The following is a 63328-nucleotide window of genomic DNA, read 5'->3' as shown; positions in this document are numbered from 1 at the left end:
ATGAACTTTGGCGTGGGACTTTATTTTAGAAATTTTTTCATTCTGATTTGCATAAATTGCTTGCATGAAATTAAGTTAAAAAAAAACTGCATAAATTAGTATTTGATAAGATTTTGCTTGAAACTCGATTTTTAAAATATAATATGTCAATAACACATTTTTCCACTACATTTATGAAAATGAGTTTTAATAAAATTAGAGTTAGTTTTCAAAATTATTAATGTTTACAAATGAGTTTTCTAAAGACATTTGATTTATGAAGTTAATATATTTTTATTTCGAAATAATGACAAATAACCTAGTTCTCTAAATTTTGAATAAAGCGAAAAATAATTTAGAAGTATGATTGAAAATCCAAAATAGTTTTGAATAAATGATTGAATGTTTACAATTGAGATATTATTTATTTTGATTCCAGAAATTTGCACGATTTTTACCAAATTAAAATAGACGCTTTATTTCATTTGTTTTGAATTGATAAGCCAATAGTTTTAAAATATTTTTTCAAAAATTTCGAAAGTTTATTTCGGCCAAATTCGTGGGCAAATGGTTTTGAAATGAGATTTGAAAATTAAGTTGAACATTCAATTTTACTAGTTTTGAGCGAACTGCGTAAGTTTAAAAAGTACGTTTGAAGTTATGAAAGTTTTTCTAGACCATTCCGGTGGCCAATATAGGTTTCTAAATTCAGCCATAACGACTGGACAAGGTTTGGGGCGTTACAATCTTATTGTCAGAAAATAAAAGAAAATGAAAGGAATAATTTACACGATTCTGTAAAAGTTTGAAAATGGAAAAAAAAATTGTTTTGAATATAAAGAATTCAATTTAAGTTTAGATTTGATTAAGGATATGGTTTTTATATTAATTAGTTAGATCCAATTTTAGTTTCAAAATTAGGTTATATTCAATCGAGATTTGATTAAGAATTATTGATATTCGATTTTGAGTGAAATTCAATTTATGAATCATGTGAAAGAAATAAGGACTTGATTTTTTTTTTGGGCAAAGATTATGTTTCTATAGTAAATATGAGATGAGAGAAAAGCAAAGGGAAAGGAGAAAATGAAAATAAAGAAATAAAAAAATTAAATTGTTCAAAAAAAATAAAAGTATAAGGATTAGTTTTAACAAATGGAAAATATAAAAAAACTACGCTAAAGGAAATGAAGAAGGGAGAGAAAATAGGGAGAAGAGAATGGAAAAAAAAAAAGGAGAAAGTTTAAAGAACATAAAAGAGAAAATTTAAATTGCTCAAAATAAAAAAATATAAAGACCAATTTTATAATTTAACCTAAAATTTTCATTTGAAATGATGATTTAACGTACACATCGACTTTATCGTTAATCGTTAATGATAATTAATGCTTAGTAACTAAAATTTTCAACATGATAACATAAGTGAGTAGAACGTAATATTTTAAATATAAGTGACTAAAATATAATTTAAAACAAATTAAAGTGACTATTTTGATGAAAAAATGGATGATCGTGATTGATATGCCAAGAAAAATAAAAACAAAAGAAGCCAATGGATTTGAGAATCAAATTTTTTTTTTTGGGGGTTGGTTAAATATTTTTATATTTATAGTTTTTAATTTTTTAGAATTTTCTCAAAATGTTTATGATTTTTTATTTTTTAAATTTATTGAGATGATATGTAAATGTTAAGAATTATTTTTAAAAAGTTATTATTAAATTGACATAATAAGAAAAGTTTAGTGTTAAATTTGTTGTTATATCAATTTTAAACAATTACCTTGTCCATTGATAAAAAAACAAACAAACTTGATTTGTTAAGTGATCATTTTAAAAGTTGTGTTAATTGTAGAGTAAAGATATCCTATATGAGTTGAGTAAAAGTTACAAAATATATCAAGCAATAGATGTTAATTATTAATAGAGATAATATAATTTTGACCCTTCAACTTGACAATTAGGTTAACTTTGGTAGTTGCACTCTTTTTTTTAATTCACTTTGGCACTTTATTTAACAACTACATCTATTTTGACATTTAAATTTAAAAATTATAAAAATTTGACGATGTGACACTTTGATATTATTTCACATCATCACTTAAAAATTAAAAAAAATTATATAAATTTTCAAGTGATAATGTCGTATAATCTTACAGTTTCACATTTAGTATTTTAATAACCGGACCAATGGTTAAATAGGTTAGACCACTAGTTCTCAGTTCGACCATCAAACTAACAATAATTAAAATTTCATAAAAATCTATTTTTTTTATTAAACTGGTTTAACCAGTTCAACTGTGACTTTTGTCTTGATTTTCAATTTTTATCAATTTCAAGCAGTTTCTAATTAAATTGGTTCAACTTCTTTGTTCTGATCATTAAATTAAGATCTGTTTGATTTGGTCCTATTTTAGTAATATTAATCATATCATCAAATTTTAACAAAATCCAAGTTTAAATATTCAAATAGATTTAGTTTCTAAATTCAATGATTAAAATGAAAATATATATATGTAAATACCAAAATGAAATTAAGGAGAAAAAAAAGATATTATCCCTTACTATTTCATATTGTTAAGATCGCAGCAACATTTATCAGGTTTTCAATCCTCATAATACTATGAACTGAATGAGACCATTATGATAGAAATATTATAGGTGGAGGCCACACGTGGTATTTGAAGCTGCCATTGCCGAGTGGGAAAAGGGCCGAAAGCAGAGAGAAAAATAAACAATTTTTGGTTGATTGTTTGGGTTATGAGATCTGCTTCTTTTTCTTTTCTGGGTTATTTTTGGGCTTCAAACTTTTGGATTTTTGGAATATCACTCTTTTTCCTTTTAAATAAAAACAAAAATCATAATCAAACCATCTGAAGATAATTTATTTCGAAAGTACGCAGCAACATCAATATTTTAAAAATTTGTGTTCAAAACTTATACTAAATTGTTAATTTTTTAGAAGAGGCCACAAAATATACTTTTTTTCATCTAATCAAAGGCTAAAAAAGTACTTTAGGAGGGGCTTTAAAAAAATTCCCCTTTAAATCTTCAATGAAATTTAACGCTTGATCAAGAACAGAAAAATAAGTGTTTTTCTGTTTAACCCTACTTGGTCAAATTCCTAGTTGAGGCTCAAGGGTACAAAAGGACTTTCACGGTGTATATTTTAATTTCATTAATAGGGTGGGGAATAAAATTTTGATTAGCCCGTTGGGGGTATTCGTCGTAATGATGCTTGTTATTTCAATTTTGATTATCCGAATATTCATAAAAAAAATTTGGACGATGTTATTTGATTGCATAATGAAATATTATATTTGTTAATACAGAAAAGTAGCGTGAGAAAGTTGTTCATTTTATTTAGATAGAAAGCTGAGTGATGGAAGGAGAAGCTAAGAGAAAATTACCATATGAATGAGTTTAAAGTTTGGAGAGTAGAGTCCATGACTATATTCGATCTTCAAAGTTGAGAGGTATTATGGGGACTTGACTTTTTTTATTACGTGTCATTTTTTAATAAATTTAGTTATTTCTTTTATGATCTCTTGTTAGGTTGGCAATATGACATCACTTAAGTTGTAAATAGGAGCATAGTTAGAGGAGGATAGACAATGGCACTGATCCCCTTATCTAAAGGGTATGATATTTCTTTTAGTCATTTTAGTTATGAGGTACTTAATTTAAGTCCCTTTTTGAACAAATTTTTAACTTTGACCCCCTAAACTTTTAAAATTTTATTTTGACCCCTCAATAATGAATTTTTAGCTTTGTCTTGATTGTATTGCATGTGGGTGACAAGTGATAATTGCCTTATTAGAATAGCTTGGATGTCTACAGTGATTAGTTTGCATGTTTTTGCTTGTTCTCCATGTCTTGGCATAACTTTACTAATGATGGAAGAACTTTGCTAATAATGGAAGAGACATAGTTGGAGGAGCCAGGTGGGTGGAACTAGGTGATTGTGGTACTATGGTGAAGGTACCAGAGTGGTGGAGCACATATATGTATCATTTGCCCCCAATCAAAAGTGAGTTAGATCTAGTAGTAGTATAGATGCTCACAAATGTCACGTAAGAGTATGAGTTCAAACTCCACCAAACTCAAATGTCTATATTTATTGGTAGGTGATCATACGTCACACACGGTTCGATTTAACGAGACATTCCTAATTTGTGAACCCCGTGAGACTCTTTGCAGAGTCGGGAGATAGAATCCTAGCTTAACCTGAGAACAATGCCAACCAATTAAAAAAACTTTAAATAGATGACATTTCAAAAATTTCTTAATAAAATATCAATATCTTTTAAAAGATACTATTTGTAAATAAAAAGAAAAAGAAAATATTATTTTTCATAGCAAGATAGAAGAAAAAAATTAGACTTTATGACATTAGAAATCTAGACTGAAAATAAGAATGGGAAAATTATATGAAATTAAAAAGGAATATATATATATCCAGCTAAAGGTTATTTAAAAATTCTGTGGCCAGTGCCCCACATGCTTTAGATCTAAATAAGAAGACACATAATTTCAGCAAAAGAATGTTGTAATAAAATTGTTGTTTATGGTATGAGGATGATGATCAACTTTAATAACTATGTTAGGGTTTTTCCAGTTATAGACCAAAATCATAATGATAAGTATTATCATTCTATTTTATGATAATAAAAAACCAAAATAAAAGGCTAATATTGATCGAATCTAACTCTAATTTCATGATTGTGATCAGCTTTTCAAACTATATATTTCAACTTTTTAAATTTTAGATCTAAATTATGAGTTCATATAATATAATAACTATCATTTGTAAAAGGTTTGTTTTTTTTTTGAACTATAAAACATAAACTAATGACTTGCCATGTGATAAATAATAATAATAAATTACCATTTAGAGATATAAATATGGGTCAATTTTTGAAAATTAATGAACAATCCTTCTCAAAATGAAAAGGACAAAAACCCATCCTAAACAATCATAGTAAGATCATAATCAATATGACAGAAAGCTTATGTATAACATGTAAGGCTTTTATAAGTTAGAATCTTATAAGTAGATAAGAACAACGTCCCAATCCATCACTCAAGTCTATGATAGAAGAAAAACAATCATCACTCAGGCGTATATATCGCCACTAAACTTTTATAGGTTATTTTATTTAAATATTAAACCTAATATTATTAGGAGAGATATTTATCTATAATACTAGATTTAAAAAAGTTTTAAAATAAATATTTAATATTTTTTCGTTTTACTTATAAAATTAGAAATTTGCACCTTTATTGTGTAAAAACAAATTCTATGTTATGAAACCACTACGCTAACAATCCATTAATATGGTCAACCTCTAGGGTTTTTATCTATAATTCCTATAACTTATTATTAATATGCTTTTAAAAAAATATTAATTTAAATAATTATTTTTTTATAAGAAACTTCAACCTCATACTTTAAAATCCAAAACCTCGCCCTCACCCTCACAAAACCCAAAACCCCTTAAAACCTTAAATTTTAGATAATATCTAAATCCTAATTTTAATTTTTTAAAATAATGAAAATTAAAAAAGAAAGCATTAAGAGCTGAGATTAAAATTAGAGGCTGTGATTTAGCCGTGATTCCACTATCAAGCTTCATATTTTTTTTATATAGTCACTGAAGTTGCCCAATCGAAATTGAATTTGGATCATATTTTACGTAATTAACATTCTGATATTTCTTTTAATCGATTCTCCTCAATTATTGCCCGAGTTACGTTAATGCCTTTCCCATTATTATTTCGTTATTTCACATGTTTAATTTTTAAATCTATAAAACAATATATTTTATAATTTTTAAAATATATATTTACTAATTAAACCAGAATTAATTTAATTTATAATAAAACTCAATTTTAAAAATAATTTTGAGAATAAAATAATATTTTAAAAGTAGTTAAAATAAAAAATCATAGTAAAATATTAAAGAATTAAATAAAATAACTTGCCACTAGAATATTAGTCAATATTTCACTAAAAAGAACCATTTCAATTTGAAATGATATTTCACAACTCAATAGTAAATAACATTCACAATTATGTAAATATTATTAAAATCAAATTATAGTAAAAATATCAACTATCAAATAATAATAATTAAATATCACAAATAATAATGAAAATCATATCGTTTTTGTGATGAAAACAAAACCTATTAAATAATGCTAAAATATAAATTTTCAGTAATTATTTAGATGTTACATCGAATGAAAATGTCTTGCTAACGTATATATCTATAGTGCTAAATATTAATTTTAATTAGTATATAATTGTAAACCTTAAGTGACAATTAATGTAAAATAATGTGTAATTTAATATGGATCCAGTGTCTAATTGAGTGATAATAACTATTACATTGATAATGAAAATATTATTAATAATTATATTATATTATCTCATATTACTGATTTTATAAATTTAAAAATATATATGAGAAAAATAGATAATACAATTTGCTGATTCTTAACTAATTTTCTTTATTCTAATTTCTCAAATAAATATGAGTTATAGTGATTTATATTGAATCAAACAAATTTGATTAAATGTAATAAATATTTGTAAAACATAAATTTTGATTTAATTTAATTATAAAATATATTTATTTTCTTTTAAGATTTTGACTAAATAAATAAATTTATACTTCTAAATTAAATTAGTAATATATTAATATTCTCTTTTTATATATAAATCTCACACATTTAAATTTTACACAAAATTGATTTTAACATTATTAATTATTATCATATTTAAAATAAAATTATATTTATTATTTATAGCATTGTAAGTCATTAGTTTCAAATTAATTAATAACCTATTTAAAATAAAATTTCTATTTAAAAATACAATAATAGATTATTAATATAATGAAAATTTTCAAGAACTTAACAATGCCTTTTTTAAATTTATTTATTCATGACTAATATATACTAAAACAATTCTTAAATTAGTAAATTTTATTTTAGGAGATGAGGAGGAGGGTGCGATATTCGCGAAGTTGAATGCTTATTGACAGCCAGTTTTGTCCATTTTCATTCTAGATGTAATACATTATTAGCTGACGTTTGGCACCTTATTAGAGGAGTTGGGATCGCAAATTTCGTCGAAAAGCATTTTCTTTTCAAGTTTTAGTCAGAGTGTGGTTAGTGGTGGCCCATGGGCATTCAACTTCATGATTCTTCCCAATAAGAAATTCACTACCCAAGACATATTATGTTTCTTTAGATCTTGTATATCTACAATGAACTTTCTCCACAAATTTCAACCATTCCTTACAATAAACAAGATTTGTAGACTCTCACCTCAATCCCTCCCAGGAAAAATTCAGCTTCAACATATGAAGATGAAATCAAACTTGAGCGACATAATCAGATCAATTCTAATTTCTAAAATATGGCCAATATCAATTATAGTGGATAATAAAAAATGGGATATGCCACTATAAAGTCCATCTCATGTATTTTTATCATATTATAGTTTTAATATTACAGTAGCCAACCAAATTAATTACTAAATTTTGTTTTATGAGTTACAACTCCCAGCACTAACAAAAATTAATTTAAAACTCAATTATAAAATAAATTATATGATGCACATGATTTTCAAATCAAAATCAAAAATATATTTTAAAACGGTAACCATCAAAATATATATTTTAACCTTTTCTTTTCACTCGAAAATAATACCAATTCATTGTTCAAAAAAAAAAAAGAAAAGAATACCAATTCAATTTAAAGTTATATAAAATCAGATATATAATATTTTCGGCCAAAAGAATCATTATATTATTATGAAAAAATTAAAATAGCATGTTAGATTTTTTTTTCTTTCATATTCGTTTTCGGTTCATGTTTAGAGTTTGTGGCTAGAGATAACAAAATTCGAACCATCTGATGGATTTTGAATTGATCCGCTTCGAACGAAGTGAATTTTTTCATTTGAAAAGCAGATGTAGGGTGAAGTGAGGTGAAATTTTTTTTGGACAGTAGGTATGAAGCCAGTCTAGTAGTTGCTTACCGCACCCCACTCTTTAATATGAAATATCATTTTATTTTTGTATATATAATTATCAAAAGAGTAAAAATGGAATAATGTTTTCTAGAAAAATCTATATGTTTTATGTTTAAATATTTTGTTGAAGAATTATATTTAAATATTTAATTGCCTTTAGTCTGCCTTAGTGGCACATTTCTTTTTGGTATTTACTATGCGCTATTTGATTTGGTTTTGTTGTTTTAACTTTATGGAAAACGAGTTGACTAGGTCGAGTATTGTTGATGGGGGAAGAGGAGGTTTGGAAGGTTAATGTAGGAGAAGGTGGGATAGATTTGAGTTACGGGTTATGTTTGATGAGTGTTTCCTTACTACTAGTGTGGTGTATTTTTAGGCGATGATAGTAACTTTAGTGAATATGTGGCATCCATTAGGTAGAATTTCCATTATTGATATGGAGGAGAAATGATTTCTATTTTATTTTTCTTTGAAGTGGATATAGATCGTGTGGTGGACGAAGCATCGCGGACTTTCAATAATCATCTGTTAGTGTTTCATCGGTTATTGGAAAGGGAGGATACCCTACAAGTGCCTTTGTTCAATGCAGATATTTGGGTACAAATTCATGATTTGTCGCATGGATTGATGTTGGAGGTAATGATCACTTAGTTTGGTAATTTTGTTGGTTATTTTATGGTTTATGATATGAAACCTGTAGCAAAAGGTGAAAACAAGTATATGCAGATTCGGGTTAAACTTGATATTCGAGTGCCATTGAAGAGAAGGAAGAAAATTGTCTTGTCAAATTTAGAACATGTTTATGCCAACTTCAAGTATGAGAAATTGTCTCTTTTTTGCTTTATTTGTGGATGTTTGAGGCATGGTGAAAACTTTTTTCCGGTTAAATTATTTATGGAAAAATTGAAATTCTTATGGCATGGATATTTCCCTCAAGGCCGTTGGTAAGAAAGTTTTCTCAAGAACTAGTGTATGGCTTCGAGAGGAAGGTAAGTAGGGGTTGACAAAATTTTTGGGATTAGGGAGGAGATCTTGGAGTAATAATGGGAGTAAGCAAAATTCAAATGATTTGGATGGGATTTCTTTTAATTTCTACATAAATATAGAGTGATATTTGCATCAAGATTATTTGGAAGGAAATCTTTAAAGACCAATGAGTTGGCCTGATATAGAATTAATGGGCTGTGAGCATGAGGACAATCCAATTTATGTTGCTGATGGGAAGAAACGAGCTCAAGTTATAAATTTAGCTTATCAGGATTGACAATGAATGATTTAAGTGGGAAGGGTAACGAGCTGGCCAAGGCTCATACTTAGGTAGACCGACTGAACCGTTGAATCAAGTCAACCGAGCACAATGAAAATTTTAAGTTGGAAAGTTCGTGGACTGAAGAATATATTCCATTCATAGACTTCAGTACTTTTTGAATGAGTACAGTCCCCAAATAGTTTTTTTAAATTGAAACTACGATAGATTCTAAAAAGATGGAAGGTTTTCGTAAAATGTGTGGTTTTTGTAATGGAATTGATGTTTTTTACTACTGGATCTCGTAGGGGCTATTTTTAGGGTGGAAATCGGGATGTGATGTAGTTTTACTTAGTTTCTCAAACTCACATTGATGTTAAATTCGTTGATATGTATGATGGTTCTTGTCTGAGATTGACTAGATTTTATGGTACCCCAAATGTAGAAGAAGGCGTGACAAGTTTGAGTTATGGGTTATATTTGATGAGTGTTTCCTTACTACTAGTGTGGAGTAGTTTTAGGTGATGATAGCAACTTTAGTGAATCTCTGGCATCCATTATGTGGAATCTTCATTATTGATATTTGATATGTGTCAAAAGTAATATATTTTAATCCTATTCTTAATGAGTTTTTGGGTGATTAATCAATGCAAAATGGTGAATTTTATGCTCCTAATCCTTTAAATTCATGTTTCTATACTTAGGAGAGCATTTGGGAGCAAAATGAGCAATAACTTAGCAAAAATCAGACAATTGGAGCAGATTTCAGGAGCCACACGGGCTGGGCCTTCCTATACGGGCTAGACATACTACCGTGTGAACCATATGGGCTGACACATGGCCATGTGCCAGACCGTGTGGATTTTCGATTCGTACTCCAGACATGCGAAAAAATGTAATTTTTAGGTTTTCCGGGCATTTTAAGACCTATAAATACCAAATATAAGAATAGGAAAAAGAAGGCCAGAGAATATTGAAGAAAACAACTCAAAAAACGCCATTGAAGCCAACTCTAAAGTAGATTTCCACAAAGATTGAAGATCTCCTTTTGATTTCTTTAAAATTTATTATGAGTTTTTCTTTTTCTTGTGGTTATACTGACTTTGAGATGTTTTTATTTACGATTATGAACTAATTTTCTAAATACCTAGAGGAGATGAACCCTGTGATAAATTCTGTCTTTTGATTTTTGTTTTACGCAATAAATACTTGAATCTTGTTCTCAGTTATGTGTGTTTAATTCTTGATTTAATATTTCTAAATTATTAATTCATGTTTGATATGTTTAATTCAAAAGAGGAATAAACCCTGTTTAAGAGTAGATTTAGCATAATTGAGTGGAGTTGCATGTAATCCTAGAAATAGGACGACATAAATCTACTAGGTCAGAGTCAAATTGTAACACCCCAAACCTGGCCTGGAAGTTTAAGCCAAACTTGGATGAGTTACACAAACGCATTGAAAACTGATTTATTTTAGGAAATTTAACTTTGAAAACCAGAAATTTGTTTTTGTCAGTTTAGGTGATTTTATAGTTTTGTGTTAGAAATTGACTGATATGGATGAGATTATCAAAGGGAATGCAAGGCAAATCCAAAGACAATTTACAAACCCAAAAGATCAATTCACAATTATTACAGTGCAAGACAATTTGAGCTTAAGTATGTCGTCCGATCCTAAATCTGATATTTTCCTAAACAGATGAAGGTAAGACAAAGGGTGAGTTACCAATCACCGCGTATAACCAGACTTAATACAAATAAGCAGAGCATACTATATAAATCATAGTAACACAAAAAACTTAAGAGCAGTTGTATAACTAGTACGGACAAATCTAGAGCACCACAGAGATTTGATCAAAGGTGATACAATAGTACAAAGCAAAAACAAAATAGAGCAAAACAAAATAAATCACATAGTACAGAATCAAATAGAGCAGAACATAACCGAATAGTACAGAGCAGAGCAAAATTGAACAAAACAGAACGGAGCAGAGTAGAACGGAATAGAGCAGAACAGAGCATGTATATTTATGTAGATGTAATATTTTCAAACATATCAGAATGCATCTTTATCAGAAATATTCTACCCAAACTCCGCTACAGACCAAGATAGAGTTCTCTCTCGAACTCATCCATCCAAAGCACACCAACAAAGTCATCCCAGGTTTTCTGGCAACGATGACCCACCATCCCGGGTTGCCGGGCAATGATGGCTTATCAATATGCAGTTAAACTATCAATCAAATATATATGGTCAAGCCACTAAATACGCAGATCATTAACTACTAGTACAGAATCTTCCTCCTTTAAACATCAACCCAAATCCCATGCACCAAGTCATGATATGCATATTCAAAATCAAAGTAATGAGCATGTAAGACATGCTATCTTTCAATAACAGGATTAGTAAATATGAGAATCCATGTTTTGTAAAATAGACTTATCAACCATAATAGACCATATCAGATTTGTCATGAAGTCACGTACATGGTTATAAATCAGAGTCAGTAACAATCAATCTAACATATTTAGATATTGCATATTCTCCATCAACAGAATAATGCAGAGGCATTCCAACAAATTTAATAAAATACAGATTGTACCTGGATAATTTACACACATCAGACAGTAGCACATTACGTTTTGACATCTCTTATTCACTTATATTCACACATAGCAAATATACGTATAAATCACAAATAGTTCATCGTCAAACTATCAGATAGTTTTCATATAATCAAATTCAGATCATAAATACATTGTGAAGGTCAGTGCTCATGTTGGGCAACACTCACGACCTCAAAAATAATATTCGAATCTTATTCATATGCCACACGGCCTGGACACACACCCATGTCCTTGCCCGTGTGGCTCATACGGCCTGGACACACGCCCATGTCCCTGGCTGTGTGGCATTGACAGTCTCATTTTTTGACAACTAAAAATGCAAAAAAAGAGGGGTTTTAGTATCCATCTGATACGAACTCAATGCAGGAGCAACAATGATGAATTCTTGTCCCTAAACAATAAGCAATTGCCCAACAAAATGATTAATTCGCAGTCAAATAGCTAAAAACTAACATTCTAAAATCACAGTTACATCAAAAAACTTTTGACACTAAAACTTTAAATTGATTTACTGGCCAGCAAATTAACTAGAAGGAGAAGTTAGACCCCATACAGAATCGGTGTAACGCACATAACAAAAGAAAGGTCGCTTGAAAATAAGAAACCAAAATGAATAAAGTGAAAGATGAAAATAAAATGACGGAAAATGTTACAGAAAAGAAAGAACAAAATGAAAATAAATGCACCAGAGGTTTTTAGAAGGTTTTAATTAACCAATCAAAACTAACTACCTTATAACTAGATTCAAAATTAAAACATTCCCTATTGCTTTCACCGGGATTTAAACACAAGACCAAAGATTACACAGAAGCTTAACCATTGAACTAGCAAGCTCATTCTTGACATCAATTAACTAAATTTAATTTATAAGCCAAACATACAAGGGTAAGGGTTTAAGCTAAATAACAAAAAATTCCAGAAATAGGATTCAAAGCCATAATCTCATAGACATACCCAGAACACTTAACCACTGAGCCAAATCAATTTACTTGTCAAAATTTCTAAAATCTAAACTCATAATCGAGGGATGACCACTCTTGGTTTCAAAACCCTATTTCTTTTAACTCAGTTTTTTGGATGTTACACTAATATAATAGGGGAACTCATAGATCGAGTTAATATGATAATATGGATTTTAATTAGAAAAAAATTTCAATTAATCAACCTAGAGTCAATTGCTCTTAGTCTTGAAGAGAGATATTATCACATATCAAGCTATTAAGTGAATAAATTATTTAATTCAGATTGATAATGACAGATGCAGCCTAGGTGGATTCTTTCTTGGTATTGTTTCGCTTCTTGGTTATTATTCGATTATTTTCCTAATTTATTCTTTGTCGAGTTCTTAGTTAATTAATATAGTTAATTTTAGTTTAATTCAATCACTTTGATTTGTCGGTTAAATAATAGAAAGATGGTAATTATTAATACTTTTAGTCCTCGTAGGAACGATATATTTATTCACTGTAGCTATACTACTTATCAAGAGATGCACTTGCCTTTATCGTATTTTTAGTTGGTTTTGTGGACATCAATATTAGGGGAGAAATGATTTCTATTTTATTTTTATTTGAAGTGGGTTAGATCGTGTGGTGGATAGAACATCGTGGACTTTCAATAACCATCTGTTAATGTTTCATCGGTTATTGGAAAGGAAGGATCCGCTACAAGTGTCTTTGTTTAATACAGATTTTTGGTACAGATTCATGATTTACTACATGGGTTGATGCCAGAGGTGATGATAACTCAGTTTGGTAATTTTATTGATTATTTCATGGCTTATGATACGTAACCTGTAGCAAAATATGAGAATAAATATATATGAATTTGGGTTAAACTTGATATTCAAGTGCCATTGAAGAGAATGAAGAAAATTGTCTTGTCAAATTTAGAACATGTTTATGCCAATTTCAGGTATGATAAATTATCTCCTTTTTGCTTCATTTATGGATGTTTGGGGCATGGTGAGAACTTTCGTCCAGTCAAATTATTCTTGGAAATAATGAAATCCCTATGGCATGGGATATTTCCCTCAAGATCGTTGGTAAGAAAGGTTTCTCGAGAACCAGTGTATGGCTTTGGGAGGAAGGTAATGAAGGGTCGACAAAATTTTTGGGATTATGAAGGGGATCATGGAGTGATAAATGGAGCAATAAGAATTCAAATCTTTTGGATGAGATTTTTTTTTAATTTTGGCATAAATATAGAAGGAAATTTGTATTAAGATTATTTGGAAGGAAATCTTAGAAGACCTATGAATAGGCCTGATATAGAATTAAAGGCTATGAGGATGAGGACAATCCAATTTATGTTACTGATGGGAAGAAACGAGCTTGAGTTGTAAATTTGAGCTTATCAAGATTGACAATGAATGATCTAAGTGGGAAGGGTAACGAGCAAGCCAAGGCTCATACTTGGGTAGATGATTGGATCTATGAATCAGGTCAACCGAGTACAATAAAAATTTTAAGTTGAAAATTTGTGGACTGAAGAATATATTATCCATTCATAGACTTCAGTATTTTTTGAAGGAGTACAGTCCCCAAATAGTTTTTTTTTGAATTGAAACTAAGATAGATTCTAAAAGGATGGAAGGTGTTCGTAAAATGTGTGGTTTTTGTAATAGAATTGATGTTTTTATTACTAGATATCGTGGGGGCTATTTTTAGGATGGAAATCGAGATGTGATGTAGTTTTATATAGTTTATCGAGCTCACATTGATGTTAAAGACATTGATAGTATGATGGTTCTTGTTTGAGATTGACTAGATTTTATAGTACTCCAAAGAAAAGGTTACGTGCACAATCTTGGAATCTTTTTAAACAGTTGGATCTATAAGGTCAATTACCTTGGTTGGTAGTGGGCAATTTTAACAAAATAATTTTCTCATAAAAAATAGGGTATGCATGTGTAGGAGGAGTATAGGATGCGTACTTTTCATGAGATGTTGGATAATTGTAATTTGTTAGATTTAGGGTATAAAAGAGCTTGGTACACTTGGGAACACGATAATTTTATGAATAATAATACTCATGAACATCTTGATCGTGGGGTTACAAACTCTTATCGGTTGAATCTAAATTCTAATTATTTTTATCGACATCTCTCACATTCTATCTCAGACAATTGTTTGATGTTGATTACGGCTGATGAGACCATTTAGGTCATATTCTTAATGGGTTCCAATTTGAATCCTGTTGGCTACTTGATGAATGATGTGAAGAAGAAGTTAAAATACTGTGGGAGAATAGTACAAGATATGTCCCAAAGCGGCTTTTGATGGTGGGTGAAGGACTAATAGGTAGGGCTTAAAAGTTGAGGCTTCATAGGAAAGGAAAGCAAGACATTTAGTTAACCAAATGAAGGAACTATTGAATATGATGCCTAATGATAATGTTTTAACTGATCTTACTTATAACAAGCTGGCTCTTAATATTGAAGTTGATGAAGATGAGTTTTACTATAAACAAATGGCTAGAGCAAATTGGTTGAAGCAAGGAGATTGGAGCACAATTTTTCCATCGGTTCATATCCCAAAGGCAACATTTAAACAAAATCCATAGCTTATGATTGATGAGGGGAGAAACCATGACAGATGAGACGAGTATGTTGAATGTTATGGTAAATTATTTTTTAATCTTTTTTTCTAGTTCTGGTAAGGGTAGAGTTTATTGCATTTATTTTGGTGTTTCAAATTGTATCTATGATGATATGAATAATTTTCTAACGAGTGCTTATAATATGGAGGAAGTAGTGACAACAGTAAATAGTATGACTCCTTTGAAAGCTTTAGGAGATGGTTTTTCGGCCTTATTTTTGTAAAGATTTTAGCAAATTGTTGGCGAAAAGGTTGGGAAGTTTTGTATTGATATAGTCAATCAAGAATCTTTTGTTGAAGGTATAAATCGCACAAATATATTATATATTCTAAAGATTCTGAATCCTACTGATATGACCCATTTTGGACCCATTAGCTTATATATGATTATCTATAAAGTTATCTTTAAAGTGCTAGTTAACAGGTTTCAACGAGAGATTGGTTGTTGTATTGACAAGGCTCAAAGTACTTTTACACCTAATATACTTATAACAGACAACACTCTTTTGGTTTTTGAGATTTTTCATACTTTTAGAAAAAAGTAGATTGGAAAGAAAGGGTCATTTTCTCTAAAACCCAATATGAGTAAGGCTTATGATTAAGTGGAATGAAATTTCTTGAAGATGGTTCAAATAAGATTTCATTCCGATTGGATTTTTTTTTATAGTGGATTGCATTAGCACAATTTCCTATACTATAGTTTGAATGGGAAACGTAAAGAGGTTTTTGGACCGTTGAGGAGATTTCGTTAGGGAAATCCTCTGAGTCCCTATCTATTTTTCACTTGTAGTGAAAGTTTCTTAATGCTTTTAAAGGTGACAAAGCAAGAGGGTGAGTTAAAAGGAGTTAGTATTTGTCGATGTGCTCCGGAGGTCACTTATTTATTTTTTGCGGATGGTAACATGATTTTTGGAAAAGTTTTTATTCAAGGTGGGTAGACTATTCATTCAATCATTAATCAGTGTGAATAAAGTTCAGGTTAATTAGTTAATTTTGACAAATCCATCATTTATTTCAGTCCTAATGTTACTGCTATTATTTGAGACTCGATGTCCCACATACTAGGTGATCAGTATACTTCGATCTTAGAAAAATACTTGGGGTTAGCAATCATGGTAGAGAGGAAAAAGAAAGAATTATTTCAAATTTTGAAGGATCGTATACGAAGCAAAATAAATAGTTAGAACGTTCATGTATTATCTTAGGGGGCAAGGAAGTTTTTATAAAGTTCATTTTACAAGTGATCCTTACTTATTCTATGTCTTCTTTTCTCCCAAGTACATTTTGTAAGGAGTTGAAAGGTGTTATCGATTATTTTTTGTGGCAAAAAGCTTACAGTAGGTGAGGGATTCATTGGTGCAAATGGTCAAATATTTGTAAGTTAAAATAAAATGGTAGCTTGAGTTTTCGTGATTTGGGTAAATTCAATATTTTCCTCTTAGCCAAACAAGGATGAAGATTAATGTTAAATATGATGACATTTGCTAGTGTTTAAAGTCTTAAGTATTACCCTTCTAGTGATTTTTTTAATTCACAGTTAGGTACTTACCCCTCCTATACTTGGAAAAGTATTTGGGTGTCAAAGATTTTGTTGGTATTAAGGCTCCATTGGAAGGTAGAATCAGGGCAAAATATCTCTATTTGGATGGACAATTGGCTTTTGGGATCGACTGATTGCAAAATATGATATATAAAGGTTAGTGGTAGTGTTTACATGGTGTCTAATCTTATTGTTCACGAAAATAGGACTGGAAAAGCAAATCTCATCAATCACTTGTTTCATAATATTGATACAGAAAGAATTTTGAGTGTTCCACTTGCAAGATCAATTCAAGAGGATATGTTGATTTGGAAGGTTGAAAATACTAGCGAATATATAGTGAGTAATGGTTCTAAGTTCCTACTCGATTATTTTATGGCCCCTAATGACTCTACCGGATACAAGTCTTCTTATAAAAAAATTATGGTAGGTACAATTTCCTAGTAAAAATAAAATTACAAATTGGAGGTTTTTTCAAATTTTTGTTCCCACTTTTGAGAACTTGTACAATAAGAGGATTGTAGCCTTACCAAATTGCCCATATTGTAGGATATGTTAGGAATCAACGTTACATGCTATATTTGAATGTGAATTAGCTAGGCAGGTATGGAGACTTTTGGGAATTTATTGGCTTGCATCGAACAATACAAACAATCTTAAAGATTTAATGGTCCATCTTTTTAATAATTCTCATTATGAAGTTTAACATACGATTGTGGTAACCTTTTGGAGCATATGGCATTGTCGTGACAAATTGGTTCATGAGAATAAATCAATTATTGCTATTGATTTTTAAGTAGAATATAGTATTTTGTAAAGGAATTAAAAATGCTAAATGGTAACATACCTTCCCAATCTTGTTGGTTGCATAGGCATTGGTCCCCCACTCAGCTATGTTTGTTAAATTTAACTTTGATGCGAGGTTTAAAGACAGTTTAAAACAATCACGATCATGTATCATTATCCGGAACAATGATGATTTAATATTAGGGTCGACAGTAATGGTGAACAAGAGCATACCTAAAGCTTTTTCAACTGAAGCCTTTTCAACTAAAGCCCTTGCTTGCGTTCAAACCATTTAGTTTGTTGAGGACATAGGTTTCCAATCGGTGGAGATTGAAGGAGATGCAAGCACGATTATTAGAAGACTCATAGATACCCAAATGGGCTGATTGATTATTAGCAGTTATATTGTTAATGGGAAGCAAACTGCAGTTCGTTTTGGTGCTTGTCGGTTCAAATTTTGCAGTAGGATCAATAACCTTGTGGCACATTAGCTGGCCACCAAAGGCTTCGATTTCAACGATAATAGATACTAGGTGGAAGAGTTGCCGAATTTCACTAAGTTTGAGATAAAAAACGATCGCTAGTGGGTAGATCCACTTGACTAAAGTTAGGATACTCAAGGTTTTCTCACAACTTTATTTTCTTTTTGGAAAGATGTGTTTATGGTTCCCTTTGGTTTTACTTAGTTTATTAAATGAGGGCCATTCATTTGGCTGGTTGTATTTTTAGGAGAGAGTGTTTTAGTTATTTACTGTGGGTTGTAGTTCTTGAGGTGGCTTTCTCTCTTTTCAATAAAGGCCAATTTTTATTCAAAAAAATATCTACTTGCCTTTAAAAAGATTGATAATATTAAAGATAAGTAGTAAAAAAATTAAATTGAAGTAAAGCGAGATGGGGTTGGTAACATCCATAGAGGTGATAGTGGATTTTTAAGACTATACATCCATAGTGGAGTAAAGCGAGTGATGGAGTAGAGCGTGCCAATTGTGGAGTGGTGTTGGATTTAGCAACATCTGCTTGATGGATTTTTTTATATCCTCCATATTTATTTTACAGTTCATGTCCGGTGTTCATGGCTAGGGATAACAAAACTCAATCCACCTAATACATTTCAAATAGATCCACATTGAAAGGAGTGGATTTTTCTTTTAAAAAGTAGATGTAGGGAAAGACAGGGTGGGTTTATTTTTGTACAATAGGTATGGAGCGGTTATGGTAATTGTTTGTCCCGTCCTGCTTCACGACATGAAATTATACCATTTTATGCTTGTATATATAGTTATTAAGAAGGGTAAAAATGTAACAATTTGTTTTAGAAAAAATCCATATTTTTATATTTAAGTATTTTATTGAAGAATATTTTTGGGTAAAATGATGATTTGAACCCAAACTATTCTTGAAAAATATGAATACTCAGCCAATAGGCCACAACTTGATGTTCTTTATTGAAGAATTATATTTAAATATCTACTTGCATTTAAAAAGATTGATAATATTAAATATAAATAGTAAAGATTAAATTGAAGTGAAGTGATGTGGGGTGAGTGGGAACAAATGTATTGCTTCATGTAGGTGATAGTATTTTTAAAATTATATATCTATAATGGAGCGGGTTGGGCAATGGAGCAGAACGTGCCAACTATAGTGGTGGTGGACTTAGCAACATTTCCTTTGCTCTTGCCTCATTTTTTTTCCATCCATATTTGTGGCTTCTCCATTTAATAATAACGTCTTCAAAATTTCAATTTCTCTCATTGAAAATGTAATTTATTTTACCATTACACTGAATACTAATATTAAAATTTTTTAACCTTTAACTATATAAAAAATTTAATAACTTACTTAAAAACTTGCTATTTAAAAAAATAACTTACTTGCCTTGTAAAAAACCAAGTTGAAAATCTCAACTAAGAGGCCAATCATGTGTTTACACAAACAGCATATCTAATTAATTAATAATCAACAACACATGCAGGATTTTTTTTTTCACAAAAATTGAAAAAATAATGAATAAAAGAAAACTTTTTGTTTCGATCTCACGGAATTTGTTGGCTTAATAATTAGTAGTATATTTTATATAAGTTATTTAAATGGTGACTGTAAAGAAAAAAATTAAAATAAGTTGACAGTATAAGATTAAAACACAAAAAGAAGAACTTGAATGTTAAGATCCGTGAAGAATCCAACGCCTACAAAAAGAAGGTGTGAGATTGCTCGTGAGACTTCCTTTTCATTCGAACCTAAATAAATAGATCGGATCACATGCACACCCCATTTCAATTTATTTTAATTAATAATTTTGTAATACTTATACTTAGCCAATCACGTTACTGCAGTAATATACTGATTTTATTTTTATTTTTAAACTTCACTAAATTCATAAAATAATCAAGTTTAAGCTATCTGTCAAATTATTTCATGTATTCTACTTTTAACTACAAATATAATGTTATATAAATTCATTTCATTTTAAAATAAAATCACTCATATATTTTTAAAATAAAATTAACCATGAAAGGGCGGCGGTAATAAAAAGAAAGTTCAATCATAATTCATAATAATTATAATTATAATCACAATAATATCAATTAGTAGATTAGTTATGTATAATGAATGATTTTTTTCCAGAGAAAAGGAAATTAATAATTAATTTTTAAAATTTTGTTTAAATTAGTTTATTTATTTTTTATTATTTTTGCCCATCAATTAGTTTATATTTTTATTTTTATTTAAGTAAATGAATTTAAACTGTTTTCCAAAGGAGGGAGAGTTAAAGTTGTTAGCTGTTACGTGTCTTACCAACTTACGATTACTCGCGTACGTCCAGATTCACATGAAACCATCGTCAAAACCACGTGATATCCTATGAAATTATCACTCAACAAATAAGACAGTTCAAATTCGATTTTGCATTTTAAAAATTTCCATTTTTACCGTATTCTAACACTATTATTTGTGTTAATCAGTCCCCGGCGATCACGTTTCCATTTTAAAAATAATTTTACTGTAAATTTAAAGTTCCTTTCTTATTTCCTTCAACACAGTCTTGATTTTGATCGTTTTTCGCTCCCATCGAAAGCGAAGATTTTAAGCTGAAAAAAGAAGAGAGGAAAATTGTGGCAATTTGTTGGTGAGAAAGTCGAAGATTCACGTGGGTAAAGCTCCATAAACAGTGAAACATTGGATTTTCTTTTTTGTTTTTGTTTTCTCAAGCTCTCTCTTCGAATTTACTCGTCTCTTTGAAACTGTCCGTTTTTTTTTTTTTTGGTTCAATAAAATCGCAAATTATTTGCTAATTTAGAGAAGAAAATTGAACGGAGCTGAAACAAGGATGATTTGTTGCTGCATGATGTTGATTCTCCAAAACGATTCGGTAAGTTGTAATTTTGTTTTCATTCGCATGTTTGTTTGCTGAGATAATGAGAGGAAAAGAAAGAAAAGGAGTTAACAATTGTGAATCTTTTTAGTAGTGAGTTGCTGTTTTGATTCAATGAAATTGCAAAGCAGTTATAATTAAAAAAAAAAAGATTAATTATATTTAGAAATGCTGTCTTTGTTCATTTTTTTTTCAATTGAATTTGATTTTTTAAAGAAAAGTTTGGTCGCTGAGAAAGCGAAGGAATGAAAAGAAAGCATATATTATTTCTTTTCTTTTTCAGTTAGAAAAATCATTGATAACTGAGTTCCATAACTGAAAAGAGTTCTAAATTCTTCTCCTTTCTTCAATTCTTCGTATTTCCTACTTTAAAAAAAAATGAAAGAAAATATTTCTATATAATTGAAGTTAATGATTTTCTTTTCCTCAATTTCACCTTCAACTGTCCAAGACAACAGTCAACCACAAGAACAGAACATAAAGAATGAAAAATGGGAAAAAAAATTGAGATTTGCAGAATAATAGGTTACTTTTAACTGTTTGCTTATTATAATGCAGAGTGCTTAAGGATTTTAAGATTAGAAACTTCTTGAAATGGACAGTTCAGAGACATAAAAATTTTCGAAGATTTACATTGTTGAAGGAGAGCTTAAATCTGAAGCCTTGGACTACAACTGTTTCAGTTAGAAGGAATTGGTTGTTTAATAAAATTTGATTTAAAAAGAGGTCAATATGGTGGCTCCGCAGTTAGCTGCTGTCTTTACTAAGTTGCAGACACTATCTACTTCAGACCATGCGTCTGTGGTCTCCATGAACATATTTGTAGCGCTTCTTTGTGCTTGCATTGTGATTGGTCATCTTTTGGAGGAGAATAGATGGATGAACGAATCAATTACTGCCCTTATCATTGTGAGTTTCTCTCTTAACATCTGTTGACGTGGATTTTGTCATTCATGGACAATTCAGCTAAGTTTTGATTGCTTGGTTTTGTATGTTTTTCTTGTCTGATGTCTTCGATTTAAATTACTTTTATTGGCAGGGTGTTTTTACTGGGGTCATTATTTTGTTGACAAGTGGGGGTAAAAGCTCTCATCTTTTAGTCTTCAGTGAAGATCTGTTCTTTATCTATCTTCTGCCCCCTATTATATTCAATGCTGGGTAAGTTTGTTATCTTTCATTTTCATTTTAATTTATCTTGTGAAAGGAAAATATGAAGATAATTTATTATACCTTGTAAAAGGTAAAATAGATGGACATATAATACTTGTCAAATGTGAAGCTTTGTTTTGTTTAAATACCCATTCCCGAGTCTCTATTCTGGCTTGAACTTGAGTGCATTGAGAATTCCCCAATGTTTTCATTGCTGTAAACAGAGGAACATAGATGTCTTTTCTACGTTAAGGTTTGATGTTTTATTTAAATTTTCTTTAGAGTAATAATGATGGCTGCATTTAGTTAATATTTTGCTTTCCTAAAGCCTTTCTGATCTCTGCTTTCTCTGCCAGGTTTCAGGTGAAAAAGAAGCAATTTTTCCGTAACTTTATCACCATCATGCTTTTTGGGGCTGTTGGTACACTAATATCTTGTACAATTATCTCTTTAGGTATTTCCAACGACCTTATGGAGACAATATACAGTAGTGCAGATGCATTGTATTTTATTTTCTTACCATTGGCAGTGTTAGGTGTCGGCTTAATTTGTTGATGTATGTCTTTGTATTGCCAAGACTAATTTTTCCGGTTGTAACAGGTGTAATTAACTTCTTCAAGGAAATGGACATTGGCTCCTTAGACATTGGAGACTTTCTAGGTATTAGCCCTTATTTTTCCCTTATTTTCCAAAATGACTTTGTGAATGTTTTGGTGTCTTACTATTGTTTCCTTTGACTTTCAGCAATTGGTGCAATATTTGCTGCGACAGATTCTGTTTGCACACTGCAGGTATGCATAAATTGAAATTATAGTATCTTTTTTCTAAACGGGAACAACTAGTATACCAACTTGCTAAAATGGAACTGTTCCTGATGATGCAGGTGCTTAATCAGGATGAGACTCCATTACTCTACAGTTTGGTTTTTGGAGAGGGTGTTGTAAATGATGCAACATCTGTGGTGCTTTTCAATGCAATCCAGAGTTTTGACCTCGTTAATACCAGTCCTAGAATTCTTCTGGAGTTTATTGGCAGCTTTTTGTATTTATTTTTAGCAAGCACTATGCTGGGAGTGATTGTAAGTGTCTTTTCGTACAAACCTGATTCATTCTGTGAACACTGTGCTTCCACCAAGGTGTGATATTTTTCTTTTCATTTCAGGTTGGGTTGGTTAGTGCTTACATCATCAAAAAGTTGTACTTTGGAAGGTATTTTCAATGCTTTCTGGGTTTTCATATCAACTCGCTTTTCCATAATTGTCGTCTATACATTAAACAACCTTGAAATACTTATAAAAGAATCTCTTCCTGTGCCACGCTATGAAGGGTTACACAAAAGTAGTGTCATTTGTCATTTTGAAAATTTTACTTAACCGAGGACCTTAACTGAACATAATTTTATTATTTTTGAAGTTCTGAACTAATTATTGAATCTACTTGATTTTAATATGATTCAGGCACTCAACAGATCGTGAATTTGCTCTTATGATGCTTATGGCATACCTTTCGTATATCATGGCTGAAGTAAGACTCTTGTTAGCAAGAATATGGCAGTTTCTTCCAGCCCCTCCTTTTTTCTGATACAACTTTCTAAATTTGATGGTTATTTGCATACTACATAACTCTAATGTTGCCTCGCTTGCAGCTGTTCTATTTGAGTGGCATTCTTACAGTATTCTTTTGTGGGATTGTGATGTCACATTATACCTGGCACAATGTTACTGAGAGTTCAAGAGTAACTACAAAGTATGTTTCTTCCAGTGTTATTTTAGGGCAATAGAGGTCATGCATCATTGATATTAGGAGGAAAAAAATTCCCTATTTTAACTCTTTATGTGCCTCAATTGATTCAGTTCTTTTGTTTATACTCAGGCATGCCTTTGCTACCTTGTCATTTGTTGCTGAGACTTTTCTCTTTCTTTATGTCGGGATGGATGCTTTGGACATGGAGAAGTGGAGATTTGTCAGTGATAGGTATGGTCTTTGCACCTGTACCTGCAAGGAAGTACTCTTTGACATGATTTTGGTAAATTGTAAATTAATGAGTCATATGTGTCTTGACTATCTGATAAATATATAGTTTAGATTTTCTCTTCCATTTCCCTTTTCTTCGATGCAACTTGTACAAGATAACTTCCATTTACCGATGAGCTGGTGTTTTTCATTGTGTTTGATCTCCATTTTGTAGCCCTGGAACGTCAGTTGCTGTTAGTGCTGTGCTGATGGGTCTTGTTATGGTTGGAAGAGCGGCTTTTGTGTTTCCCCTGTCATTTTTATCCAACTTGGCAAAGAAATCAACTAGTGAGAAAATCAGCTTCAGGGAACAAGTACGTGTTCTTGGTGTTTAACTTTTTGCTTTCAAATCAATTGATGATATTTGACATTACTTCTCTCTGTATTTCTTTATTTAGATTATAATATGGTGGGCTGGGCTCATGAGAGGCGCTGTATCTATGGCACTTGCATATAATCAGGTAAAGGCTTACTGTTATTTCAGTTATAAGGGAAGCTTATTATTATTATAGATCTAGAGCTTTGATGTGTTAATGTTGGCCAGAAAATTATGAGGAAATAGAAATATATGCATGTTTGAAATAAGTAAGCATTTTTTTTTATTACAAGTCAATACATTCAGGCTTATTTAAGTTGGCTAGAAGATCATAAAGAAATTCAAATATATGCATGTTTGAAAATAAGTTCAAACTGATATCATCTGATATACTTTCACGTAATGCATAAATGCAGTTTACAAGGGGGGGCCATACTCAGTTGCGAGGAAATGCAATTATGATTACAAGCACCATAACCATTGTTCTATTCAGCACTGTGGTAAGATGTCTCCTGCCTTCAATTTTAGCTGTGCATAGATTTGATGGTTTCTTTCAAATGTTTAGCATTTTATCCTTATTTTTCTTTTCTTTAATTTACTTTTTGAGATGTTGAAGCCTTTGCTTCAGCATTAATGCTTCAAGTATCATTGGTTATTTGAGCTTTTGTCGCATAAGCTGTTGATTCATAGAAAGTTCTAATTGTATGAGAATGGTTATTGTTAAGATGTAGATCCTAGTTTTTGTGGACCTGACGATTTGTGTTATTTACTATGTCGGCATCATCTTTAAGATGTTATATATTTTTATAAAATGTAGTAAGTTAATGATTGTGTTATATAAAAGTTTTGACATATTTATGCTTTTGTGTTGTGTTTTCGAGTAAAAACAGTTTGTTTTTGCATCTCTTTGCGAGTCTCTGTTCTCTTATGTTGTAATCATAACAGTTTCTTGGGAGTGTTACTAAATCTCTTATACTTCTTGTGGTTGTGCTCAGGTTTTTGGTTTAATGACTAAACCTCTAATAAGGTTCTTGCTGCCTCATCCCAAACCAACAGCCAGCATGCTCTCAGACCAATCTACTCCAAAATCAATGGAGGCACCATTTCTCGGAAGCGGCCAGGACTCTTTTGATGATAGTTTAATTGGAGTTCATCGACCAAACAGCATTCGTGCACTTCTTACAACTCCAGCACACACTGTTCATTACTATTGGCGAAAGTTTGATAATGCCTTCATGCGCCCTATGTTTGGTGGCCGGGGTTTTGTGCCCTTCGTTCCTGGCTCCCCAACAGAAAGGAGTGAACCTAATCTGCCTCAATGGCAATGAGGTGGTTGAACAAGATCTCTACAAAAATGTACATGTAATATAACAATGCAGTCGGTTGCAAAAAACATGCTTCTGGCGAGAAGCCAGTGCGGTATGCTTTGTAGTTGCCTCTGGAATGTATGTTTCATGTATAGGCTATATTTTGTTGGTTTTCAAGTTTCCTCAAGAGGTTCTTGTTTATTCTCCCCGAAACTACCTTCGCACCTGATGCTATCTTTCCATTTGACATTTAAGAATATTTATGATCTGAGTGAAGCTTAGGGGTAGGTTTGCCATTCTATTTTGTACGTATACGAGTATTTATTTTGTGTTTATATCAGTGTGATTAGTTTTTATTTTTATTGAATTCTGATCGTTATTTTTATTCATAAGTTAAAAATAGAGGATTTTATTTTATTTTTAACTAGCTTGTTACCTCTCATAATATGTAAAAATAATATTTTTAGAATTTGAAAACTAATGATCGCGAAATTGATTTGATTATATATGTGATATTCAGTTCATTTCTAGAAAATGGAATAATGCGCATTAATTTTAATTTTTGAAAAGCTGCATATCATACATATATATGATATTTCACATGTTCATTGTTCAAATCAAATAATTAATTACTTTTCCTTTATGATAATAAATATGATCAGTTTTAACTCTAATAAAGGATATGTTTTAGGGATAGTATACAAAATAGATCGAAAACCTAACTATTTATATATATATATATACACATGTTTTTGTTCATTCAACATTTAAAATCATATAATCATTTTCTCTTATTTTCTAAGAAAGGCTTCCTTTGTTTTAAAAAAAAAAACGGTTCAGTAAATTAAATTATCTGAGGGCATTTTGGTTGTAAAAGTTTAAATGAAAATAATATTTATATGCATAAACTTCTAATCTATGGGTTACCTCATATGTTCTTTTTCCTTTTCGCCAACCAGCTAACCACAAACGTTCACAAAACAATTTTTTTGCTTTATATTACCATCCCTATAAAATAATGTGCACACTTGCTATGTTGAGAAAAATAACTACAATCTTCTCCTAACTATTAACAAACCCACTGCATTATTGTTGCGGGATCACGCCATCACATGAAGTATAGTTTTGTCACTGCTGCATTTGGTACCCCATAAACATACTTACAATTGCTACCATACACACAAATAGGAGAGGAAATCCAACTTGAACTCTTCTTACATCACTCTTTTTCCTCAACAGCGCCTGCATAGATACGGACTTTTACTGTAAATATTTTTAAACATCTTTCATCTAAACTCAAAACATTGTTTTGGTAAAGAAATAGCCCCTCTAAAAATGGATTTACCTAAGAGGTAAAAGGTAGAAGGATTATTAGATGGTCAAAAACAATAACTGGCCTACTCTAAGACTGTGAGAAAAAAGAAGACGTCTGAGGACACACATTCTGACCATTCATCATTAACAGGTCAAAAGCTAAAAAGCCTAGAAAATCACCCGCAAAAGTGGCATCACATTTATTGACTTTATGAGATTGAACACTTGATCTCAGATATATATAACAAGAATCTACGAGAAGATGAATGCACAGGAGAATAACTTACCAGTTCCTCTTGTAAGGTCTTCCTCTCTTGAACCGTTAACCTCCTCTCCTCTGTCAGTTTTGAAATGGTTGCTTCAGCCTGAAACGGAAATGACTACTAGTGTTATTGAAAACGGATTCGAATTAAATGACAGCAAAACATAACATGACCTTTTTTTAACCGTCATTATCAAGCCTTGTTAACTTACCTTGCCTAGCTTTGATTCAAGGTCACTTAATTTTGATTTCATTTCCTCCATATCTTTGGCAAACTTAAGATCCTCATCAGTCTTCAATGTTTTCACCTTGTAATCCTTCACAGGCTTCAATTCCTCGGTCTCTAGAATATCCTCCATTGGCTTTGATTCCTCATCTTTCACCGGCTTTAACTCCTTGCTATTGAAAGAATTATTCTTTGGCTTCAGTTCAGTGTCTTTTATTATATTTAAATTGTCACCAAAAATATCATTCATTGGCTTCAGCTCTGCATCCGTCTTTGGCTTCAGTTCAGTGTCTTTTATTATATTTAAATTGTCACCAAATATATCATTCATGGGCTTCAGCTCTGCATCCTTCTTTGGTTTTAATTTCTCCTCATATAACATATCTTTCCTTGAATTCCACTCTGCATCCTTTGTTGGCTTCAAATCCTCAGTATTTCTCATCTTTGATTCCTCAATCGTCACAACCTGACACAGAGCTTAAATGTATAAGCTTCATTAATATACTTGAAGTTTGTTTTTAAATCTCATATTCAAACAAAAAATTCCTTTCAGATTATAAAGAATACTAATCATATAAGTTAAGAGTTGAAGTAAATCGAATTTTAAGGGCTACAAAAATAGATGACGTTGATCTAACCGTTGGAAGTGTTGCAAAAGTCTCAACTCTATCATAATCCATTCCCTGATTCATTGTCCCATTAATTGGTGATAGCACTGGCGAATCAGAAGGGCTGACAAGGGCAACCTTAAGCTTGTTCTCTTCAATATGTCTTCCACTGTCCTTGACAAACTGTCAAGCACACAATGAGCGAAAGCCACTGACTAATTAATATTATCAAATAAAGCACAAGGAGGGCAGAAAATCACTTACTGTGGCAGATGTAATGTCTTCATCAGTTGTTCCTACTGGGACAACTGTGCTTTGGATTAAGAACTTATCTCTACATATCATATCAGGAGGGGCTTCCCTCTGAGCTTGCATGGTAACTAAACGAAAAAAGAACAATGGTGAGAATATATATAGTATAGGACAGGGTAGAAATTTGACAAAGAACATCATATGAGAAATTCAGGATCGTATTTTATATGTAAGTAGCATCGTGGGACATCAAATGGCAGATTGTCCTAAAGGTGAAGATTATCAGATTATCATTCGTCAAAAGTGTTTAATATTCTTTACTTTTTGTTGCCTCACAGGATTTGCAATCTCAGCAAATTAATCATGAATTATCAAACTGAAAAGCAACTGGCTGATACAGACGAAATGCCCAGGCATTTAAAGCACATGAAAAGCTGAAAAAGTAAACCCTTATCAAATCCCAATCTTTGCCTTTCTCAGACGGCAAAATAATTGAAAACATCTAGGGTCCCTCAGCCAAGTGACCCCATAACTTGTAATGATAACTTGATCTTAATATACTTATATCATTAGTCGTGAGCCATTATTAGATTAAAAGCCACTTAAGCTTTCACATTCATTTGTTACGTGCACATAGCATGAATCATAAAATAAATTAAGTACAGAAACTCCTTACCTGTAAAACCACAAGCTGATTTTGGCATAATGATGCCAACATTAGGCCGTACACAGTATTTCTTCGGAGATGTAGTTTTAACCTGTACAGATATCATTGCTTCAATTACATTGGAATCCAGCATTCTAAAATATTCTATCCCACGAAATAAACCTTTCAAATTTCAATTTTTTTTTAAAGGATAAGAGCTCAGACCTTGAAAGCAACATATTGGTTAGTTTTATTTGTAAGCGTAATCGAGCAGGAGCTTTGCTTCTTCAATATAACTAACAAACAAAAAATAAATTTAAATCAGAAATAAATAAATATCGGAGATAAAGAAATTATGAATATATTAACCCCTCCAGTTTTTTCACCACAAACCCACAAAAATAAACATAAATGCTACAAAAAAGAAATGAAGCCTTAATTCTTTTTAGCATCTTTTTCACAATAAGGTTGCAGAATGAGGGCGGAAAAATATTAAAATCATTAATATTCAGATCTAATATGCTAGATTCAAAGAATAAGCACGAATTTTGCTTACTACCATATTTTAATATTTTATTTTTCAGAAAAAGAAGCGTTAAAACAAACAGGTTTAAACAACTCCTTGTTTCATCCGCGTATTTAGTGACCAAACAAAGAAAATAATTCTAAATAATAGATAATATTTTCTTATAATAGAAAAGATTAAAGAATGAAAAGTTACTTTATCTAATTTATTATAAAAATACTTTACGCAGCAAAAACAGAAGGGGCAATCAAGTAATTATGTACTCACATTCGAATTTAAGTTCCTTTGGCTCAATCTCCAAAAGTTGCGTGTTCATTTTCCTTCCTCACTTAGTCACCAAACCTTAATCTGCGCATAGTAATTATCAAACTAATCAGCAATATGATCCAAATGAAATGATGAGGTTTTCTTTTTCATTTTGCAAAATATCCGAATTTAGAATAAATATGAAGGTATAATTTTAAAAAGAAGAAGAAGATGAAGTCGACACTAAATCGAGTTGTGACGCGCTTTGACTCGGATCAGACTCAAAACAACTCTGTTTGGATTCAAAATAAGAGATGATTCGGGTTCGAGGAGACGAAGTTTTGAAATCAAAGTAGAAAAAAAAGAGCAGAATATGTTTTAAAATTCTCAAAGCAAAATCGCAATAATGACTCGCTTCAACTCGGATCATTTTCCTTTTGATTCAGAACAACAACAACAAAATATATCACTAAGATCTCAAAGTTAAGCAGCGAAAAATTTGAGCTCAGACAAACTCAGTACTGACTCGAGTTTCAACTCAAGAGAAACGAGAATAACGTCATGGCACCGACATCTTATCATCTTCTTTTAAATACGATTATCAAAACTCGCCAAAAAAACCAGTCAAACAACATCGTTTTCCAGGTCTCGAGTTTCCACAGAGCATGAAATTCAGAGCAAAAAAAAAAGACTAGAGAAGAAAACGACAACGTTTTTGTGGAAATCGGAAGTGGGAAAGCTTACCGGTATCAGCGAAGGAATCTGTGGCAAAGAGAAAAGAGAGAGGAAGGGGAAAGGGAGTGAAACGGAGAGCGGATTTATAGCGTGAAAGTGAAGAATTTAAATAGAATATAAAATTCTAGAATAAAAATATAATAATAATAATAAAGAAAACAAAGCGGATAGTCCCAGAAATTGCCTTATAGAGAGAAAGAGAGAGAGAGAGAGAGAGAGAGAGAGAGAGTTGTTTGGGGTTTGGTGGTGGGAGAGGTGAAATGGGGAGTGGCGAAGAAAAAAAAAGCTATGAAGTTGGGAAGTGAAAGACAAGCATAAAAGGTAGCAAAGCTTTTAAATAGAAAACCAAAAGGCTGGAGCGTTAGTTGTACCCGCCGTTTCCTTCACTAACCCACTCCGTTTTGTTTTACTTCTTGCCTTTTGGGCCTTGCCTCGGTTTAACCTTCGATTTCCTTTCCTTATCATTTTCCTACTTTATATTGTTATTTTATTGTGTGAAATTTCTAATTTTTTATAATTTTTTCTAAAATATATTTAAATTTTTGGATTTAGACATTGTTGTAAACAAAGTTGTTAAAATCGAACTGACTAATTAGAATAAAGACTGTTTAATATATACCGACAATACATAAATATAGAGCAAAAGAAAAAAAATAATTGACTTTGTTGAGCCAATGGTTAAATCAATTTTATAATTTTTATTTTTTAAATTATTATGATAATTTTAATAATTTATTTAATTGAAACTAAATTCATAGTGAAATTGATTGGATTAAAAATTAATGATTAAATTTATTTAACAGTTAACCCAATTCCAAAATTCTTAGTCGAAAAAATATATTTTCTTAAAAGGTAAAAAGTGCTTTTTTTGAAATAATTAACTAATGCAATTAATAAATGCAAAAACGAACAGTTACAAAGCCAAGAAAGTAAACTAGCTGTCCACCAGCAAAAGGGCCACCAAACGGTGTACCCATAAAAAATAAAAAATAAAAACAACAAAATAAAAAACAATCAAAACAAAACCTAAAGACAACAGTGTCGTTCGTCTCCTCCAAAACGTTCAATCTCCATTATCGCATCAAAGACAGAGGCTAATGCTTCGCACCCCTTTTGGGGAAATAGACCTTTAAAATATCTAGCCCTCTGCTTCCAATTGAGTTCTTTCGGAAACTAAACTCACCCATTTTTTTGATTCAGTCCTTACCTTTTAAGAACAGTCACATTCGATTCCAATCCTTTAATTATTAACAATCTCTTCAACTGGTGTTGACGCCTCCTCCATTATAATAAGATTGGAAAATCCTTGTGCGCAAATAATAAATAAGGGCATAAGGGGTCGCCCTGTCTCAGTCTCCTACTAGGCTTAAAATCTCCACCTTGTATCCCCTTCAAAACCGTCGAATATGTCACTGTAGTGACACATTTCATAATTAAATTTACTCAACCATTACATAAACCCATTTTTTCCATCATCTTTTATATAAAGCTCCACTAAACCTTGACATACCCTCATGGCGAAGCCAGAAAAATTTTTTAGGGGAGTCGGATGAAATTTTAATTTTTTATAGTTTATATCTTTATAATTTATAAAGGATTAAATTAAATTTTTATAATTTTAAGGGGTCAAAGTGCAATTTTACCTTTACTAATTTAAAATTTTTAAAAAATTTTAAGAGTCTAAAATACAATTTTACATTTTAGGGGGGCCCATGCTACCACCCAATAGTCGCTCACACACGCCTTTACTTATGTCAAGTTTTAAGCAAATGATCAAGTTATTCTTATTTTTGTCTTTTTAAATGAATGTAGGATTTCATAAGTTACTAATATATTATCTATAATGTAACAGTTTGGTTTAAACCTTAGTCGGAATAGTAGTTTCCAGACCACAAATTCGAGTTAAAAAATATTTAAATATTATTTTTTGTGCTTATGATATATGAATTAGCATGTGTAAAAGTTTCGTATGAAAATTTAATTGTTGGTATGCTCAATTTGATAAAAGGACCTAATCGCATAAAATGTAAAAGTTGTCTTTTATATGTTAAAAGTGCCTATTTGATTTGGCTTATTATTTGAGAGGTCCTTATGTGGTTAATATGCCATTTACATGTTTAATGGACACTAATGGCCTTGTGTTTATTTATTTATTAGTTTTATAACAAAGGATAAAATGGGAATTTAGTTAATATGATAATTAAAATAAAACCAAAAGCATGAAAATGGCCATTAATATCCATTTTTTGCCGAAAATTGATGAACAAAATAAAAGAAAAAGAACATTAGGGTTCGGCTAAGGAAATCTTTGATTAAGGTATGTGTTTTAATCTGTTTTTGATAATTTTTACGTTTTTGTGATCGCTGCTTTGTGTTTTACTAAGCCCATGCCTCAATTTCTGATTTTGATGATAATTTTGAAATGTGCCATGGATGAATTCATGAGTTTTATGTTGTTAAATGATGAAATATGAAAGTTTAATGTTGGGTTAATATCTTTTGTCTTTGGATTTTTTGTAATTTTGAGTAAAATGGGCTAAATTGTGAAATTTATGAATTGAAGGACTAAAATATGAAATAAATGAAATGTGTGGACTTGTATGAATGCTATGAATATTTGGCCAAGCATGAGTATATGCATATTATGTGTATTTTGTGATTTTGTGAATTAGGGACTAAAGTGTCAAAACTTGAAAATGTAAGCGCTAGTTTGCAAATTGCCCTAAATATGTGTTTGCAGATTTATTTGAATGAACATGAAAGCGAATGAGTTAAATTTGAATTTATATAGATCAAGAATTAAAGAATACGGAATTAGATCGGGGAAAGTCGAAAGTCGTCGAGTAGCCAATTTAGTCTATCTAAATTCGTACGAGGTAAGTCAATATACAATAAACGTGTCTGAATTGAATTCTTATTATTCATATGATATTGAATTGTGATGAATGAATGTTTGAGCTAAATATTTGTTATTTGAGAAAGTATCGACAAAGTTCCGACGTTTGAAAAGTATCATACGAATCCTAGGAATAGTTAGGATACATATGTCATGACATAAGATTCCGATATGTGTTATCATGTAAGACCACATCTGGGACCTTGACATCGACTTCTGTTTTAAGTGTAAGACCATGTCTAGGACATTGGCATCATATCTGATTTCGTGTAAGACCCTGTCTGGGACAGTGGCATCAATGTTTTATTATATGTAAGACCACGTCTGGGACATTGGCATTGTATATGTTTTCCGAGCTATCCGTGTATCTTTATGTTTCTAAATAGTTCAAACGGGCATTCTGAGAAAATGAATGGCTTGTGAAATTGTATCTGATTCAGGTACTTTTAAATTGTACATTATGTTTGAGAATGAAAGGTAAGTATACAAGCAAATGATGATATATGATCTAAGTATGTGAGCATATGTTATACGTGTAAATGAATTGAGATTATGTAACATGTATATGAGCAAGAGGTTTGTGTTAGTTTTTGGCTACAAAGTATATGTAAATTGATGATGCTTATATGTCTTGAATGATAAGTTTATTTGTATATGGCTTACTAAGCTTTTGAAACCTTACTTTGTGTGTGTTTGCATTGTTTTATAGATATCGTAGCTATTGGGAGCTCGGGGATCGTCGAGGATCATCACCACACTATCGAATCTTATTTTGGTACCATTTTGAAAATGTATATTTTGAAGTATGGCATGTATAGGCTAGTAGTGTTTGGATTTGTTTTGTAATGTATATATCATGCCATGTGATATGGCTAGCTTGTGTTTGAACTTATGGTTTGGAAATGTTATATGATATGTAATGCATTATGAACCATATGATATGTTTTGAATGACCAAAAGAAATGGTCAATGTTGATAAGTCTTGGTAAGTTTTGATCATGAGATTGAATGATGTATTGAAACATATGCTTTGGTATGATTTTAGTTTAGATTTGCTATGATTTGGTTAATGAATTGAGATTCGAATTTGTTGAGAATGTAATGACATGAATAATGTATGGTTTGGTATAGAAATTGGCTTAAATTGTTGTGCATATATGCTTGGTTTGGTACTTGTAGGTTTGACCGAATTGGGGTGGCAAATTGGCTATTCAAATGGCTTATTTTGTCCACATGGGTAGAGACACGGGCATGTGTCTCAACCGTGTGTGACACACAGTCATGTTGCACGGTCGTGTGTCCCTTGGGGTACCCTACAATTGTAAGTCAGGCTCGACCACGTCCAAGGCACACAGGCGTGTAGCTAGCCGTGTGACCCAAGTTAATGTCGACTAAGGCCAAGACACATGGGCGTGTCTTGTGGCCGTGTGAACAAGTCAGTATGTATGCCCTATTTTGACACGGCCTAGACACACGGGCGTGTCTAATGCCGTGTGAGGCACATGGCCTGTTCACACGGGCATGTGACCTATATAACTTAGAAGAATTGTTAAGTTTTGGAAAAATTTTGTATGTGTTCGGTTTAGTCCCGACCTCTTCCTAATGCATGTCTATGGTCTCATTGACCTAAGAAAGGGACTTAATGTTAATGTTTGACTATGATATGACGATGTATGACTTTTGATTGTGAAATGATTGCGAAATGTTCTAATATGTCCGGTAACGCCTCTTAACCCTAGTCTGGCGATGGATACGGGTTAGGGGTGTTACATGTAATTTGCTTTCTTGGGATGAAAGCACCTTGATGTTCGTCAATACATATATCCAATACCTTCCTAAATCTATTTACAGCATCTTTGATATAATTTTAAAAATTACATTGCACAGGCTGATTGGTCTAAATTGACTCGCATTATTTGGTGAGCTTGTCTTAGGGATTAAAATAATATTTGTTCTATTGATTTCTTGTATATCCTTACTTTATTTTAACACAACCAGACAGTATCTACAAATATCATCCCCTATATCCTGCCAATATTTTTGAAAGAAAAAAATAGTAAAGCCATCCTTACCTGATGCTTTAAGAGTTGGCATTAATTTCACTGCTTCAAGAACTTCTTTTTTTTTTTTTTTTTTGAAAATCAACCATCAGTTCCTCATTTAGAGCTCCAGTTATACAAGGTTGGACATTCTCGAAAATCCTATCACATTGGCCTACTGTTTTTGTCGTGAACAGTTCTTTAAAGAATTTGGAAGCAACATCAATGAGCTCAATCTCTCATTCCATCCATCTTCCATTGACGTCGTTAATACCCCTGATTGTGTTTTTCCTCTTACGACCATTTGCCACCTTATGGAAAAAGATGTATTTCAATCTACCATTTTAAGCTAGTTTACCCTTGCCTTTTACTCCCAAAAAATTTCTTCTTTTGCTGCTCCAATATTTAAAGCTATCTTTATATTCGTTAGTTGTGCAAGTACTTCATCAATGGGATTGTCTTTGGCCAACTCCCTCAACCTAAATATAAATCTTGTTTTCTTCCTTCTCTAATTGCCTTATTCATGCTAGCCCATCTACTCAATTTCTATCTAAGTATAGATAATTTTTTGTAATATCTCCTTCACATGGTCTTCATCCTTTAATCACCTACTCTTCAAAATTCTCTTCCAACATCCAATCCGCATTAAATCGAAAAAGGAATGGTCTTGCTAGAGTGCGTCCACTAATTATTCCTATTGTGTTAAGCATAATCGGACAGTGATAAAAAATACTGTGTTGTAAGTGTTCAACTGAGTAGCCTGGAAAAAGTTCCCACCATCTTGTATTTGTCATGCTTCAGTCAAGTCTCTCTCTAATGTTATTGTTTGGCAACCCTCCCCTCTCCCATGTAAACCATTGTTCGGAGAAACCTAAGTCACTTAAGTTACAATCCATAAAACATCACAAAAAACAATCATTTGTCTCTCGTCTCTTACATGACCACCTTTCTTTTCAAACGAAAATATTATCTCGTTGAAATCTCTCATCACTACCCATGGTAAGTTACAATCTCTTCCCAATTATCTTAATAAATTTTATGATTCCTTTCGTAAACCTTTCATGGGCGTTTCGTGAAAACCAATAAATCACCATGTTAATGATTCTTTCTTTTCCTTTACCATTACGTCAATGTATGAACTAGAGTAACTTCTTAAGGTTATGTCCACCTCTTCCCTACAGCTTAAAGATAAGCATCATTTTGATCTATCTGCTGCTACTTCTATCCCATTCCCAAAACCATAAATTTTCCTTATTCTTTCCATCCTTCTTGTGTTAACTTTTGTCTCAATAAGAAACAAGATTTGGGGTCGACTTTGTCTCAAACTATTCTTGAGACGACGAACCGCTCGTGGTTGCCCCAACCCATGAACGTTCCAACTTAGGATTTTCATTGCGACTGGCCGATCTGCTTTCCAGCTGTCGACACTATTTCATTATCAACATTGGATCTAATCACTTTAAAAGAACTTGTCTTTTCTTGATATTCACATTGTATCTTTTGCCTGTTCTTTCCTTCCCTTAACACAATCGGCTTGTCCTCGGCTTCCTGTATTACCTCTTTTCCTTTGATAGAAACTCTTGCGTTAGCTAATTCATTTAAGAGTTTTGTCATTGTTTAAATGTTTCCCTTACTATTGCAACGCCCTCTTACCCGAGACCGTCGCCGAAGTCTAGCACGAGGCATTACTAAACTTATTTGAGCACTTAAACAAATTCAGACAATTTATATTATACTTTTCAGACAAGTTGTCCAACTGCGTCACAATCGCTAAAAAAATCATATCTCTAGTTAAAAAACTCGAAATTCAAATCCATAAATTTTTCCCAAATCTAGACTCATATATCTACTTACTAATTTTTTTCTAGAATTTTTCGTCAGGCCAATTAGTACAGTTTATTAGTTAAAGTCTCCCCTTCTTCAGGGTTTAGCTACTCTGACCCCTGTGCACTTCGAATCAAATTTCTCCCAGTAAAGAATTCAAATAACCATTCTGTTTATTTCTATTAAAAATAGACTCAATAAGGAATCCATACATATATAGTATGACTCATAATTATTTTTTACAATTTTTAATGATTTTTACAAATCAGAATAGGGGAGCTCAAAATCACTCTGACCTTAACTCACAAAAATTCAAATATCTCCTGATATGAAAGTCTTTTGCTTACATCGTTTCTTCTATATGAAACTAGATTCAATAAGATTTAATTTCATATTTTATTCAACCTCTAATTAGATTTTCATAATTTATGGTGAATTTTCAAATTCAAACTACTGCTACTAACCAAAAACTGTTTTAGTACAAAATATTGTTAACTAGTTTATAACATCTTTACTTCAATTCATTTAAACTCTATACATGCCATATAAATCTTTAAACATAAAACAAAAGCTACCGGAATTGATCTGGATAGTGTGCTTTGTTGTGTTTATCCGACCTACCAACTTCACTTCAATTCAATCTACATAAAAATATCAAACACACACAAGTAAGCTTATTGAAGCTTAGTAAGTTCATAGGTTTAAAAGTAATGATTATCAAACATAATATTTCCAAACAGTACCAAAACGTTTACTAAGGTTTCCTGCCATTCACAACCACTGTTATAATAATTCACATAGTTGAGCTCAACAGTAACAACTACTCAATCTCTTTCATTTGGTTCACTTCTCTTGTATTTCTTATTATCAAATTAGAAAACGGCTTACGAAATTGAGTACGTCGTTGTTCAGTGCCACGATTCATAACTCAGTATGGTTTTCCTCATTGAAATACCATACCTACATTTTACAACTCAGTATGGGAAATGCCATACCTACATTTCTTAACTCAGTATGGATTTGATAATTCCATACCTACATTTGACAACTCGGTATGGATGATACCATACCTACTTTTCACAACTCGGTATGGATGATACCATACCTACATTTCACACTTTGCCATGAAACAACCATGGTCTTATCCGTCAATTCATCACACGTCACGAAACGAACGTACTCAATCCTGCGTTTTTCCTAATTTGCATTTCCACATTTATTTTCCATTAACAATATTTTTCACAATCCCACAACAAATTCATATATAATAACACATTATATCATTCGATTATTCACAAATAAACATCCAAATTCAACCATATGAACTTACCCAGCTGATTTGTAGAACATATTGAAATTTAGGGACTATTCCGCAACTTTTTCTTTTCCTCGTTCTTCTTTGGATTCTTGATCTATAATATAAAATATTTCCACTCATTAGCATTTATTTGATTTCTATTTCACTTCACAATTTATACTGTTCAACTTTCAAAATTGCACATTTACCCTAAAATTTACAATTTTTACAATTTAGTCCCTACTCAATTCACCCATCAATTGAACTAATTTTTCTCAATAAACACTTTATTTTATCGTTTTAGACTATTTCAAAACCTTTTATATTCTTAATTTCAACAGAAACCTTCAATTCACAACTTTTTCACAATTAGGTCCTAAATATCATTTCCTATCAAAATCACTTAATTGAACCATCTTAATATGAAATTAGAACTTAAATTTCATAATAATTCATCATAAAATTCCCTTAAACATCCAGGGTAACTTCAATTTCACCCATAAAATCAAAAACTAATGAATTCTATAAGTGGACCTAATTGTAAAAGTCATAAAAACATAAAAATTATCAAGAAAAAGCAAGAATTAAACTCACATGATGTAAAAATATGAAAAACCAGATTTCTCCAGACTTTCTATGGCGTTTTGGCTGAGAAAATATGAAGAGATCTCTAGATTTTTTAATTTTGTTCTTATTTTATATGTTAAAATTGTAAAATTTCCAATTTTACCCTTATTTCCCTTATTTTTCTGCTGATTTTCTTGCCCATGCCGCCCAGCCTATTCACTTTTAGGCTTAATTTCCCTTTAAATCCTCTTTTTTTTAACACTTGAGCTATTTAATCCTTCTAGCAAATTTTGCATTTGTTACAATTTAGTTCTTTTTATTTAATTGACTACCCAAACGTTAAAATTTCTCAACCAAACTTTACTACTAACTAAATGACACTCCATAAATATTTATAAAAATATTTATATCTCGGTTTTCAAATTCGAGGTCTCGATACCTCGTTTTTGACCCGTTTGACCTAATGAATTATTTTAATTCACCAAATTTACCAATTCACAAATTCTTCTAAATTCTTACTTGACTCATAAATATTAAATTACTATCTTGTTCAATCTTACTTGTCGGATTTAGTGATCTCAAATCACCATTTCCGACATCACTAAAAATTAAGCCGTTACAACTATTGTTCCCATGACGTCCCCTATTCTTCCTCTATTTTCCTCATTATGTTTTATCAATTGGTTTTCTTTTGTCTGTATATAGCCTTATTCCTTGCTTATTCTCTTTTTCGTTCTTACCCACTCATTTGGCTTTTCTCGCAACCATGGACTTATCATCTGCGCCATTCTTATTGGTTGCACTCTGAAGGAACTGTCCCACCCAAACTCCACCTCTTGATCTTCCATTGTTAAACGGAGCGGACAGCAACCCTCTCCATGCCCTAACCTTGTGCATAAGAAGCAAAACATTGTAATTTTCTCATATTGGAATAGGGCATATATCGAATTATTCTTATCATAATTAACTTTTTTCTTTCTTTTCAGGGGAACACGAACATCAAGCTTTACCCTAATCAGCATAAATTTTCTTCCCCCTCTCATAACCAACTCCGCATCATACTTTAAAAACTGACCAATAAAATTTTCAAGTTGTGCCATCCCTTCAGCCATAAACCATAATGGTAAATTATAGGCTTGTATTCAAAATATGACATTAAAAAGTGGTACTTGCAATGGGTCCTCTCCCCGCTCCATCTTATGAAAGATAATTAGATGCTTATTGAAGAACCATGGCATCTCGTCAATCACCCTCTTAAAATCAATCTCATTATAAAACCTGAATAACACCCTCTTATCTCCAATATTTGTGATTGAAATCCCTCTCAAAGGGTGCCATAAGTTTGCCAACGTGTTCCTCATGGACATGAAGTGCACAACGCTTTCTGTTAAAACTCGTCTCATCAAACACCAACTATAATCTTCAACAACATCCACATCTTCTTCAGTAAAGTGAACTGGGATCTCCTCATCTTCATCAATATTGAGATTACCAAAGTTCTCTTCCATATAAAATCACCGACAACTTGCAAGTTCACAACCAGTGTTTATCGCCGCCAATGAATATATAATTCAAAAAATATGAAATCAAATAGAAAAAAACCTAATCATGCTAGGGTTAGCAACTAAACTTTGTGCTATCGCAGCAAACTATTTTTTGCTATAATTTATTTATAACCGAAGCATTTAACGTTTTTAATAAAAAAAAAATTTATTTGGAAGTTTTGACAGCTTTAGAATTCAAATTAAAATGTTGCCATATATGTAGATGAATTTGTTCCATAAGATTTAATTTTAACTTGGAAGGCATGAATATAATTTGTAAGGAAGGTATTAGTTTAATGGATGTCGAAGAAAAACAAAAACTATGTGGGAGTTTTGTATTTATAATTTAATTAACGGAATTACTCTATAATATCATTTCATCAAAAGATTAAAAAATCATAATATTTAAAATGTTTTATTTTTTTCGGTACATTTAAGATTTAAAATTGTTTTAATTAAATAATTTTGACCATAGCATCCCTCTTTTCTTTTTTAGGCACAGACCTTACTTCCCTGGGAACTCTTTAAGGGCATAACACATTTTTCGGCAACCCTATGCCCCAACTTCACCAACTTTTTTTTTTTTTCCAGAAATCGACATTCTAATTTGGCCTATTCTCAGAAACGGATATGATCATCAAAATCAAATGGTGGATATATATATATATATATATATATATATATATATATATATATCCTTCAAATTGAGGAATGAAGAACGAAGATTAAGATTTAAGACTGAGATTAACAGAATGTTGGGTTTCTTTCAAATTTCAATCAATGTTGGATTGAAGTGAATAATACTAGAAATTAGTGGAAAATAGAAAGAAAAAAAAAACCTAATAGGGAGATTTTTTAAAGGAATTAAAACTAATACAAATATGAAAATTACCTCACTGAATGACGTGGATTAGCTACTCAAATGGAAATATTTGATTTGACTTTTCAAGCCACGTAGTCTTCTTTTGTAACCGAAAATGGAATTAGGTAATAAAATGGGATAATACAATTTTTGGTCCCAAAGTTGGTAATTAGATTTTTTTTGATATTTATATTTTCTTTTGCCTATTTTAGTTTTTGAACATGGCAACTAAATACATTTTGGTTCATGAATTTGAATTCTTTCAAGATTTGGTGATGTGATTAGTGTTACTGGAACAAGACTGGATTAAACGGACCAAAAACTAATCGATATAACAGTTTGAACAAAGGAGTTGAACTGATTGACTCGAAAATTAATTGAAATTGGTAAAAACAAAAAATCGTACAAGTTGAATCAATTTAATAATATTTTTATATTTTTAGATTGTTGTGAATTTCTAATTATTTATTTAATTATTGTTGGTTCGATGGTCAAACCAATCGAGCTAGTTGAATCGAGAACCGATAGTCTATCCTATTCAACCACCGATTCGATTATTAAAATATTAATTGTGTCACTCTAAGATTGTATCATATCATCACTTTAAAATTAATATAATTTTTTTTTATTTTTGAGTGATGACGTAGCACAGTTTCAGAGTCTGACATCATTGAACTTTTATATTTTTTAAGTTTGGGAACCAAAATGAACCTAATTGTCAATTTCACATCTCAAAGTGGACAAAAAATAGAATAAATACCAAAATGAACCTAGTTGCTAAGTTCAGGAGCCGAAAATTATATTATCTCTAGTAAGATTGATAAAATGAAAGTACAAGTATCAAAGTGACAAGAAAAAATTCTCTAGGTACTGAATTAATAATATTTACCTAATGTACAAGGCTAGTTTAGGTATTAAAGTCAAAGTTAAAAGGATAAATCTCAAAAGTATATATGAACTTTGATTTAATATATAATATTATACATAAATTTTAATTTGTGTAATTCTATACATAAAATTTTAGTATTAATTTAATTTTCACATAACACTTACAACGTTATTTATGTGATACTATTTTCCTTAAAGTCGATGAAAATTTTTATTGACATTTTAGTAAACTAAAAAAATTGAATAATTAAAATTTAATATTTCCACAAAAATTTAAATTATATTTTTAGAAAAATTTAATTTATTTTTCCATTGCTATAATATTAAAAACATGTATTTTTGGTATTTGTGAAAATAATTTAAATTTACCATATATATATATATATATATATGATATAATTTAAAATTTTCGTTTGTACTTTCGTTTAATAAAATTATATATTAGCAATTTCCGTAAAATATAACGAATAAATAGTGTCACATAAATAACAATATTAGTAAAATGTGAAAATTAAATTAAAATTAAAGTTTCATATATATAATTGCATCAAATTAAAGTTAGTGTATAACAATACACATTAAATCAAAGTTTATGTATAATTTTGAGATTTATTTCTAATATAAATTAAAAATTAATTCAAAGATTATTTGAAAATGAAGAAAATATAAAATTTACTTTGATAAAATTATAAAATTATGATTTTTTAGTATTTTAACTTAAATATTGATAATTATTATTTAAGGATAAAATGTTTATTTAAATAATTTTACATTGATAATATATAATTAATGAAAACTTTTAAAATGTAAGATAAAATCTAATATAAATAATTATCTTTTGAAGATAATTATATGAAATATATTTTTCAAAGCGTTAATTTTGGCTATTCATCCTTCAAAACTTTATTTTTTTTTAAAGTAAGCGGAGTATAATTTCCATATTTTATATTATTTCTCATGAAATAAGCATATTGGAATTATGTATAAAATAATATTTTAATTTACTAATTAATATTTTTAATATTTAATATAGTTTATTTAAGAATACCAACTACTTATTTTTCAAATCTCACATTTGAATTTATATTTTAATTGACAATTTGATCACATTTTTTTGTACTATAATGATTTTTTTCTTAATTTCTTTATGAAAAACGTAAAGAGGGTTTAGTTGAAAAATAATATTAAAACACTAATTTAGTAAAACATAAGCTATTATGAATCAATTCTCAAAAGCTAAGAACTTTGGGAGATTCCAAGACGCCATGCGATTAAAAATACATAAAGTCGTCGTCACTAAAATAGGTACAAGTTACCTACATCTTTTTTTTAATTAATTAATTAATTATATGGTATATTAAGAAATTATTAAACAATATCTTCTTGCAGGCTTCAATGAAATAATTTTCTAATAATTAAAAAATCACGAAATCTTTTATCTCTTTCACAAATATTTTGTCGGTGAAGCAAAATAAATAATTAATAAAAAAAAGTCTTTTATTATATTAAAAAGAAGCTACCACTTGTTCAATAAATTACACGAGTCATATGGCATCATTTAATTTATGGGAGCTAGCCATCGAATAAAGGAGATATTCTACGTGGAAAAAGGTATGCCGAAAAGCTATGAATATGGAAATAGTGGAATATGATTGAGACAAAAAATAATGCATTACGACAAGATTGTTTTCTTTTTTCTCTCTAAAAAAAGGTTCTACTTTCCAAACTAAGATGCTATACACAACAAATGAAGTCAAAAGTTTGATGACGTCTCATTATAATAAAGTGCATGGCGATATGGAGCGTTCTTTTGATTAAAAATGAATAAACCTTCGTCTCGAGGCTACCACTGCTATTTAATAACCGAATTTTGCAACCATATTTTGTAACGACATAAAAATACCCTTGTCTAAAATTGAAATATTTGTAATAAATTCCTGAATTTAATTTTGAAGCTACTAATCTTATTGTTATCAACTTTTAATTTTTCAAATGTTATAATATTAGCAACCACTCCAAAATCTCGTTACTTAATTTAATTTCTTTTTGTTTATTAATTGCAACAATATAGTTTGTCGTTGTGAATTCTTAATAACATATATAATAACAAAATAAGTTGTTAAATATTAAAATATTGTTGCATAATTTAATTCCCATGTTATTAATTGTAATAATAAGGTTTGTCGCAGTTAAAGTTATTATATTAGCATAAACTTTAAAATGTTATTACGTGGCTGTGAATTTTTAATCAAATACATAATAACAATATTATTTGTTGTGAATGTTATTATATTAGCCTTGTTACTGAAATGTAAGTCTATTAATGAAATAAATTATTTATTCATTGATAAAATTGTAATAGGTCTTACTATAATAAGAATATTTTTTCAATCATCAATTTGTTTGGTAATTTAATAGATTCCGATCGACTTCTATTAAATAATTGCTCTTCTTTCAATAAATTGATAATACTTATATATGTTTGACTTACTAGCAAGCTCAATGCATACAAATGAGAACATTACTAATAGTTGACTCAATGAACCAACCTTATCCGATCAAGACAACAATTATGTGACAATAACCATGAAACATCCTCTGAGTTAGGGATGGAAATGGAGTAAAGAGGGAGAGGATCACTACAAAAAAGTTGCCATATATTGAAGATTTAAAAACTGTCACTAAAAAAAAAAAAAAAAAAACCTGTTGGTATAAGTCTAAAACTCTATAATCGTTGCTAAATGTGATATAGACTTTTTTTCAACAAAAAAATGTGACCGTCGGAATAGGCACAAAGGGTTATACCTACGGTTCAAACATCAGTAATGTATGAAATGTCGATATAAATAATAAATATATACCAATGCTCTAGGTCTTCAGTAAAAGATTTAATAATAGTGATTTATTTATAACCTTAATTCAAAATACTTTATTTAAAGTAAAAATATATATGGTCCAAATGTAATCTAAATATATTCCAAAGAAAACCGAACCACACTAAATACACAATTCAAATATAATACTGTAACATCCCATTTTTCAGTAATGTCAAAAATAGTAATTTCGAGACCACAATTTCGACTAATAAGTAAGTGTTTTATTGATTATTTAATATTTATAGGAAACCTATAATGTCTTATTAGAGTTTGATTAAGAAATTTTGGTATTTAGTTACGTAATTACGTAAAAAGGGCTAAAGCGTAAAAATTGAGAAAGTTAGTTGTTTTTGTTAAAAGTATTAAATGGTTAAAGTAATTAGAATTTTATGGCTTAAATGGTAATTATACCACAAAGATAGTCAATGGACGGTTTTGGGCTTGAAATGGTTAAAATTGATGATAATTAATAAGGGTAAATAAGTAAATAAATAATAAAACATTAACAAATGAAGGGAAAAAAAAAGAAATTATCATCATCTTTGTTAGTTTTGCCAAAAATTGAAGAAGAAAACAACCATGTTTAGGGCTTGAACATTCGGTCACTTGGAGGGCTTGCATGATTTTCATTTCTGTTTTTGGTAAATTTTATGTTTTTGAAATTGTTGCAACTAGGTCTAATTAACTCGGGCATAAATTCATGAAATTATTAAATGTTTTGACATGTGCCATTGTTGAGTTTATGAGACTTTTTAAGTTTTGTATGGCTTTGTAAGCTTAGTAGTTAAATGATATTATTTTGTGAAATAGTTTTAAATGCTTTTGATTATTAATGACTTAATTGTTAAATTAGTAGAAGTTCATGGATTTATGGTGAAATTGAGAATTTTATGGGTTGTTATAAGGTTATAAGAAATTCGGTTAGTTGGGATTTTGGTTTAAGTATGTTAATTAATTAAATTTTGAAGGATTAAATTGTACAAAAGTTAATTGTTAAGGGTAAATGTGTAAAATATAATTAAAGGTTGAATGGTTTGAATTTAAGTATTGTTTGATGTTTGAATTAGGTAATTGAATTAATTTATTACGTTTAGATCAAGAAACGATTGGATCAGTTATTACTCGTAGAAAAGAGAAGGTCATTGAGTAATTGTCTTCGGTTCTTGGTAGCTATCGCAATTCAGTAAGTTTTTACAATTATTTTGGTTATAATTTGTTAATAATATTGTTATTGATGTTTATATATTTTCTAAATTGTTGAAACAAATTGATTTATGTTAATTATAGTGAATTTCTGAAATAATTTCAATGGATTGAGTAAAAGTTTCTTACATGAGATTTCTAACTGAATTTCTAATCTGGATCGAGTTCCTGCATATGTTGCGGACTCGGATGTACATGTCGCTCAGATTTAGCCTGAACTAGTAATCCGTTGTCATTTTACATGTATACCTTGTAACAACCCCTAACCCTAAACCATCACCGAAATAGGGTTACTGGGCATTACCGGACCTTTCAGACAATTTACGAACAATATACAAATAAATGTCTAACATACTATAAAACATTCATAATGTCAGTTTTATGGACCTTCAAGGCCCAATATGCGTATTAGAAGTGAATCGGGACCAATTTGGGTGCTTGGGAAATTTTTCGTGAAATTTTAAAATTTTTCCTAAGTATAAGTAGGGGTGAGCAAAATCCGATTCGATTCGAAGAACTCGATAAAATTTTCAAATTTTGAATTAAATGGTTCGAGTTATTTGAGTTAATCAAGTTATTTGGATCAACTCGAATAAAAAAATAAGTTTTTCGGTTTAACTCGAATGTGAATTACACAATTCGAGTTATCCAAAAATCCGAATAAGAAAAGACAAAACTACGTCATTTGAATAAATATTTACCTTTTCTAAAATTAAAAGTCAAAACCATTAAGTTAAAAGGTAAAATTACGTTGTTTTGATAAATGTTTACTAATTAAGTTAAAAAGCAAAATCATTATATTGTTTATGTTGTTAAATAATTTTATAGTTCGTTTACTAGTTAAATAATCAGTTCATGTAAGCGCAATATTGAGTACAAATAATAGAATTTGTTAACTCGACTCGACTTGACCCTAAATTTTTTGACTCGATTCGATTCGATTCGAAAAAAATTCAAATTGAGTTCGGTTGCTAAAATAGGATTCGTCAACTCACCTAACTCGAAATTTTTTGACTCGATCTGACTTGACTCGATCGAATACTCACCGCTAAGTACAAGGCTCACACGCCTATGTGGCAGGCCATGTAGACTCAATATAACTGCTTTACAATAACCTAACCAACCCTGCAAATTTTAAATCGCAACCAATTCAAACCAATATCACAACAAATACAATTTTAATATACAAATATATTTAAAACAAATCAAGACATAAACATGATAATCTATTCACTAAACATTCACAAGCAACATTAAAATTAGTTTAGAAATTTCATTCTATTCTATTTCAAAGTTTAGTATCATATGTGCCATTCAAAACAACATATGTCATCTTTTACAACCAAATCCACCATAACAAACATACACAACCTAGGTACATGCCACCTTTACCAAAAAGAAATATACATCACCAAGTTTTTGAGGTCGGGATAGGCTCTAGATGTTGGATCGGATCGTTTAATTTCTACTAACCTACGCACGGAAAGAAACCACACGCTGAGTATGGATATACTCAGTGGTATTACTATATTTCAAATTATTAAAGTAAAGTAACAAATAAACATATTAAATTATATATAACAATTAATTCATAAATAAACTATTTCATATTTAACTTTCACTTTTTAATAATAGGAGCTCAATTTGGCTATTCATCAATTTGATATCATAGAACATCTCATTTGAATATCAATCACTTCATGAACCTTTAATTCGTTCATTTCCTTTTCATTTTTTTAATTCAATTCACATTTCACTTTATAAACAAAATCATTCATTTTCATTCAATTTTGCTATCTCATTTATTTACCCCTATTAACAAGACTCGGACTTTGACGGATACACGGATCCAACCAAACACAACAATATGGCACCCAGTGCCTTATCGGATAGTTCAAAGCAATAAGTTGACACCTAGTGTCTCATTGGCCTAGCCGAAGTAAGTTGGTACCTACTACCTCATCGAATCTATCCGAAGTAATATAGTGACACCCAGTGTCTCATCGGCTCGAGGTTGAAGTATCCCTAAACACTTCCAATCCTATGGCATGCCAACTATATCCGACCTAGTCCGACTGGTCAGTAGGAATTCAATCACAATTTCTCACATTTTCAATTCAATTAATTTCCACCTTTCAACCAATATTCAATTAACAAATTCACAAATTCACACATTTTCACAACTCAATACATTTTCATTCAATTTAATATTAGTCACAATTCGATTCAAATTCACTTTCCACTTTCAATCAATATACAATTCAAATACCAATTCATATAAACTATTCAATTTAATTCCCACTCATCTCAATAATAATAATAATAATAATAATAATAATAATAATAATAATAATAATAATAATAGTAATACTTACCTCAAAATTAAAATTTAACATTTAATAATAAATAACTTGAATTATAGTAATACAAACCAGAATTTTCCCGAGTTACTCCTCGACAATCTTTTTTTTTCCTTTCTGGACCGATGTCTCCAGTTCGATGTTAGGAATTTAATTTGGAACCTTTAAAACCTTATTTTCCTTATTCTTTCTTTTCTCCCTTCTTTCCTTTCTTTTTCTTTCTGTTTTGTCCCTGCTTAATGTTCTGTTTCTTTCTTTCTTTTATTTCATTTAATATATAATAATAATTTCTTATATTATAAGTAATTGTATAATTGTATTACAAATGTATGTATTTAATTTATTACACATATATTTTATAGTTACCATACAATTTTCAAAATCTATAATTTATTTTATAATATAATATTATAATATAATTAATATAAATTACAATATAATAAAATAATAATATAATCAAATTAAATAATATATTTATATAAAAAAATCTAAGATTTTTATCAACATATGCCGCCTCATTTAATACATTAGGTATAATTCTTATTTGGTCCTTTTTGTTTTCTTTTAATCTACAATTAAACTTTTACACTTTATTCAATTTAGTCCTTTTTGCTAATTGCTCCTAATTAAGTTAAATTTACCTAATTAAAACCTAATTAAACACACAACTAGCTTCGTAAATATTTTTAATAAATATTTACGAACCCGTTTCACTAAAATGAAGGCTCGATAATGTACTTTTTCGATGCCGTGAATTTTGGATCATTACATACCTAGCCCTGGCCAGGCTAGTTTATTTGTGTTGTTATTGGGTTAGCCCAAACGGGTAACCTGAAATATTTAATCTATATCTGATTAGCTCTTTAGAGAATTATCTGTTTCTGGACTCATGTATTTGAATACTTTTACAACTAAGTTGTTTCAATGAAATAAGTGAAATTACGAGTTCTGGTTATTTGTACATTTAAATGTTATTGACATGAAATTGTTGGATTGTGGTGTAATAAGGTTGATGTTTATTTGCTATGTGCAAATAGCATGTAAATGAGTTTGGTAAGTTAATATGTTAAATTGTGAAAACTTACTAAGTAATTCATATACTTACTTTGTTATTATTTTCTGTAGATTTTGAACTTTTGAAGCGTGTTGATTGGATCATCGGAGTTCACACATATCATCAACTATCATTGGTAGATTTTGAAGTCTTGGATGGTGGTTATATGTGGCATGTATATAGGATTCTTATTATGTGAATGTTTGGATATGTTTTGTATTAAGTTGCAAATGCTTGTATATATATAGTTGATATATGTTTTACAAGTTTGGTTCTTTTAGAAGAGTATCTTATAAGTCATGTTGAATTAGGTTGATATATGGTATGAAGTTGGAGGATAATGTTAATAGTTCTTGATGTTAAAATGGATGGAATGCATCAATTTGTTAAGGTTGAAAGCAAATTTATTTGATGATTGAATTGTGGTGTCAATGAGGGCACATTGGTTATATAAGTTGATATGAAGTAGATTGTGGTTTTTTTTTTTTTTTGAATTGTATGTGTTTGAAGTGTTTTGGTATAGGTGAGGTAAACCATTTATGCACAAATTGATGAATTGTGGGGTAGCATTGAAATAGGTACAAAAAAAAAAAAATAGAGTCCAAGTCCTAACGAACAGTATTTCTTGTTGCAACGTCGACTGGCAGTGAGTCACGTCACAACATCAAGTGGCCTAAGGTCACGACATGAAAAACTGTTTGGTGATGTCACGACATCGGCCCTGATATTTTGAAACTTTACAATTTGCTCCTATTTCATGCTCGAATCAACAAGAGCTTTCGTAATCTCAATTACGGCTCAAATTTGATTCTGTATCATAATGTAAATGTGTTTATCATTAAATTGCATGCTTGAATGAAATTTACTGTATATTTGATGGTAGTTGCTCCGACGATGATTGTAACATCTTGTAGCTCGGACTCGACAATCAGGTCGAGTGAGGGGTGTTACAATAAATCCATACCTTATAAAATCAAAAAGGGCTTTAATTTTTTTTTACCAATTTTACAGTTCATTTAAACTCTAAAATATATAAATATTTTTAGTAGTCTTTTATGTATAATTTATGCGAATTCTGAGTAAATAAATAAAACTTTTTGTGATATTTTATAATGTCCATGGGGATGTGTTAATTTTGTGAAATTTATGTTAAATGCATGTTATTTTATTATTTTTTGGGAATAATTGGGCTAAGGGAAAGTATCGCAAAATTTGGTTTTTTTTGGGCTTAAACAGGTACAGATTGGAGAATCCAGATTCAGTCACGTGGGCTTTAAAGCGACTTCATTCCAGACTCAATGACATGAAGGACTAAAAATTATTTAAATGGAGGCCCAAAATCGTTCCATTCACATACTTTCCATGTATTAAAGATGGCAACATCCATAAAATGAATGACTAAAATTAACAGTCCAAAACTGGCCATTTAACTCCCAAAAATAACAGATTGACCCCATTCTCCATAAAATGAAATCAACAACCCTTTCCCCTTGAATCAAGCCTCAAACCGTCAGAAAGAAAACATTAAGTATTCTTGTTTCCTTATGGCTTGCTAAACTTTTTGCTTGCCACAAAATAAGGCAAAACACTTGCTGAAAATGAGAGCGGTCAGAAAGAATAACTTGAGAGCGTATTGATGATTTAACGTAAAGATGAGGAGGAGAGCCACCATGGGAAGCCACAAGGAGTACTCGCAGATAACACCCTGCAGTTCAACTGTTTTCTCTTATTATAGTGATATGATTGTGGATAACCACCTTAGCAGGGGCGAATCCAGGGGGGCTGGCATGGGCCCCGCCCCTCTAAAATGTAAAATTGCTATTTAGGCCCTTAATTTTTTTAAAATTTAAATTAGTAAAGGTAAAATTACACTTTGCCCCCCTAAAATTATAAAAATTCAATTTAATCCTTTACAAATTATAAAGGTATAAACTATAAAAAATAAAAAATTTCATCTGACCCCCCTAAAAAATTTTTCTAGCTTCGCTCCTGCACCTTAGCTATTCCTCTTCCCTTTCTCTTTATTGTTAATTGTTGCTTTCTATGTTGAAAGTAGAGGTGATCATGGGCCGGCCCGGCCCGAAATATGGGCCTAAAAATTTGTCCAAGCCCGGCCCGAAATAAAATTGCTAAGCTTGAGGCAGGCCGGCCCTACCAACCCATATTAATTTTTTTGCTTATTTCATTAAATAAAAATTTTAAAAATATAATAAATCAAATATATTTAAAAACATAAAACAAATATTAAAACAAATAAAATGATACTAAAACAATTCTTAAAACAATACACAAATTGACAATATAATAAAAAATAGTTATATTAAAATTTAAAATGATTAAAAATAAAATAAAAATATATTAATATATAATTGGGTTGGGCGGGCCGGGCCAAAAAACTCTTACCCGAGGCCCGGCCCGTTTTCTAAACGGGCCTCGTTTTTTTGCCCAAGCCCATTTTTCGGGCCTATATTTTTATCCAAACCCTCCCATTTTTTGGGCTAGCCTTCGGGCCGGGCAGGGCCGCCCAACCCATGATCAGCTCTAGTTGAAAGGCATGTTCACATCTCATCTTTATGTTTTCAATTTAATAATGCATGACTTAATTTTGTTTATTCAGAATAAGTATGAATCATGACTTGAGTTGATTAGTTTTTGTATTGTGAATATTTTGTGCAAATGGTTGTTTCATTCATTTTGGTTTAATTCATGTTAAAACTTGTAAATGTAAGGCCAATATTTGAAGGTTGAAGAATTAATTGTTTAATCTGAGAAGAGGTAATGGTTAATGAACAAAAGATCTAAATGATGCATATCATGTCGGTATCGAAAGATGATTGTTGTATGCATAAACTGTATAAAATGCCTAAAATGGTGTTTTTTAGGTTAGTTTTGACATAGACATATGCGAAATAACTTAGAGACATAATAGGACTTTAAGAGAAACCTATTCCTTAATTAAAATTGGGTTTAATGAATTTTCAGATTACCATGATCTCTTCGTGATATTCTTTTTGTAAGTGCCAATAAACTCTTGTTAAGTGAAATATTTATTCTAGTCTATTCATGTAATGTTTATTAAATCTTGTGTTTAATCTGATAAAAAATTGTAAATATTTAACTAGAAAATATTATAGTGTGAGAGGTTATTATTACATTAAACCATTTGAAAAAGAAAAACAAAATCCAATCATATCTCTCAACGTTTCCTTTCTAGATCTCAATGAAAGTGACTTGGCACTTCACAATTATTTAAGATTGAATTATTATCTCTACAACCAAGATAATTTATTTGAAGCTATTGAAGATTGAAAAAGTAAAATGTAACATTTTATCAATAAATCAAACATTCACAATTTTTATAATAATTGCGAAAATTCATTTCAATGAGCCATGGATGAAATATTTGAAAATTAGAAATGGAGGATGCCTAATTTGGACAGAAATTGAGGGACATCCTTATAAAATATTGCAAGTAAGAAAGAAGTATAAAATGATGAAAGCTTAGGTGGGCGAAAGGAAAGGGTTAAGATTGGGGTTGATGTTAAATTAAGACAACAAATTGGAAAGCACGACAATGAAATGGAAGCAACCTGGTAGTTGGGGAGGATAGGGAACTTAATTGTCACAAAAACCATTAAAGTGCTAGAAGACTAAAATGGATGCATACGTGAAAACCACTTTTCAAGCTTCTAAAATTCAACTAACTGCCATATTTGGACCACCCCACTCCTTTCTCTCTTCACATTTAATGTTTAGACATTGAAACTACAAGCCTTCACATATTCAACATGACAAATCATTGCTTTTCATCTAAACTGGGAAAATTTTAACATGATACAGATAATTTTGGATATAAAACTAGAAAATTCGCTCCCATGCCAAAATAGCTTTCTTAGAAATATAGAATCCCCTCACGTGGTCAATCCAAAATTAATGATTTTTTTTTATAATAATTTCATTATAGATTCTGATGATATCTACTCTTTTTTTACATCACGTCTAAAACTACTCATAATCATTGTTAAACTCATAAATAAAAAAATATTACTCTTATATTAAAAGATTAAGCATAAAATATTAAATCCGTCAATAATTTTTTTATTACAAATATTCTATTATAAATTTGATCTTAATACTAAATTTAATATTGTAATAATCAAATCACGGTTTAATTGATTGAATAAATCAAATTTACAAATAGAAAGTAACCAAAAAAATAACCATAAATAAATAATAGTAATATAAATATACTTCTATAACAACAAATTAAAAAATATATATATAGCTACCTGCAACTATGCAAAATTAAAATTAAAAAATAGAAAAATTTTAAATTTATATATAAACTTTAGTCTAATGTGTAAATGTATATATAAATTTTGATTTTGAGCAATTTTTACATGATATATTACGTTATTTTATATTTATATATTACATATGCAAATAATTATATTTATTTAATATATAAATAAATTGATATATTTATTTCTTTAAATGTATATAATTGAATTAAAATTAAAATTTCATGTATGCACTTGAACAACAATCAAAGTTTTAATGTATATAATTGCACCAAATCAAAGTTTTCTTATCAAATTGTACATTAAATCAAATTTAATATATAATTTTAAAATTTGTCCAAAAATAATTTGGCAAAATTAATTAAAATAAATAGAATAGCCTAAAACTTTGGAATTAATTGTGGAGTGGGCTGGGCTATGTTATGGGTCAAAGTTTAAATAAGAAAAAGAAAAAGCCCAAAACATATAAACAACTGGTTTAAGTGACATATTTTCTTTATCTTTGATTTCCTTGGATTCTTGGTTTTTATTTCTCTTTACACATTTGAAGTGATTTTATGTAAATCTGACTATACAATAGTATCTGAATTGTGGGTCTGATTCCATCCCAGCAGCACTGCTTTAATTACTTATGTTTGGAAACTCACTTACAATTGATTTTGGGTGTAATAATATATTTGAGTAATTATAGTAATTAGTAGATGTTATATATTAAGTTTGGATAATTATCGTAATTATATGTTTGGGTAATTATCATAATAAGTTTAAAAATTATTATACAAGTTTATAAAACTTATTTTTATAAAATAATCAAATTTTAATTTTAAAGTATAATTATATATTTATTATTAGATAAAAGTGTTTTTCTATTGGACATAGTCTAAATATTTCTCACAATTTTTACCTAATAACAAATTAGGTTTATAAATTGGTTCAATACTCTAAAATTTTTGTCCTCATTTAAAATTTTAGTCTTTATACTTTAATTTTGAGACATTGAATCTTGTACTATTTTTTTTATTTAAAATCCTTTTCCCTTGCCTAATTTTGCAGTTAAAATTAATGATATCAAAAGTAAAATAATTTTTATCCCTCAACATTTACAATTTTTTGTCAATTTGGTCGTTACCTTTTAAAATTAAAATTTTTCATAATTTAAATAAAAACATAAAATGTAAAAAATTATATTTAAAAATTATGACAAAAATAAAACCTTTAAAATTCATAAAATAAAATAAAAGATTTTAAAAATTCAATGTTATCTAAATCAAATCGGATAAAATATCAATTGACTCAGAAACCTATAAAAAATAGTTGAGCTGAGCTTAAAAAATCGATTGAACTGGTAATTGAACCACTTTCAAATTAGTTAGATCAATTGGTTCCCAGAACAACTGATTTGACCAATACAAAGCAAATAAATTATTAAAAATAAAAATATTAAAATTTATAAAAATCGATTCAATTGCTGGTTCAATTGATTTTTAATTGATTCTACCCGTCCATATCAATTCATGGGTTAATAAACTTTTAAATATGTTAAATTCTTTTAGCTTTCAACATTTATATATTTTTTTGTAAATTTTTCCATACCCTTTAAAAGTATGTAATTTTAAAAAAATCATTTTATATTTGAAAAAATAAAAATAAAAATTCTGATTTTTAAAAATAAAAATATAAACAAAATAAAAACTCTTTAAAATTCAACAAAAGAAAAAGATTTTTTCTAAAATATATTATAAAAATATAAAAATTCTAAAATTCAATGTTATCTAAATCAAACCAAATTAGTTGGATCAGGATTTGGTTAGGGTATCAATCCAATGAGAGGTAAAAAACTAGTTGACCTGTGAACCAGTACAGATTGGTTAAATCGGGATAAAAAATAAGTTGAATCAATTTTTTATAATATTTTTATTTTCTATTTTTTAATAATTTATTTACTTTGAACTTGTCGGATCGATCATTATGGGAATCAATTGATCAGTCTAGTTCGAAATTGATACAATTGTCGATTCAACGATTTTTTTAGCTCAGTTCAATCAGTCCATACCGATTTGTGGGTCAACTGATTTTTTACCTCTCACTAGATTGATACCCCAATCGGTTCCTCATCTAACTGATTCGATTGCCTGATTCGATCCAATTTAGATAACATTGAATTTTGGATTTTTTATATTTTAAAATACTAATTATTATTTTAATTTTAAAGAGTTTATTTTTCAATTTTTATTTTAGTTTTTTTAAAAAATTTTATCTACTTTCAAGGGTAATGACCAAATTGATAAAAAAAAAATTATAAGTGTTGAGAGCTAAAAAAGTTATTTTACCTTTGGCATCATTAACTTTAATAGCAAAATTAAACAGAGGAACCAAGATTTTTTAAATAAAAAAGTATAAGGACTTATTGCCTCAAAATTAAATTATAGAGACTAAATTTTAAATTTCAAAAAAACACAACCACCTTTAGCATAGTTAAGCTTTATAAATTCAATATTATTCCTGCATGGACACACATCATGAGCACCCTATCATAAGTGTTATAAAATGTATGAAACACTTAAGAAAATTTTTTTATTATAAAGGTCATAGGTGATGACTACGGTGGGATATTATTCCAAAGGGATTTAGTGGGATTCATTGCAATCTACAATCAGGAACGAAAGGGAGATAATGAGGCTGTTGCAGCCATGGGATAAATCCAGGTTGGAATCATTTGGGAAATGTGCGTATACCGTTTCATTAAACCAGTTACAAAATTAAAAAAAGGTGAGAGAAACAAAAGCAAGAATTACATGGGATGCATTTCTATTTCCATGCAAATGTTGGAGATTAACCCCAAAAAAGCATTGTAGGCATCACTATCATGGTAAAACGACAAAAGGAAGAAATATATAATTCAAATGAGGATATTTGGAAAAAAATTTTAAGTTCTTTGAAAAATTTTGGATTTGACAGGAATTACAATAAAATCCACCATCTTCACAACGAATAGAGGTCGGGCACCATTTTTGGTTTTGCTTTGTTAGTCATATTTATGTTTTTTTTTTTTATTTAATTGAATGTAGAATTGAACCCATATATATATATATATATATATATATATATATAATTTAAAGGAGGATATTTGGAAATATCTTGAAAGTTGTTTGTAAAAATTTTGAATTTATAGGAGTTATAGTGAAATCCATCATATTTATAAACAAATAGAGGTCAAACACCTATTTTGGTTATGCTCTGTTAGTAGTATTTATGATTTTTGTTACTCAAGTACTTGAGTGTATAACTAATGTTTGCAAGTAAAGGTTTGGAATTACATATCAATGATATTTTCGTAGTTATATTCCTCATTTGCTTATAGAGATGATAGAAGGAACAGAAGAGAATTTGTGAACAATTCTACTTCAATTTAAATGACAAGTTGTGTGGTGATGAGGCATCATAAATGGTGTGGAAAGAGAACTACAATGGGGAATTCAACTTTGTGTAGACGTTTTAAATAATATTTTTGTGAAAATGGCGCGATTGATTTAAGAAAAGAGCATGTAAAAGGGATGGAATTCAGTTCATTAATCGAAGCTCAAGAATTTTATTTTAACTATGCTCATGTGATAGGTTCGGTGTTAGGCTTGGAGGTACCAAGGTAGATGCATCTGGGAATGTTGCTGTAAAGTATTGCTACTGTAATAAAGAAGGAAAGCATGCATATAAATGGATGAATAATAAGAAAGCAGTTTGAAATCCTCGAGATATGACTAGAGCAGGATGAAAGGTGAGAATAAGAGTGGCTATGAGAAAGGGTGGGCAGGGATGGGTAGTTACCAATTTCATTAAAGAACACAATCACGAATTGGTTGTTCACTATGAAATAAGGAATCTAATAAGATCAAACCGTGAAAATCCAACTGTTGCAAAGATTGAAGCATTGGAAATGAGAAAACCGAGAATCCGACCTCCTCAAATGATGTTGTGATTTGCTGACCAAGTTGGTGGCTTTGAGAAATTGAGCTTTAGAAAGAAAGATTTTTTGAACATATTGCAAGCAGAGGCAATGAAAACAGTTGAAATAGGGGATGCAAATGTTGTTATTGAATATTTTCAGATTTTGAGGCTAAAAGAATTAATTATTCGGGTTTGAACATGAAATATGCAACTGACAAAGACAACTACTGCCTTGAAAAACTTCTTTGGGCTGACTCATGCAACAGGATAAATTATGCTTACTCAGGAGATGTTGCATTAGATACGACATATAAGAATAATGGTTATAATCTTTCGTTGTTGATATTCGTAGGAGTAAACAATCATCATCAAACCATTACACTCAGTTTTGCAATTTTTTCCACTGAGAAACATGAAAGTTTTGTCTGGGTGTTAAATGAGTTCCTTTAGTTTCATGAACATATATCAGTGATTATGGATGGTGATAGGGAAATGCATTCTGTATTACTTGAGGTTAATCATAATTTTTTAGTGTGACACATACAGATGAATGCTATGTCACATATACACAAAGTTGCAACTCTATAAGCATTTAAAATAGCATACATGCATGGTGGTCAAAAGAATAATTTTACCGAGAGTGGGAGAACATGGTTGAGACACATAATCTACATAAAAATCCCTTGATTGTCAAGAAATATAACACAAGGATTATGTCGGCCCAAGCATTCTTGACTGCTAAATTCTTTGGAGGCATTAAAACTACATATAGATATGAAGGATACAACTCAAACCTAAAGAAATATATAAAGAGAAGTGGTTCTTTACTTAGACTTTTGTATTCGATCAACAAAACTTTTGTATTCGATCAACAAAGCCATTGCAAGCATGCGTAGATTAAAAGTTGAAGCTGATTTTGATATCAGGTAATGTGAATCTGTACCGACCTCTTTTATCCAACCAATTGAGCAACATATTACAATAGTTTAGACTCGAAAATCGTTCAACTGAATTAGAAAAGAGATAATGAGGCAAGATATGATAATACAAAAAGGAGGTGTTGTGAAGGTATATGGGCATAGGAGATTGTATAGTTTGACACGCTATTTGCGGTCTGAAAAGGTTACAATATTGTGTTACGATTCACTTGATGGAGTCAGAAGTGTTCCTGTAGAATTTTTGAAACAGATGGCTTCCCTTGCAGGCATGCAATTTTTGTTATGAAAATTGAGCATTTAGAGTTTATACCAAATTCATGTATAATGAGTCATTGGATAAAAAAGGAAAGAGATGCAACTTTACCAATCCTTAATTTTGGAATTGGAATGAAGCAATGGAGCTTCATTGATTTCCCTTTTCAGTCATGTTTTCTATCCTGCTTCCAAAAGCAATCAAGATTTTCTACGAGTTGGAAGGGTTCAAGTTGAGTTGGTGACAAGTTTTCATGAATCGATAAAACCATGGATGAAAGGGTCCATTATATATGGAGGTGTAAAAGACCTTTGTAAGATGTCTACCCAAATTCCAACAAAGTACGATGAGCGAAAGAAAAGAAACTACACATGTTCAAGATGTAGAACGGTTTAACACAATTTTTGAACTTGTCATACGTTAAGTAACGCTGGTAATAACTCATCCGTTGGTGTTGAAATTGATGATTTGGAGTATAATACACCAAATGATGAGTTAATCGAGATTGAATGAGATTGGGCTGATATAGAGTTTGATAAGGTACCATTATAGTTAGTATTAATATTGAAATAATTTATTAAACTGATAAATAAATTAAAAATGTTAAACTTCAAGCAGAACAACAGGAGTGCAACAATGGTGAGTCTGTTGGTTTAAAGGATAACAAAGGTGTTAAATTCACCTAAGATGCGTACTAGCCTTTCGATTAGTGATAATGACCACTTTACACTACCTAATCCCACATCTTACCTACTCCTCGAGTGCCCTACAATTGGTTCCACCATATCCCTATAGATTAGAAGGTTAATGACCTTGTCGAATTGCATGCCCTTGCCCATATAAAGACACACAAACCAACACATGACCTACACCTTAAACCTAGAACCACTTTAAACACTAAATTCATCAATCCCTTAAATCGGGTACCCAACACTCTACACAACTTCACCCTATAGGGGATGTAACACCCCTCACCCGTATTCAATGTCGGAATAGGGCTACGGAGTATTACCAAAATCACAATACAATTACACAACTTTTCACATACATTATAACATTTCATACATTCATCAACTAATCTCAATCAATTTGTCCCTAATACAAGCCTACGAGGCCTTAAACATGCTTTGGGAGTGGTTCGGGACTAAACTGGTAACTTATGAAATTTTCACGAAATTTAGAAATTTTTCTTAAAACAGGGGACACACACCTGTGTGGCCAGGCTGTATGAGCCAGACACGCCCATGTCACATGCTGTGTGGACATTTGAAATGGGAGCACATGGCTTTGTCCCAGCCCGTGTCCAACCCTGTGTAACTCTCTGACTTGGGTCACACGGCCAATACACATGTCCGTGTGGATAGCCCGTGTGCCCTAAAAATGGCCATACACGCCCGTGTGTCAGGCCGTGTACTAGGCCGTGTCAAACTTATAAGGTATACTGACTTATGCCACACGGTTAAGTCACACGCTCGTGTGTGAGGCCATGTGGAGCATACTGACTTGTTTTCAAATTCAACACCAGGGGACACACGGTCGTGTAACATGACCGTATGTCATACACAGATGAGACACACGCCCGTGTCTTTGCCCATGTGGACAAAAATAGGTTATTTACTAAGCCAATTTGTTACCCAACTTTGCATATATCTACATAAGCTCAAATGGTACCATTTCAAGACACTAATATGTAGCCAAATACCATCAACCAATGTTCAAAATCATACCATTTTTTTACCAACAATACAAATCACAAATATGATACAATTTTTCGTCTAATTTCATACCTAATTCACATATTCAATTCAATTAACTAAACCATTCCATACATACATTATCAAGTACCAATTCACAAGTACATAGCTTCCCAAATTATCAACTTTAATCACACAATATAGGTCAATTACCAAACTCAAAATAGAACCATTTGCACATTTATAAACATCATCAAATTCATCATCTTATGCCAACTCAAATGGCCAAAATATATGTCCATCAAACATACCAAAATGACACAAGCCTATACATTCCAGATACCATATTTACACAACTCAAAAGTACCAAATAGATGTTCGATAGTGCGATGAAGTCTCTGACGATCTCTGAATCTGAGCTAGCTTTGAAAGACTATAAAACATAGAAAAATAAACAAAGTAAGCTATAAAGCTTAGTAAGTTCGTATGTAAATAAGAAATAATCTCAACATTCATTAGCATTTCAAAATGGATAACATAATTAACATTTAAAGCATTTATCAATAAGTTAACATAAAGTTTAACCACATCGTAACTCATAAGTCCTCAACTTCTTTTAACTCGTTACTTGAACAGTTTTTCGTATATACTGTACCGATACTTATCTATTTCTCAAAAATTCTCTTATCAAACCATTCCAACTTATAAATGCTTACGATACAAATACATCAATTTTCTAATGTCATAGTCCAACTATGGTGTTACACATACATTGTTATGGCCTTGCCATGGTCTTACATTCACATGCCATGACCCGATTATGGTCTTATTGTCTGATTTATCATAGCCCAGTTATGGTCTTATTCAATAACTTGTCTACTTAAACCGTACATTTAAATTAATTTCTACACATTTAACCATATGATAATTACAAATCTCAATACTATCCATTAATTGAGTAAATACACATTTAAGTTCAATTATACGAACTTACCTCGTGTAGGAAATGACAAAATAGACCGACTATTCAATTACTTTGCTTTATCCCCGATCTAAGTCCGAATTCCTCTTTTATTAATAACTGATCCTTAAAGTAAATGAAATTTTCAAACCCTAAATTAGCTTTTCTCCATGTTTTATTCAACCAAGGATGATGATAAAAGAATAATTTTGTATTTTGTTTTATTTAATTCATCATTAATTATAAAATTTCAAAACTAACCTTATTATAAAACTATTATAACCACTTAATGGTTGTCCATAATGGTCCATTCACCTTAATAATAGTCCATTTACAACATAAGGACCTCTACTTTAATAAGCCATAGCTATTAGACACCTTTAGCTATTAGAACTCAAGTTTTACACTTTACACGATTTAGTCATTTTTATCAAATTGAGCATTCAAATGCTAAAATTTCTTAATGAAAATTTCACTCCATCATATATTCATGCTGCAAACAATAAAATAACAAAATAAATATTTCAACTTCAAATTTGTGGTCTCGAAACTACTGTTCTGATTTGACCAAAAACGGGCTGTTATAGGGGACATATTCCTCAAGTACCTTACAACTGGTTCAACTGTATCCCTTTGCCAACCAAAAACACCATCGACTCCAATAAACGCACCATCATCAATGAGGGGGGTCGATACTAATACATAGGTCGACCCTTACAACTAGTTTGACCATCAATGTTTCATTTTAATTTGATTTCCACTATAAATTGAATAAATAAAAAATTACATGGAAATAAATTTTCCCTATTAATTTGTGCTTGTTGAAATCAATAATTTTCTCAAAGTTTAAGGGCTAATTACCGAAATAAACATAATAAAAAATTCATTATCATTTGAATTATCTATTGCTCCTAACATCTCAAGTTGTTCTAGTCTCTTTCTTTTATGGGCTTCTCTCTTTCTCTCTCTCTCTCTCTCTCTCTCTCTCTCTCTTTTCAACTAAAATATCTTCTCTCTTAAATTTCATGTCTTG

The 63328-nt window shown here is 30.4% G+C and overlaps 2 protein-coding genes across 5 annotated transcripts; one reads left to right on the top strand and one right to left on the bottom strand.

The window, feature by feature from the left end:
- Positions 1 to 20657: 20657 nt before the first annotated feature.
- Positions 20658 to 26348, top strand: LOC108473516 (sodium/hydrogen exchanger 2-like). Of its 4 annotated transcripts, none has more exons than XM_053021022.1 (16): positions 20658 to 20976; positions 21123 to 21194; positions 21800 to 22106; positions 22237 to 22355; positions 22703 to 22800; positions 22947 to 23006; positions 23091 to 23137; positions 23230 to 23424; positions 23508 to 23554; positions 23803 to 23869; positions 23991 to 24091; positions 24218 to 24319; positions 24534 to 24672; positions 24757 to 24819; positions 25091 to 25174; positions 25670 to 26348. In XM_053021022.1, the coding sequence occupies exons 3-16, from the start codon at positions 21930 to 21932 to the stop codon at positions 26000 to 26002; spliced, it is 1632 nt and encodes a 543-aa protein (XP_052876982.1). In that variant the 5' UTR covers positions 20658 to 20976; positions 21123 to 21194; positions 21800 to 21929; the 3' UTR covers positions 26003 to 26348. The 4 variants fall into 4 exon arrangements, with proteins under 4 accessions (XP_052876982.1, XP_017630613.1, XP_052876981.1 ...); XM_017775124.2 differs by having other exon boundaries at positions 21756 to 22106; XM_053021021.1 differs by having other exon boundaries at positions 20658 to 21194.
- Positions 26349 to 26843: 495 nt separating this feature from the next.
- On the bottom strand, positions 26844 to 31237 carry LOC108473517 (vesicle-associated protein 2-2-like). Its single transcript, XM_017775126.2, has 9 exons — positions 30806 to 31237; positions 30083 to 30163; positions 29515 to 29585; positions 29320 to 29401; positions 28656 to 28771; positions 28422 to 28574; positions 27770 to 28249; positions 27583 to 27660; positions 26844 to 27223 (listed from the first exon to the last, which is right to left on the bottom strand). Exons 2-9 carry the CDS (start codon positions 30129 to 30131, stop codon positions 27110 to 27112), a joined length of 1143 nt encoding a protein of 380 aa, XP_017630615.1. The 5' UTR covers positions 30132 to 30163; positions 30806 to 31237; the 3' UTR covers positions 26844 to 27109.
- Between the last annotated feature and the right edge of the window lie 32091 nt (positions 31238 to 63328).

The sequence above is a fragment of the Gossypium arboreum genome, chromosome 11, assembly GCF_025698485.1.
Source record: "Gossypium arboreum isolate Shixiya-1 chromosome 11, ASM2569848v2, whole genome shotgun sequence".
Classification (NCBI taxonomy): Eukaryota; Viridiplantae; Streptophyta; class Magnoliopsida; order Malvales; family Malvaceae; genus Gossypium; species Gossypium arboreum.
This window is presented reverse-complemented; position numbering and strand designations above follow the sequence as displayed.

Coding starts and splice junctions, on each gene's coding strand:
- LOC108473516 (XM_053021022.1), top strand. CDS start 21,930: ATGGTGGCTCCGCAGTTAGCTGCTGTCTTTACTAAGTTGCAGACACTA. Junction 22,356..22,702: donor CCTATTATATTCAATGCTGG/GTAAGTTTGTTA, acceptor TTTCTCTGCCAG/GTTTCAGGTGAAAAAGAAGC. Junction 23,870..23,990: donor TTTCGTATATCATGGCTGAA/GTAAGACTCTTG, acceptor CCTCGCTTGCAG/CTGTTCTATTTGAGTGGCAT.
- LOC108473517 (XM_017775126.2), bottom strand. CDS start 30,131: ATGAACACGCAACTTTTGGAGATTGAGCCAAAGGAACTTAAATTCGAA. Junction 28,575..28,655: donor AAGACATTACATCTGCCACA/GTAAGTGATTTT, acceptor TGTGCTTGACAG/TTTGTCAAGGACAGTGGAAG. Junction 27,661..27,769: donor TTGAATCAAAGCTAGGCAAG/GTAAGTTAACAA, acceptor TTTCCGTTTCAG/GCTGAAGCAACCATTTCAAA.